We start from the raw sequence: 72,089 nt of genomic DNA on the forward strand, positions 1-72,089 counted from the left end.
TGACACAAAAGCTGTGCAGTAAAAATCGAACTACTTGTAGTGTATCTCGGATCTGTCTTTGTGCATTGGGGGTGCCTTCAATGCTATTCTCACATTGGATGATACTAATAACGTCCAATGGTTAACCCGGGGCATGCATCAATTTGCTGAGTTTTTGGAAAAATAGAATTTGGTGGATATCCATATAAGGGGTGGGAGATTCACCTGGTCCAATAAGTGGAGCCCTCCCTGTCTCCGCAAATTGGGCAGGTTTATCTTGTCTCCTTCCTTCTTTCAGGAGCACCAGGATGTCTGTGCGCTCATGGACCCCTGATCAGTATCTGATCATGCAGTCATTACCGTTAAATGGGGGGAACAGTTGCTTGGCCAGTCTAAGGGGTTCAGGCTCGAACTCTGGTGGCTTCATGAGGAGAGGTTTATAGAATTGGTGAAGGGTTGGTGGGGCACGAACTTTCAGTGTAGATGGGCAACAATGTGTATTGCTAACAAGATTGCTTACGTCAGGGGGAAACCATTACTTGGTCTCGGGAGCAAGGGCGTAGCAGGTTTTGATTTGATCTTTTCTTGGGAAGAAGAGCTTCACTCCTTACAGGATTCGTTGGTGGATGACTTACCCATGACAAGGTCTAACAAAACTCATTGAGCAACACAGGGATGCGAACACTTCATATTTCCGTTCTTATGCTTTGGCGAGACGTCGACACAACCTCATTTTAGCGATTTCTATCAATGGCTCTCGAGTGAGAGGGTGGTGTATGTTCTCGCCTGATGATTCACTGAATCCCACGTCTGTGTTCGGGGGTTTGAATGAGCACCACGTATACAAGCACATGGGGCTCGTATTCTCGTGTATGTTGACATCACTTAGCATTAGAGTGTGGTGTGGTTGTAAAGACTTAAGTACCCTTTCTTACTATTTTTCTCATAAAACGATGGTGTGAAAAAATGACAAAAATGCCTTTCATTAAAAAAAGAAAAAACAAACGGTTCAAAAAAAGGACAAACATGTCCTCCGTCTAAAAAGTCGAGAATGATGTTGACTCTTCAAAGTCTACACTGCGAAACGAACCTTAATCGTTTCACCGATGGTAATTCGGCGAAACGATGGTGAGCCGGCGATCCGATGGTCATCCGGCGAAATGAACCTAAGTCATCAAAAATGTTTGTTGAAACTTTTCATCGTCATCTCCTTCTCCTTTCTTTTCCGTAAAACACTGTAAAACCCCCTCTCTCTCTAGAGAAGAAATCAAGGGAGGCAAAGAGTTCCCCCTGGAGAAGGCCACAAACATCAACCCTCTCACTCTCTCTTCATTCTCTTTCTACTTCTGTGCACATTCAGCAGACGATCTTACATTGCTCTATCAAACATCGACTGACCTGCACACTGGTTGTAGCATCATTCAACTTGATGAGTTGTGAAGCCTGATTTAGAGTTTTTGTTCTTATAGGAGGGGGGTCTAGGGGCTCAACTCCAACGCGGGTTCCGCTGCGCGGTCAGCGGGTACAAGGAGGGGGGGGGGGCGCCCCTGGCGGGGGGCTCGGGGGGCAGCGCCCCCCAGACCAATTTTTTTTGGGGCCTTGTATAATTTTGTTATTTTCTTTCCCTCTTTTAACTATCGAAAAAGAGAAATAAAGCGTTTTGTTTAATCGTGGGGCTCATGTTTTCTTCGGTTGTTTCTTGCTCAAGGTTTTTATAACACTCCTTCTCACGATTTTTCAATGACTCTCCTACAACGATTTTTAGTGTTGTCGGGTCTCCAACAAGCCCCACAATAATTTATAGTGTTGTCTGGTCTTCCAACAACGATTTGTAGTATTGCCGGGCCTTCCTACAATGTTTTGTAGTGTTTTCGGGTCTCCAACAAGCCCCACAATGATTTATAGTGTTATTCGGTCTTCCAACAATAATTTGTAGTATTGTCGAGCCTTCATACAATGATTTGTAGTGTTTTCGGGTCTCCAACAAGCCCCACAGTGATTTATAGTGTTATCCGGTCTTCTAACAACGATTTGTAGTATTGTCGGGCCTTCCTACAACGTTTTATAGTGTTTTTAGGTCTTCAACAAGCCCCACAGTGATTTGTAGTGTTATCCGGTCTTCCAACAACAATTTGTAGTATTGTTGAGCCTTTCTACAACGATTTGTAGTGTTTTCGAATCTCCAACAAGCCCCACGGTGATTTATAGTGTTATTTAGTCTTTCAACAATGATTTATAGTATTGTCGGGCCTTTCTACAACGATTTATAGTATTTTCGGGTCTCCAACAAGCCCCACAATGATTTATATTATTATCCAGTCTTCCAACAACGATTTGTAGTGTCTTCCACAAATCACTATAGCGATTTGTAGTGTTTTTGGGTTGCACAACACAGAATAATAGGGGTATGGTTTTTAGTTAAAATGGGAAACAAAATGACCATAGAACTCGCTGAAAATTTAAAGGAATAAAGTAGACTCAATAACGAAAACACCACTTTTTACAGATTTGGAATATGACCTTCAGTTAGAGAGATATGTCCCTAACAAGTTGGTCCTAATTCGGGTAGCGATTTACAATGATTTGCTTACTGAATAACACTACAAATCGCTATAATGATTTGCGGAAGACACTACAAATCACTATAGTGAGATCCAACAACATTATAAATCGCTGTGGGGCTCGATGGAACCCAAAAATACTATAAATTGCTATAGTGATTTGCGAAAGACACTACAAATTGTTGTTGGAAGACCGAATAACACTATAAATCGCTGTGGGGCTTGTTGGAGACCCAAAAACACTACAAATCGTTGTAGGAAGGCTCGACAATACTACAAATTGTTGTTGGAAGACCGGATAACCCTATAAATCGTTGTGGGGCTTGTTGGAGACCCAAAAAGACTATAAAACGTTGTAGAAACATAAAAAGAAAAATCGTCGAAAGGGGTGTTACGAAAACCTCGAGCAAGAAACAACTGAAGGAAACATGAGCCCCACGATTAAACAAAATGCTTTATTGCTCTTTTTCGATAGTTAAAAGAGAGAAAGAAAATAAAAAATTTATACAAGGACCAAAAAAATTTGGTCTGGGGGGCGCTGCCCCCTAAGCCCCTCGCTAGGGGCGCCCCCCCCCCTCCCCCCCCCCCACCCCCGCCCCCCCGTCCGCTGACTGCGCAGCGGAACCCACGTTGGAGGAGAGCCCCCAGACCCCGCTCCTATAAGAACAAAAAATCTAAATCAGGCTCCACAACATATCAAGTTGAATGATGCTACCCACGCTGGGAGGAACCCCCAAACCCCCTCCTGTAAGGGCAAAAACTATGAATCAGACTTCATAACTCATCAAGTTGAACGATGCTACCCACGCTGGGAGGAGCCCCCAAACCCCCCTCCTGTAAGGACAAAAACTCTGAATCAGGCTCCACAACTCATCAAGTTGAATAATGCTACCCACGTTGGGAAAAGCCCTCAGACCCCCCTTCTGTGAGGGTAAATACTCTGAATCGGGCTCCACAACTCTTCAAGTTGAATGATGCTACCCACGCTGGGAGGAGCCCCCAGACCCCTCTCATGTAAGGGTAAAAACTCTGAATCAGGATCCACAACTCATTTAGTTGAATGATGCTACCCACGCTGGGAGGAGACCCCAAACCCTCCTCCTGTAAGGGTAAAAACTCTGAATCAGACTCCACAACTCTTCAAGTTGAATGATGCTACCCACGCTGAGAGGAGCCCCCAGACCCCTCTCCTGTAAGGGTAAAAACTCTGAATCAGGATCCACACCTCATTTAGTTGAATGATGCTACCCACGCTGAGAGGAGACCCCAAACCCTCCTCCTATAATGGTAAAAACTCTGAATCAGGCTCCAGTAAAAACTCTGAATCAGGCTCCACAACAGTCAATGTGCAGGTCAGTCGGTGCTTGATGGAGCAATGCAGGATCTTCTGCTGGATGTGCACAGAAGCAGAAAGAAAAGGGAGAGAAAGAGTGAGAGGGTTGATGTTCATGGCCTCCTCTAGGGGACCCCCCGAACACATGATGTAGCTAACTGCCCTCTTCGGGGGAAGAACATATAACTTGCTCCGCTCTCGAGTGGAAGGTGCAACCATCATTCATGAGGTAACCTAATTTTTTAAACAACATTTTTATACTTCTTTGGATTTGCCTCATTGCTTGGAGGATCTTTGGCTCTTTGTCCTTTCCTTGGAGGATAGTTCCTCTCTTGAGAGACCTTTATCTAGAGATGAGATCAAAGGGGTCGTTTGGGCGCTACCTTTGGGTAAAGCTTCAGGAACGGACGACTTACCCGTGAAGTTCTTTCACATCATTTGGGATGAATGTGAGGGAGATTTTATGTGGATAATAGTGCAATTCTTTGATAATGCTTGGCACTCAGTTGAGCTTTGCAAAACTATGATGATTCTTTTCTTAAGGAGGGGGGTTGATGACATTAGTTAGCTTCGACCCATCTCATTGCTTGGTTGTGTGTACAAGAGGCTTAAAGATGTTATTCATAAGGTGGTTTTCTCGGTGCAATGTGCCTTCATCCCTGGAAGGAGGCTTCATGAATGTGTCATTTTGGCCCAAGCTTTGCATCATATCCATCAAACAAAGAAAAGTGCCTTTTAATTTGGTTAGCTGGGAGTACATTTTGTCTTGCCTTAGCAAGATAGGGTTTGGTATCAGATGGATTTCTTGGATTAAGTGTATGTTGTCATCCTCCTCCACTACGATCTCTATGAATGGTTGCAAAGGTGAGCCTTTTAAGCCCCAACGCCGACTTAATAAGGGGGATTTGATCTCCCCACTATTATTTGATATTGCTATGTAGGGCCTTTCATCAATGCTAGATGGGGCTCAGAAGAATGAGATATTCAAAGGCGTCTCTTTACCTGGGAGTCCCTGCTTTAGCCACCTTTTCTATCCAAACGACTTCTTATTTTTGGTGAGGCATCTTTGCAGAACATGTGGTCGTTATGGTTGGTTTTGCAATGTTTTTTGGCTATCTCTGGTTTGCAGGTTAATGAAAACAAGCGCCGAGTGTTGTTATTTAATGCGGGGGGGGGTGTGTGTCTTCTACAGCCCCAATCATTTTCCATTATAGTATTGCTTCTTTACCACTACACTATTTGGGGTTACCCTTACATGTCGGTGTAACTAGAGACATCAATTGGGCAAAGGTGAAGGATCAAGTGTTAAGAGAATTAATAGTTGGTTTGGTCGTTCCCTTGCGGTTCCAGGAAGACTCATTTTGGTGAGGCATGTGCTTCTTACTATCCCCTCTTATCTTATGCAAATTTTAAATATGACTATTAGTGTTGAAAAGAGTATAACTAGGGTGATTAAGAGGTTCATTTGGGGTGGGTCTTTTGCAAGGAAGGTCCCACACCTTGTGCTCTGGGAGGTTATGTCCCAATCTCTCATTCATGCATGGGGTGTTGGGTTTAAGATGTTTGAGAAAGTTGAATGTTGCTTTTAAGGTAAAATGAGTTTGGTCTTTATGCATTGTGGATAAGGTGTGGGCTATCATCATGAAGGCCAAGTATGAGTTACACGGTTGACCTTGGAGATGGCCGACCACTTATAAATAGAAAGCGTGTTCAGGTATTTGGAAGGCTTGGAGCAAAGTGGTGGACCTCATTGAAGAGGGGTCCTTTGTTAAGGTTGGCAATGGGTTGGACACTTTGTTTTGGAATAATTCTTGGCTAGACTCACCATTAATGCTTGTCTTTCCCCTACTTTACCGGGCAGCTAGGAACAAGAGTTGTTTGGTGTCTAGCTGTTGGACCTCGAATGGGAGAGGGGATGTGGTCATAAGCTTCAACCCCTCCCCTCTACTTACTTTCGAGTGCATTTAGCTCATGGGGTTGCTCTCTTCCATTGCTCCCATTGATAGTGTTGATCGCCTATGGTGGAGAGCGTTAGGTGAGCCGGATTTGTCATTAAAGCATGCATATGAATATGTATCGGACCCTATGGTGCAATGGCTGCCTTAGAATGCATTGTGGGACATGGGTATGTCAGTGAGAGGGTCATTTGTGGGTTGGTTAGTGTTGTTGGATAAGATCTTAATAGAGGGAAATAAAAAAAAGAGGGTTTTTCATCTTGCTAGCCGTTACTCTCTATGTTTTGCAAGACGACATGGTTGGAGAGAAATAATCACATTTTTCGTGGTCAGCAAGTATCTTGGAATGTGTTGATGCAGTTCGTTAAGGGACTACTTCGCGAGCGGGTTATGCTCAAGTGATCTGGTACAGATTTCAGCTGGGTTGGGAATTGCCGTATTAGCTGCAGGGTGGACTGTCAAGGATAATACTATCTGTTGCTTTTGTTTTCTGCAGTGTGTTTTTTTTTTCAATGCAGTTGGAATGTCGTCAACATTTGCTCTGATCAGAGAGGACTGTGATTGTCCCTCTTGTTTTATGCTGCAGTTTATAAGTATTTCTGCAACAACTGAATTAAAAGAAATAGGCATGTATCTGATTTTGTTTTTTGTTTCTATGTTACAGCAAGTGATGCCTCATCAGCTGTAATATTATTCCTATTTGTTATGATTGAAATCTAATTTCTTTAAAATAAAAAAGACACACACACATGCACACAACCAAGATGTGCATGACTTATTCATGCACACAATTAAGATGTGTATGACTCTTATTCATACACGTACATACGCACATTCACACGACTAAGATGTGCATGACTCTTTTTCATGGGTGCAGTGAGCAGGTCTGGTGATTGTAATGGAATTAGTGAGGCCCAATCACATCAAAGAGCGTAGAGTGCGCCACCACATCATTTTGGGGCCCACTTTCACCAACATTACCACCAGAGTTGTGTGCAACATCATCGCTCAACAACTCCCCAGCCTTCTCCTGTATCAACATCCACGCACCATCTACGTGCCTCTCCTCGGTCAATGACCCACCCACTGAGAACCTCAGCACATAGATGCCCCCGACCACGGTGTGTTTCATATAGGCCTTCCCCGTCCCATTTACCGCCTCCATCAATTCCCGGTTCACTGCTGTCGCATCTCGACTCATACCCACTTTGAGCCTGAAGCACACCAAAGCGAACCGCCTTGGTGTGACAACCTCAAAACGTCTGTCGGCCCTCACCAGTGCCTCAAACCTCTTCGCCAGCATCACGTCACTGCGTATGTGTGCCTGGAGCCCGACGACCCCATAGGTGCGGAGTACGATCCATAGACGGAGGGCTCGAAAAGGCCGGGTGGTGGCAAGCTGCCAATCCTTGTAGTCTATGACCATCTTAGACTCGCTCGTATTGTCTCGGGTGTACTCCGGGTTTATAGCCAGTGCCTGGACAAGTTTGTCTGGGTCCCTAAGCCAAAAGCAGCTGCAGTTCACACCTGCTAGGAGCCATTTGTGTGCGTTCAAGCTTAGGGAGTCAGCCAACTCGACCCCGTTCAGATAAGGCCTGAACTCAGGGCAGACGCATGCGCTACCTGCATAGGCCGCATCAATATGCAACCAAGCCCCATACTCTGCTGCAACCAGACCCAGTGGCTCTATGGGGTCCACAGCATTGGATGATGTGGTCCCCACTGTGGCGCATAGGTACAACGGCACCAGCCCAGCTGCTAAGTCTGCCTGCATGGCTGCTCGGACCAGGTCGGTTGAGAGTGCGAAGTTGGTACCTGCCGATGTTGGCAGAGCCCGTATATTGGCTGGTGGGATCCCAGCAACCTTGCATGCCTTGGTGAAGGTGAAGTGCGTCTGGTCCGAACAATACACAATATGCTGGCTGGCGTTTGTGTGGCCGATGCGCGCGAGGGAACGCTCACGTGCGGCTGCTAGTGTGCACAATATTGCCTCAGAGGTGCAGCTGTTGAGGACTCCACCACCACCCCCAGAAAATGTGAAGGATTTAGGCAGCTTGAGAAGGTTCGCCAACCAGTCCAAGACCAAGGACTCGAGCTCGGTGGCTGCGGGTGAGTCGAGCCACTTGAATGGGATAACATTCAAGCCCGAGCTCAACATCTGACCAAGTAAGCTAGCAGTGCTGCAACATACTGGAAAGTAGGCAAAGAAGTTGGGACTGAGCCAGTGTGTGATGCCTGGGATAATGATCCTGCACAAATCCCCAAGGATATCCTCCAGTGGCTCGGATTGGTTCGGCACCGTCTCCGGCAGTGCTCGCCGGAGATAGCCCGGCTCAACCTTGCTACAGACGGGATACTTCTCTATGTCCTTGTGGTAGTCGGCAATGAAATCGACAATGATATGAGCTTGCTTCCTAAACTCTTCTGAATCTAATGGTCGAAATTCTTTGCCCATAGAGTCAGTGTTGCATGAATCCATTCTCTCTCTCACTTGGAAGGGCCAAACACTCAGGGTGGTCTAGTTGTGTGGAGGAAGAGGGCCTTCTTGAGCAGATATATATAGAGCTGAAGAAGTAGGGACGATGCGTGTGTTTGTGGCCATCAGGTCATTTTGAAAATGAACTTATTTTTACCTTTTCGGTTAACGACGTCTTTGAAGAAAATAGAAAGCAGCTTAAAAGTAAATCTTCAAAAGTATTGCTATTCACGAATTTGCTTTTTCTCACTACCTACTAACATCAAGAAGTACAGTTATTTAAAAAAGGCAAAGCCTTTACATGAAAATAGGAAACCTAAGCTAAAAGTTAGGAAAGTAACAACTCACATATGCCACTTTTTGGAGACTCTACCAACAAAAACAAATCCCTATAAACTAGGAAACTACAATACGTGGGCTTTGAGTGCTCTTCAAGTCGGACATGGACATTGGATGCTCTACCCATTTTCTTCTACCTTAAGCACCAAGTCAAACGTGGGCATTGGATGCTCTTGCCCACGACTTTGAACATTAACCAACATTTTCTCCCCCTTAATGTGAAAGGCCTTGCACACCTATGGATTCTCTGAACATCAAAAACTTTTGAGATGACAAGGCTTTTGTGAAACCATCAGCAACTTGTTCATTTATAGAGAAATGTTTCAACACTACTTCACCTTTTTCCACTGCATCTCTTATAAAATGATATCTAAGCTCGATGAGCTTTATTCTACCATGAAAGGTAGGATTTTTAGCAATAGAAATTATAGACTGATTATCACAATGGAGCTTAGTTGGGAGTTTTTGTTCTACATGCAGGTCCTTCATAACACACCTCATCCAGATTGCTTGACAGGTAGCATATGTAGCCGCAATATATTCTGCTTCTGAAGATGATAGCGCTATTGAATTTTGTTTCTTTAAACACCATGACACAATGCCTGAACCAAAAGCGAATGCAAAATCGCTTGTGTTTTTTCGATCGTCCATTGAGTCTGCCCAATCACTGTCAGTAAATCCAATCAAATTAAAGTCAGTAACAATATTATAAAAAATTCCATAATTGATTGTTGCCCGTATATAGCAGAGAATTCGTTTTGCTGCGCCTAGATGTTGCACAGATGGATTGTGCATAAACCTTGAAATCATACTGACTGAGAATACAATGTCCAGCCGAGTGTGAGTTAAATACATAAATTTGCTGACCAAGCTTCTAAAATATCTTTCATTAGATCTTGTCATTCCATCTTCCAAACTCAATTTCTCATTCGCATTCATCGGAGTTTTACAAACTTTGCAATTCAACATTTTTTTATTTTTTAAGTAGTAACAAAACATACTTTTCTTGAGACACGAAAATCCCTTCTTCAGATTACACGATGTGAAGACCAAGAAAAAAACATAGCAACCCCAAATCTGACATTTCAAATTCCTTTATCATACTATGTTTAAATTCTGCAATAAGCTTAGATGAAGAACCAGTGTAGATAATATCATCTACATAGACACTTACAATGAGCAAATGAAGACCCATATCGTCATCTCGACAAATTTCTTGAGATTTGCTCGATAGTGCGAATCAACAACTTTGGAGACAACACAATGAGGTCGACTAGGCGGGAACACAGTGCACAATGTCACAAATGACACTCTTTTTCATAGAGAGCCCGATTGAGCCTGACTTCATGTCCATTGATCTCATGGACGATGAAGGTTTGTACAGGGATCCGTCTGGCTGGGGACGTGAAACTTAGCGCTTTATCGGAGGCAACCCATATCTTGTATAGTATTAGATTTGTTTCGCATTTGTAGAACTTTATTAGGTTTTGTTTTTCCTTTTTCATTTTATTCATGAGTTTTTCATGTCCTGTCATGTATAACAACGATTTTTTGAAAACACTGTAAGTCATAATAGCGATTTACACATAATGATTTACTGAACAATACAAAAAATCGCTATAGTGACTCATGAAATACACTACAAATCGCTATAGCGTTTTGTAGTGTTATTCATTAAGCCGTCACGCGTAAATCGCTATTTGAATCAAGACCAACTTATTGTGGGCGTATCTCCCTAACCAGAGATCGAATTTTCGATCCGTAAAAAGTGGTATCTTTGTTATTGAGTCTAGTTTATTTTTGTCAATTTTTAGCAATTGTTATGATAATTTCATATCTGTTTTTGGTCAAAAATCAAGCCCCTATCACACTCTATATCGTTTGAGTTACTCAGGTTTTTAGTTCATTTTCCAAGAGTCATATCTCTATAACGGGAGATCATTTTTCAAATCTGTAAAAAAGGTTTTTTTTTTATTTGTTTAGTTTATATCTGGAAATTTTTATAACTTTATGTATTTATTAGATATTTCAAATATATAAAAAATCAGAACTGTTTTGTTTAATCTTGGTTAAATAAGATTATTCTGTAACCAGTCCTAAATTTTAACAAATTTAAAATATTAAATATGTAAAAAGTTATAAAAAATTTCAGATATAAATTAGACACATAAACAAAGAAAATCATTTTTACATATTTGAAAAATGATCTCCCATTGGGGAGATATGACTCTCGCAAAATGAACTAAAAACATGTGTAACTCAAATAATGCAGAATAATAAAGGTATGGTTTTTAATCAAAATGAGAAAACAAATGACCATAAAAATTGCTGAAAATTGACAGAAATAAACTAAACTCAATAAGAAAGACACCGTTTTTTACAGATTTGATATGCAATCTCCGGTTAGAAGGATATGCCCTCGACAAGTTGGTCCTAATTCAGGTAGCGATTTAGGACGTAAATCACACAGCGATTTTATGAAAACACTGTAAGTCACAATAACGATTTACATGCAATGATTTACTGAACAACACCACAAATCACTATAGTGACTCAGAAAATACACTACAAATTGCTATAGCGATTTGTAGAGTTATTCAACAAGCCGTCACACGTAAATCGCTATTTGAATTCAGACCAACTTGTTGGGGGCGTATCTCCCTAACCAAAGATCGGATTTCCGATCCGTAAAAAAAAGCATCTTCGTTATTGTGTCTAGTTTATTTGTGTCAATTTTTAGCAATTTTTATGGTAATTTCATTTCTGTTTTTAGTCAAAAACCAAGACCCTGACACACTCTATATCGTTTAAGTTACTCAGGTTTTTGGTTCATTTTGCAAGAGTCATATCTCCATAACGGGAGATCATTTTTCAAATCTATAAGAAGGGTTTTCTTTTTTTATTTGTCTAGTTTATATTTAGAAATTTTTATAACTTTATATATTTATTTGATATTTCAAATATGTAAAAAACTGCAACTGTTTTGTTTAATCATGGTTAAATAAGATTAATCTGTAACCAGTCCTGAATTTTAACAAATTTAAAATATCAAATATGTATAAAAAGTTATAAAAATTTCCAGATATAAACCAGACACATAAATAAAGAAAACCCTTTTTACATATTTGGAAAATGATCTCTCATTGAGGAGATATGACTCTCGCATAATGAACTAAAAACCTGTGCAACTCAAATAATGCAAAATAATAAGGGTCTGGTTTTTAATCTAAATGGGGAATAAAATGATCATAAAAATTTCTGAAAATTGTCAAAAAAAAAACTAGACTTAATAATAAAGACACTGGTTTTTACGGATTTGAAATCCGATCTCTGGTTAGAAAAATATGCCCCCGACAAGTTGGTCCTAACTGAGGTAGCGATTTACGCCATAAATCACATAGCGATTTTCTGAAAACTCTGTAAGTCACAATAGAGATTTACACATAATAATTTACTGAACAACACCATAAATCACTATAGTGACTCATGAAATATACTACAAATCGCCAGTAAGCCGTCACGCCTAAATCACTATTTGAATCAAGACCAACTTGTTGGGGGCGTATCTCTGTAACCGGAGATCGAATTTTCTATTCGTAAAAAGTGGCATCTTCGTTATTGAGTGTAGTTTATTTTTGCCATTTTTAGCAATTTTTATAGTAATTTAATATCTGTTTTTGGTCGAAAACCAAGACTATGTCACACTCTATATCGTTTGAGTTACTCAGGTTTTTAGTTCATTTTGCAAGAGTCATATCTCCATAACGGAAGATCATTATGCGAGAGTCATTGAAGAAAATAGAAAGCAGCTTAAAAGTAAATCTTCAAAAGTATTGCTATTCACGAAATTTGCTTTTTCTCTCTACCTACTAACATGAAGAAGTACAGTTATTTAAAAAAGGCAAAGCCTTTACATGAAAATAGGAAACCTAAGCTAAAAGTTAGGAAAGTAACAACTCACATATGCCACTTTTTGGAGACTCTACCAACAAAAACAAATCCCTATAAACTAGGAAACTACAATACGTGGGCTTTGAGTGCTCTTCAAGTCAGACATGGACATTGGATGCTCTACCCACTTTCTTCTACCTTAAGCACCAAGTCAAACGTGGGCATTGGATGCTCTTGCCCACGACCTTGAACATTAACCAACATTTTCTCCCCCTTAATGTGAAAGGCCTTGCACACCTATGGATTCTCTGAACATCAAAAACTTTTGAGATGACAAGGCTTTTGTGAAACCATCAGCAACTTGTTCATTTATAGAGAAATGTTTCAACACTACTTCACCTTTTTCCACTGCATCTCTTATAAAATGATATCTAAGCTCGATGAGCTTTATTCTACCATGAAAGGTAGGATTTTTAGCAATAGAAATTATAGACTGATTATCACAATGGAGCTTAGTTGGGAGTTTTTGTTCTACATGCAGGTCCTTCATAACACACCTCATCCAGATTGCTTGACAGGTAGCATATGTAGCCGCAATATATTCTGCTTCTGAAGATGATAGCGCTATTGAATTTTGTTTCTTTAAACACCATGACACAATGCCTGAACCAAAAGCGAATGCAAAATCGCTTGTGTTTTTTCGATCGTCCATTGAGTCTGCCCAATCACTGTCAGTAAATCCAATCAAATTAAAGTCAGTAACAATATTATAAAAAAATCCATAATTGATTGTTGCCCGTATATAGCAGAGAATCCGTTTTGCTGCGCCTAGATGTTGCACAGATGGATTGTGCATAAACCTTGAAATCATACTGACTGAGAATACAATGTCCAGCCGAGTGTGAGTTAAATACATAAATCTGCTGACCAAGCTTCTAAAATATCTTTCATTAGATCTTGCCATTCCATCTTCCAAACTCAATTTCTCATTCGCATTCATCAGAGTTTCACAAACTTTGCAATTCAACATTTTTTTATTTTTTAAGCAGTTCCAAAACATACTTTTCTTGAGACACGAAAATCCCTTCTTCAGATTGCACGATGTGAAGACCAAGAAAAAAACATAGCAACCCCAAATCTGACATTTCAAATTCCTTCATCATACTATGTTTAAATTCTGCAATAAGCTTAGATGAAGAACCAGTGTAGATAATATCATCTACATAGATACTTACAATGAGAAAATAAAGACCCATATCGTCATCTCGACGAATTTCTTGAGATTTGCTCGATAGTGCGAATCAACAACTTTGGAGACAACACAATGAGGTCGACTAGGCGGGAACACAGTGCACAATGTCACAAATGACACTCTTTTTCATAGAGAGCCCGATTGAGCCTGACTTCATGTCCATTGATCTCATGGACGATGAAGGTTTGTACAGGGATCCGTCTGGTTGGGGACGTGAAACTTAGCGCTTTATCGGAGGCAACCCATATCTTGTATAGTATTAGATTTGTTTCGCATTTGTAGAACTTTATTAGGTTTTGTTTTTCCTTTTTCATTTTATTCATGAGTTTTTCATGTCCTGTCATGTATAACAACGATTTTTTGAAAACACTGTAAGTCATAATAGCGATTTACACATAATGATTTATTGAACAACACCACAAATCGCTATAGTGACTCATGAAATACACTACAATTCGCTATAGCGTTTTGTAGTGTTATTCAGTAAGTCGTCACGTGTAAATCGCTATTTGAATCAAGACCAACTTGTTGGGGGCGTATCTCCCTAACCCGAGATCGGATTTCCGATCCGTAAAAAGCGGCATCTTTGTTATTGAATCTAGTTTATTTTTGCCAATTTTTTGAAATTTAATGGTAATTTTATATCTAATTTTGGTCGAGAATCAAGACTCTGTCACACTCTATATCGTTCGAGTTACTCAAGTTTTAAATTCATTTTCCAAGAGTCATATCTCTATAACGGGAGATCATTTTTCAAATCTGTAAAAAAGGTTTTCTTTTTTTATTTGTCTAGTTTATATCTGGAAATTTTTATAACTTTATATATTTATTTGATATTTCAAATATGTAAAAAAACCAGAACTGTTTTGTTTAATCATGGTTAAATAGGATTCATCTGTAGCCAGTCCTGAATTTTAACAAATATAAAATATCAAATATATATAAAAAGTTATAAAAAAATTCAGATATAAACTAGACACATAAAGAAATAAAACCTTTTTTACATATTTAGAAAATGATCTCATATTTGGGAGATATGACTCTCGCAAAATGAACTAAAAACATGTGCAACTCAAATAATGCAGAATAATAAAGGTCTGATTTTTAATCAAAATGGGAAAACAAATGACCATAAAAATTGCTAAAAATTGACAAAAATAAACTAGACTAAATAAGAAAGACATCGATTTTTACGGATTTGATTTGCGATCTTCGGTTAGGAAGATATGCCCTCGACAAGTTGTTCCTAATTTAGGTAGTGATTTACGCCGTAAGTCACACAACGATTTTCTGAAAACACTGTAAGTCACAATAGCGATTTACACATAATGATTTACTGAACAACACTACAAATCCCTATAGTGACTCATGAAATACACTACAAATCGCTATAGTGATTTGTAGTGTTATTCAATAAGCCGTCAAATGTAAATCGCTATTTGAATTAAGACTAACTTGTTGCGAGCGTATCTCCTTAACCGGAGATCGGATTTTCGATCCGTAAAAAGCGGCATCTTTGTTATTGTGTCTAGTTTATTTATGCCATTTTTTAGCAATTGTTATGTTAATGTCATATCTGTTTTTTGTCAAAAACAAAGACCCTGATACACTCTATATCGTTTGAGTTACTCAGGTTTTTAGTTCATTTTGCAAGAGTCATATCTCCATAACAGAAGATCATTTTTCAAATCTGTCAAAAGGGTTTTCTTTCTTTATTTGTCTAGTTTATATCTGAAAATTTTTAAAACTTTATATATTTATTTGATATTTCAAATATGTAAAAAACCGGAACTATTTTATTTAATCATGGTTAAATAAGATTAATTTGTAACCAGTCATGAATTTTAACAAATTTAAAATATCAAATATGTATAAGAAGTTATAAAATTTTTTAAATATAAACTAGACACATAAATAAAGAAAACCCTATTTACAGATTTGGAAAATAATCTCTCATTGAGGAGATAGGACTCTCGCAAAATGAATAAAAAACTTATGCAACTCAAATAATGCAAAATAATAGGGGTCTAGTTTTTAATCAAAATGGAGAATAAAATGACCATAAAAATTACTCAAAATTGTCAGAAATAAACTAGACTCAATAAAAAAGATACCACTTTTTACAGATTTTAAATCCGATCTTCGATTAGGGAGATATGCTCCCGACAAGTTGGTCCTAATTCAGGTAGCGATTTACGCCGTAAATCGCACAACGATTTTCTGAAAATACTGTAAGTCACAAATGCAATTTATACATAATGATTTACTGAACAACACCACAAATCTCTATAGTAACTCATGAAATACACTATAAATGTTATTCAGTAAGCCGTTACGCGTAAATCGCTATTTGAATCAAGAGCAACTTGTTGGGGGCGTATCTCCCTAACCGGAAATCGGATTTCCAATACGTAAAAACAGCATCTTTGTTATTGAGTCTAGTTTATTTATGCCAATTTTTAGCAATTTTTATAATAATTTCATATTTGTTTTTGGTCAAAAACCAATACACTGTCACACTCTAAATCATTTGAGTTATTCAGGTTTTTAGTTCATTTTGCAAGAGTTATATCTGTATAACAGGAGATTATTTTTCAAATCATTTGTCTAGTTTATATCTATAAATTTTTATAACTTTGTATATTTATTTGATATTTCAAATATGTAAAAAACTGCAACTGTTTTGTTTAATCATGGTTAAATAAGATTAATTTGTAACCAGTCCTGAATTTTAACAAGTTTAAAATATCAAATATGTATAAAAAGTTATAAAAATTTCCAGATATAAACTAGACATATAAAGAAAGAAAACCCTTTTTACATATTTGGAAAATGATCTCTCATTGAGTAGATATGACTCTCGCATAATGAACTAAAAACCTGTGCAACTCAAATAATGCAAAATAATAGGGGTCTGGTTTTTAATCTAAATGTGGAATAAAATGATCATAAAAATTGCTGAAAATTGTAAAAAAAAAAACTAGACTCAATAAGAAAGACACCATTTTTTACAGATTTAAAATTTGATCTTCGGTTAGAGAGATATGCCCACAACAAGTTGGTCCTAATTTAGGTAGTGATTTACGCCATAAATCCCACAACGATTTTCTGAAAACACTGTAAGTCACAATAGCGATTTACACATTATAATTTACTGAACAACACCATAAATCTCTATAATGACTCATGAAATACACTACGAATCGCCAGTAAGCTGTCACACGTAAATTGCTATTTGAATCAAGACCAACTTGTTTGGGGCGTATCTCTCTAACCGGAGGTCGGATTTCCGATCCGTAAAAAAAAGCATCTTCGTTATTGAGTCTAGTTTATTTCTGATAATTTTTAGCAATTTTTATGGTAATTTTGTATCTGTTTTTGGTCGAAAACCAAGACCCTGTCACACTCTATATCGTTTGAGTTACTCAGGTTTTTAATTCATTTTGCAAGAGTCATATCTCCATAACGGGAGATCATTTTTCAAATCTGTAAAAAGGTTTTTCTTTCTTTATTTGTCTAGTTTATATCTGGAAAATTTTATAACTTTATATATTTATTTGATATTTCAAATATGTAAAAAAACAGAATTGTTTTCTTTAATCATGGTTAAATAAGATTAATCTATAACCAATTCTGAATTTTAATAAATTTAAATTATCAAATAGGTATAAAAAGTTATAAAAAATTCCAGATATAAACTAGACAAATAAAAGAATAAAACCCTTTTTACAGATTTGGAAAATGATCTTTCGTTGGAGAGATATGACTCTTGCAAATTGAACTAAAAACCTGTGCAACTCAAATAATGCAAAATAATAAGGGTCTGGTTTTTAATCAAAATGGGGAATGAAATGACCATTAAAATTGCTGAAAATTGTCAGAAATAAACTAGATTCAATAAGAAAGACACCACTTTTTACAGATTTGAAATATGATCTCTGTAATAGTTTCATTTTCTAAAATTGAACGGTAACTTTCAGAAGTCACCATCTTCAAACCAAAAAAAAAAAAATAGAAAAATTGTGGTGAAGGGTGTTACGAAAACCTTTAGCAAGAAACAATCGAGCCCTCCACCAGGGGCGGCCCCCTTTAGACCCCTGCCCACTGACCGCGTAGCGGGACCCACACCGTGGGGGAGCCCCCAGACCCCCCTTCTGTAAGAGCAAAAGCTCTAAATCAGGATCCACAACTCATTTAGTTGAGTGATGCTACCCACGGTGGGAGGAGCCCCCAGACTCCTCTCCTGTAAGGGTAAAAACTCTGAATCAAGATCCACAACTCATTTAGTTGAATGATGCTACCCACGCTGGGAGGAGCCCCCAAACCCTCTTCTTGTAAGGGTAAAAACTCTGAATCAGTCTCCACAACAGTCAATGTGCAGGTCAGTTGGTGCTTAATGGAGCAATGTAGGATCTTCTGCTGGATGTGCACAGAAGTAGAAAGAAAAGGGAGAGATTGAGTGAGAGGGTTGATGTTCATGGCCTCCAGGGGAGATTTCTTTCTCGGATAATCCTGCTGTGCAGAGACTGGGTCTTAAATAATCATCTTCGGGGTACTTAAGTCTTTACAACCACTCATTTTCTAGAATAGTCATTTTTTTTGGCACCAATGGAGGAGAGGGTACTTAAGTCTTTGCAATCGCATAAAACCCCAATGCTAATTAATGATGACAAACATGGTGATACGAAACGAACATGCTTAAATACGTGGTGCTTTTTGGGACCCCCGAGCATGAGATGCCCTGTTCGGGGGGTAACATATAACCTGCTTCGCCTGAAAATGCTATATTTGTTTAGTTACAAACTATATTAAATTTGGCCTTTAAAAAAAAACTATATTAAATTAGTCACCCTTTAAAGAGCTATTTTTCACCCAGAGCAATTATAGATGTCTATTGAATTTGAACATGGGAAGTCATTGGTGTACTTAGCGTCCTTGATGGTCATGACATGTTCAGTTGTGGAGAGCGGATTAGGTCAGGGGTAACCCTAATAGTAATACTGTCATTGGTCCATAGGTTACCATTCATCCATGAGATGAACGACATCCAACCACCTAAAATTTTGTATCGAAACTTAGCCATCAATTAGAGATGTTCTAGATGTAATTCATCTGGAACATAACTACAAACCACTGGTAGAGTCTTGTTGAAACATGAGGCAGAATAGACTCCAGCTCGAGGGGTTTAAACATGCATATTTTAATGGAAAACAAGTTTAGGAACATGTGATGATGCCTTACATGTTTAAGCATTTAAAGATGTCAAACAAACGATGCATAATGTATCAAATTTTCATCACTTATAAAATTCTGTGTTTATGTCCAGAAAAAAAAAACAAGATCCAAAGCATCATTCCTGTCAAAAGAATATGTTTTGTCCATTGTTGATTTTTGAATCCCAATAAATCCTATACAAGTGGGATTTCAACTATTTAACTGTAGATATCTATGGAGTCTGATTTGATCAAACCAACTTACATCAATGAAATCCCAAGGAGGGTACGAAGATAAGGATGACTTTGGGGATGAGTGAAACTGATTTAAAGTATCATCATCCGTGCTTCAAATAATGAAATGTATCTTCATTTGTTTTTTAGGCGAGAGGACATGATGACATAATGTAAGGATCAGGTGCAATCACAATGTACACCAAAAGTGTGCCGCTGCACCCAGCTGCCCTCAATCTCACTGATGGGCCCCCACATCTGACAGAGTGTACTCACATCAGCATACTTCTGCTGTTGCACATGATCCACCCCTGATGACAGAGACCTAAGAGAGTCTTGTAAAATGTTGACTGGTGCATATGTAGAGATAGAGATATGCATCCAAGGCCAATTTTTTTGCAAGGAGTCCACTCATCACTATTTTCATACCCCAATGTCATACCAAATCTGAGATTTCTTTGTTGTCGGTCGTTTTCATTAAATCTAACTCTGTAGAAGAATTCAGCGTGGTCCATTTAATAGGAATCTCTTTTAAAAAACAGATTTGACAGGATATCGACTTTTAGATCATGTTTTCTCAACAAAAAATTGGTTTTTTTATTTTGAAATTTCAATATCTTTACAGCCATTGATTTTTGAATCACCACAAAATCTTGCAGGAGAAGTTGGATTCTGGCAATTAAAATGGCCATCGTCGCTAAAAAGAGCATGTACATCGCTCTTTGTTTACTGCGTCTCCTTAAGATATTATAACCAAACACTGAAACCATGTTGTAAACATGGAAAAAATACTTTTTCACCTAATCAAATCATCCCACACTATGAGGGGTTTGCAGGGGCTGTCAGTGCACGTCTCTTGTGGTGGGACGTTGCAGGTTCAAACCCCAGCGCTACGTTGAATAGTAACTCGTGGGGGTCGGGCTAATCCGAGCTTGCCTTTAAAAAAAATAAATCATCCTTGCATCTGCAAATCAAATCAAATCAAAGTGATCCTGATCAACCAAAGATGTACAGTCATGTATAGAGGTGAAAATTTATTACTTTTCACCTAATCATTTTATGCCTTCCAAAGAATCATAAAATATCATTAGATCTGCATATGAGATTGCTTATGACTTAATTCTTCCAACCCTGCTTATGTATCCGTTTGGGCATTAGTTTCGTGAATAAATATGATTCTTTTTTCAAGCAAGAAAAGACAATATGACTATAGGTTTTTTTCATAACGAACAGAGAAATGCTCTTATGGTTAGAGACCTGACCTTGTTGGACCATACCGGATGAAAAAAAAAGTAATAGAGGGGGGTTCTCAATCTCACATGGCTCAAGAGAGAGAAACTCTTACAAACATCAATTTAGTGAATAATAATCTTCACTCGTAATCAAAATACGTATCCTATAAGTATATATAGAATTGAGTGCCCTTTCTATACACCTCTCATGCATAAATAACAGCTTTCGGCCTCTATTTCATAATTCTCATCTTTAAATACGGATTTTCATCTTAATGATTACTAATGACATGCACTATCACCACTGCTTGCATTCCTTAACTCATGACTCATATAACTTTTGTCTGCGTTCTTCATATGTCATCTCATCTCAATAGTTATCTCACTACATGACTCAGTACATCCATTACATGACCTTAGAGTTATTCAGAATGTGCATGAGTAACCTGTATAATAAACTCACTTTAATATTTTTTTCATGCCTATGTTGCCCATATTATATTATACAAACACCAACTTTTTTTTATGAAATCTCTACATACACCACATTGGCAAAACTACTCACAACTCCTAATTACATGTCAAACTTAACACTTTGACTTTAACTCACAACCCAAAATAGGTTTACATTTTCAACACCTGCTCCGATGGTGTAAAACCGTGGTGCATTTTTCACCCCCAAAGATTCACCTTGCTTTACCATAATGTAAGGGGGCTGACACCCATAGGATTTGAATCTAGACCGCTAGTCTAGTGGCCTAGGCCCCATCCCAGTGAGACCCCTTTGGGGATACTGTTGCTTATGGTTGTGGTTGTTACGAGAGTGTAGTAGTTATAGTAAAGCCACTTTGTGAAGAAATATCAATAATTTTCACGTGTTTTGAACAATTTGAGGGTTAGATATTTCATGCATTTGCTATAGATGGTTGAAAAACTAAATGAACTAAGACACTAGCAGACGTTCAGAAGCTATTTTTAAACTGGCCGAGTTATTGAAAATTCTTTAGTATAAAATACAACACATCCTTGATTGGTTCATTGATGCATAGCACCAACACCACTACTAACACTAACCACAACTGCTAGTCGGTTCTAGAAGACTTGGTAAATAATTCTGATTCATCTCAGTGCAATGCTTCACAATAGTTTTGATCACTCGCTCTTCCAAAAAAAGTCCAGCCATCTTCACAATATTTTTATTTTTTTACATTGAAAATTTGTGGATCTTAGTTAAAACTCGGGTCAATCCCAAGTCTGGTATGAAATTTCACAATCCATACCAGAATTGTTACGGTTCTTCTTATTTATCACCAAACCCTGACCCTATGGTTTGGTATGGGTCAAACCCGACCCATTGACACTACCAATTGGTAATATAATACAGCTCACTCATAGTTTTTGATAGTTGAAATATTTTGAACTGCCAGTGTTATGATACTTTTGGAGTTTGGACACCTTCAATCCACATCAATGTTTGAGCTACCGTCTTAAGCCAAAGGTAAGGATGTAAATGGGTCGGATTTGGTTCAGAACTAATTGGACCTTGCTTAATCGGATTTTGATTCATATTGGAGTCTGAAGGAAGAAAGTAATATTGAATCAAGATCCGATCAACTAGTCGGATATGATTGATATATAAATAGGTCCTTCAAATTGGGAGTCGGTTTAGATTCATATTCAGATTAACCTTGTGAAGTAATGCATCCATTCTCACGTGCGATGCTTTGGCCCTGCCCCGAACTCATGCCGTCACACACACACACACATACGAGGAAAACGCGTTGTATCCGAAACAGCTAAATACGTGTGCGATTCGGATCCGGATCATAAAAAAATTGCAAAACCTCCATCCTAGATCCAACCCATTTGCATTCACACGTACAAGAAACAGCAAGCTTCAACCCAATACACAATAATCAAATAACGAAACCGCCTTAAGACGTCAGCGACCATGGAGGTCACAAGTTTACATTGTTTAAGCAAAGTCAAACGATAAGATCGTCTCACCAAAGCAAACCCCTCCCCTCACCGTTTCTAAAAATTTGGTACGATCACCCCGAAAGCGGTAGGTGCGCACGTCGCTACTGCAAATACGGTGAGGTCTCCCGCCGGGAACTGACGACACGCCGGGAAACGTTACTTCTGCTGTGACTGCGAAACCCTACCGATCATGTCCACCGCATTGCTGCCGAGCTGCGCATCGGCGACGGTCTGAATTCCTGACGGATACGCCGGGAACGAGCCAGGAACCCTGTGCGCATAGTATACCGGCTGTGGAACCGCGCCCTCCGGGATCACACCGGCCGGATAATCGAAGGCGTCGCCTGCCGTCCTCGTCTCCGGCGCCATCGTTCGGTACACCTGCCCCGGAGAAACCCTAGGCCGGAGGATCGTTGGAAGAGGGAGGCTCTCTGGGGGAATCGCGCTTCTCGGCATCACCGGCTGAGCGTAGGAAAGCGGAACGGCTCCGGCCGGGATGTAATACAACGGCACCGGCGGTGCTCCAGCCGAATATTGAAATTCTGGGAGGAACGGCCATACCTGTTCCTGGCGGGCAAACGTTGTTGTGTTCGGGAAACCCTCGACCGTTGGGTTCGGCGGCTCTGGCGCCCTCGCCGGAAGGACGACCTGGTGCTCGCCCTCCGGCTTGATCTTGAGCGGCGGGAGATCCGGGATCGGCGGGACGGAGATCGCGGAGGAAGAGGAAGAGATGTGCAGCGGCGTCGCCGGAAGAGCCGGGGATCCAGGTTCGGAAACCGACGCTTGATCGCCGGCGATCTGCCGGTGCTTGGCCTTCGGAGCGACGGGCGGCCTCTGGCTTCCGTCATCGCGGTCGAGGCTTTCCGGCTGATCGAAGCCGAAGAGGAAGTCCGGCACCTCCGAGACGACGGATGAGGCCTCCGATCGGCGTCGCTCGAGGTCCGGTGCCGGAGCTCCCCTAGCGGACCCGCCGCCGTTCAGGGCGTCGAGGAACCAATCCCCGCGCTTGGATCCGTCGAGGAACTCCCCGAGGCCGTCCGATCGGGCGGCCGACGAGGCCGGGAACAGGAAGAGGCGGAGCCTCGCCGCGCGGCCGCCGGAGACGGAGAGGCGGTCGTACTCCTCCATCATGTTCTCCACGTCCTCGTCCGTGGTGACGGAGATGAGGGCGTCGAGGTCCTCGTTCGGGAGCTGGTACTTCACGGCAACGTCGTCGCCGGCGATCTTCGAGAGCTTCGCCATCAGGCCGCCGAAGCCCGTGTTCCGGCCGACCGCGACGATCCGCGTCTCGCCGCCGACGTACCGGAGCTGGTTGTCGGTGGGGCGGGGGAGGATCCGCCCGCCGAAGGAGCACATGAACCGGACGCGTGGCTGCCCCTCGTCCGTCCATCTCTGGTTGCCCTCGGCGTCGCTCCCGCGGCTAACGATGGTGGAGCGTGGGGACGAGCCCACCGAGTCGGCGTATCCAACGGAGTCCTGCTCGGACGGAGGGTGACTCGCAGCCGCCATGGAATCTCTCGGAAGGCGTGTGGTTTTTCCGGCGAGTCTTCCGGTCAGACTCCGGCGATCCACCTGTCTCTTCAACGCATCGACGTTTGAGCCCCTGCAAACTAAACAAGGCGGAGGGAGAAATTTCAGCCGTTTCAGCCAATGACAAAATCTCTAATGTAGTATGATCCGAAAGGGACAGAATTTCAAGTTGCTTGTGAATTTCGAATTTCTTGCAGGGCTAGTTTGGTCATTTCAGGGTATTGCGTGTGACGTGCTATCGGCTCTGGGGGTTAGGTGTGTGACGTTGAAAACGGCGAATATTGGGGAGGTTGGATCCTTTCTTAGTTGACGAAAATACCCTCAATGAAAACGTTTACGATACTGTTTGGATGTTGCCAAAGGTACGAAACTTCCGGTCTTTGCTTTTCCTTCCAGTGGAAAGTTTAGAAAATCTAGCGACTTTGGAGTTTGGATCTGGAAAGAATCGTAACTCTGAAAATCCAGGAAATTCTGGGTTTTTAGCGACATATAGACACACACCGTACCCTAATAGGATATACGGTTACTCCAACAACCGTGTCATGTGCACACAAACGAAGGACATTAGGGAATTAATTAAAAAGGATTAGGTGATTTTTAGAAATGTACATAACTTTTTTCCAGGTGGCAGTGAATGATTTCAGCATCTTTTTGCCAGCCTGTTTTCGTTGTTCAGCAATCGTTTTTGAAACCGCCAAAGGTGTAGAGACCTAACCGCACGCTGGCTCAGCCTGCCATACTTATGGTCGCAGTCTCCAAACTTCGGCTTACGCAAGATGTGACGCTCATAGGATTTGAACCAGGGTCTAGCCCCCAATCCCACTACGCCAAACTCATTGGCTCTAAGAAGGAAGGGTTTTAAAACGTTGTCAATGCCCCCCAAAATTTGAGCTTGCTTTTCTGATGGATTCGACTAATGGTTACTATCATGTACAACAAACAAAACTGAGATTGGCATGATTGATGATTGATTTTGTTAGCCAGATTAATTGAGATGAGGTTATTGCTAAATCAATAGAGGGCATGGGGAGAAAAGGTGCAGACTCCTTTGTGCCATGTTCGACCTTCACCGGGTGTGCGAGTGCCTTTCACTGGTGGGCTCTATAAAAGCAAGCTTGGGTGTCCGTGACCACACCCTGAGATTACTCATCTCAGTGAGAACTTAAATAATAATAATAATAATAATAATAAATTTCATTTTGATGATTTCCTCTTTTTTTCCAGCAGGGAACTTCGTCCAAAAAAACAGCTTCATAGATATGAATTGCCCCAAGAGTAAAATGGTAAAACATATTCCTCAATAAATTTCAAGGGAACCTTTGGGCATCACAGAAATCCATAATTGGAATCCTTCATAACTAACAGATCCGATTCAAAATCCTCATGATTTCAGCAAGAAATCAAACTTCTGAAGCAATCAAGAACAGCAGAAATTCCTCATGACAGAGTACCCACAAATTGAAAGACTTTTGGACATGGTTTATTATAAATTTGAGAGAAAAACTGATGCCAATCCTGTTGATTTGCAACTTGCAAGTCTCCCAAAGAGTCATATTTTGCAAATCAATCATGTCTAGGATGCTCAAAATTGCTGCCAATTTCAAATAAGGTGAAAGCACCAGCAACCATATACTGGTAAATGGTACTAGTTGTATAAACGATGGCCTAAAATTAAGAATATGACCAGCAAAAGAAACAAACAGGAAAGGAAAAGATCTACATACCCTTTTTGGGAGGATTTACTTGGTACCCTGTTTGGAGAAATTTGGTGGGGTTTGATGGGGCAGACAGGAAAGAAGAGAAGGTGGAGGAGGAGAAAGAAAGGGGTTCAACTTTTAGAAGCAGGTGGTGAAGGTCCAGCTAGATGTTGATAGATTGGTAGGGCCCCAATTTTGGGGTCTTAGACGTGGCTTACCCTGTGCCTTTCTGTATCGTTTGCTTCTTTTTGCCTTCTTCGCATGCATTTTTCTATTCTCTCTTTGTCGACCAACGGTCCACGGCACAATTGAAGGGAATGAATTGTGTGTGTGTGTGTGCGCGCGTGTGTGTTCGACAGTGCCAAACCTGCTTGCTCACCTCTGAACCGTTGATTTTCAAAACTGACGGTTCAGATTAGTGCTTGTGGGATCCACTTCCGCACTGGCCAGCTTCGGCCCCCGTCGCCAAGCGATGCCTTCTTGTCATGTGACATCATTGATCCTGATTGGGTGCATGAAAAACGTAACATACATCCATTTTTTTTTGGTTATTTAACATAAATGATTTGGATGGATCTGAACATTCAGCAGTGGTCTAGTGTTAGGGATGGTAATGGACTGTGGTGGGTGCGCGAGACAAGGTCACCATCTTGCCCCTTCTCAAAAGAGTGACCTTCATCCCAGGTCCATCCCATGAACGGAGGATTTTTTACTTTCACTCTCATCATGTCTCAAATTTACAGTCCTAGTCTATTATCGTTAGGTTCCTTGAGGGTACGTTTGTTGAGCCGTTCTCAGTGTGATTCAGACGAAATTACGTTAAAACGGCGATTTTCAACAAACGTTGGATGCGGAAGACGACATTTCGCACATCCATCGCGTTCTTATTTCTATGTTATTTTTGTTCCACCCTCTCCCTGTTACAAAAATTACAGGAACCAATAGAACAAAAATTTCTCGACGGGTGTGCTAAACCATCTCGCTCGCGCCTCCTCATGACGTCTCTCTCTCTCATTGTGGTTTCCAGCAAGCCCTGATGTTGCTGCCTCCTTATTCCGATCTCCGTCACCGGTGACCTCGCAGGTACCCACTTCCCTTCCCGTCGCCGGCGAATCCACGGGGGAACCCAACATCGACGTCGATGCCCCCTCTTCCAGGTATTTTCCCTTCTTCTGTTTGCCGGAAGGCCGACAGGAGGCCGCCGACCCCTGCCGCGCCTCCCCCTCGCTCTCTGTGTTCGCCGGAAGGCTGGCAGGAGGCCAGTGGCCCCCCTGCCGCGCCTCCCCCTTCTCTTTCTCCCATTGTCTTCTTTTCCCCCCTCCTTTGTTTTTCCTCTGCTGTCGGAGGGCCGACAGGAAGCCGACGGCCCCTCTGCCGTGCCCTCCCGCTCTCTCTCTGCCGCCTGTTCACGGCTTCGGCAGGGGCAGTTGCCCTTGCTACCATTTGCTTTCCGGCAGGCAGGGGCATGCCCCTGCTACCGTGGGTCTTCCCGGCATGCAAGGGTACGTCCCTGCTGTCATGGGTCTTCCCGGTAGGCAAGGGCACGCCCCTGCTGCCATGGCTCTTTCCGACAAGCAGGGGTACATCCTGAAGATCAACTGTGGCTCTTCTCGAAGGTTCTTTAATTATCCTTCGGAGAACGGATTCCCGATTAGGGTTTTTGATGTTGCCGAAAGGTCGAAGGCGAGATCTGCTGCCGGTGTGGTGGGGAAGGTGAGATATGCCGTCTATCCAAGTTGTCTGCACATTATCGTCAAACAACAGACATTTAGAACATAACATTTGATCCAAACAAACGTTGAACTTGGAATAATTGTTATAGAAGGAACATAACAAATGTTTTGTTCCGTTCTTTTTGTTCATTTCGTTCAACTATGGACAATCCATCAAACATACACTGAAAGGATGAGCAGAGGCTGAACAACCGAGAGGGTCGAGTTGTAACGCAGAGTAGTACGGGGAGTCTAAAGAGGAGGCTGAAAGGGTTGACCGCAATGACCAAAAGAAAGAGAAGAAGAGAATTGAAGAAGCAGAAAGAATCGTTTTATAACGCTTTAGGGTTAGAAATTTAATATTAAAAATTTATAGGAGTTATATGTACTTTTATTAAATAACAAAGGGTATTTTAATCATTTTGTTAATAAGGATCGAGGACGAGATGGGGCGGGAGAAAGTGTAAGTTTATCCCAGCACCATTTTCCATTTCATGTCCTCTGTTCCCATCCCAAATGGGATGGGTTGAGATAGATCCCTGCTTTCCCCCGGTCCACTGTCATCCATAGGTACTTTTGTGTGTGTGTTATGCAAACGAACCGCATCCAGTATGAAAGTTTTATGATTTTTAGTTGTTCTAACTCAGTTCTGGATCTAACTTTCCTATGTAACTAATAGGAACCATAGTGACAAAAGTTAAAAATGGCAAAATCATGACAGACAATAAACTCTAAAGATTTTGAATTTTTTCATAAATCTCACATTTTTTGGCAAAATCTCAGGAATAAAAATAAATTAAAAATAAAAAAAATAATTTTTATAAGAATATACAAATAAGATACATTTAAAAATAAAAATCTTGGTGGTTTTCACGATAAATATCTTTTAAAAATATAAATATTGCCATACTTTTCATGTTTTGAAAATCTCCCAAGAAATTGCCGTTTTAAATTTTCAGGCAATTTCTTGCGATATATAAGCGAGTTTTTTTATAAATCTCACGTTATTTGTCACAGAAATCGGAATCCCATCCCTTTGCATCCTTGTGTGCGCGTGGGGGGTCAACTTGCATATTTTAATGAAAAACAAGTATTTTAAGATGTCAACTCATCGATGCATAAATGTATCAAAATTTCATCACTTTTTAAATTCTGTTTTTATGTCAAAACAAAAAAACAAGATCCAAAGCATCATTCCTGCCTGTCAAAGAAATTATGCCGAATGCATTTATGTGGCCTGATTCAGAAGATGCTTTGGATCTTGTTTTTTTTTTTTTGACATAAAAACAGAATTTTATAAGTGACGAAAATTTGATACATCATGCATCGTTTGTTTGACATCTTAAAACACTGAAACATGTAAGTCATAATCACATGATCCAAAACTTGTTTTCCATTAAAATATGCATGTTGATCCCCTTGAGCTGGAGTCTAATCCGCCTGATGTTCTTACAAGTCTCTTGCCAGTGGTTTGTAGTTATGTTCCAGATGAATGACATCTAGAACATCTCTAATTGATGGCTAAGAGTCGATACAAAATTCTAGGTGATTGGATGCCGTTCATCTCATGGATGAATGGGTAACCTATGGACAAATGACAGTATTACCATTAGGATTACCCCTGACCTAATCCGCTCTCCACAACTGAACAGGTCATGACCATCAAGGATGCTAAGTACACCAATGACCTCTCCCATGTTCAAATTCAATGGACATCTATAATTGATTTTGGTGAAAAATAGCTTTTTAAAGGGTGACTAATTTAATATAGGTTTTTTTGAAAGGCCTAATATAATATAGTTTGCGACTAAACAAATATAGCATTTTCAGGAGGAAAACTCAAGTCATATTTGAATCCTTCTATAGTTATTATTATTATATTTTTGAAAGGCAAGCTGGGGTTAGTGGACAGGGGGGGCGGGAGGGGGACAAGATCTCCACCCCCGCTCCGTCTCTAAAATGTAACCTTCATCCTCGGTCCATCCCTGTGGCGGAAGAGACTTTGGACCTCCACCCTTGCCCCGTCTCAAAATATGAATCCCCGTTCCCACCCCTGCCTCGTCCCTGCGCCCCCCCCCCCCCCCCCCCCCCCCACCCTGTCTGTGCCCCATCCCTCTTCTCTCATCTTCAGCTCCGGGAAAACAAAGCCCACAAGAGAAAAAATAGAAAACTTTAGTTACTTCAAAAAACACAAAACTGAACAAAAACCCACTGGGAGTTGGATTCCAAGCAGGAGTCCAAAACAATCAAATACAATATACAAGAACAAGAAATAGTAGTAACAAGAAACACCCATCTTATTCAAAGCACAAGAAACCAAAAAGAACTGAAAGAAAAACAACCATCCTAAAGAGGAGTGGGAAAACAAAGGGTGGTGATGCATGAGAAAACTACATTACCTCATGAGAAGCAAGCGCTGAAGAGGCAGTTGGGAAGGAAACGAGAAGATGGGTGTCGTCCTTTAGGGCGAGGAGCATCGGAAACTGGTGGAGACATGGAGGATACAATGATAGAAAGAAAAAGAAACCCTTGAAGCGAGATGTGGAAGAATTGAGGCGGTGAAGAAAGAGGAAGGCTCTCAAATTCGAGCCCTTTGTGGGATTTCCTCTTCTGAGCCCTCTTCCCACACTCATTAATAAAAAAAATATTTTTGGAGGCCCCCCTTTCGTTTTGGTGTAATTGCAAAATGCCGCACATCTTATCAGATATTTACTATGGCACCGACTGGGGACACTACAAGAAAATTGTTAATTAGCGACGGAAATTTGCGACGGATTTTTTCCGTCGTTAATTAGCGACAGATTAGCTAGAGATACAATCTGTCGATAATTCGCGACGGATTAACGAGGAAACAACTTTTATCGCTAATCTGTCGCTACTTAGCGACGGATTAGCGACTGCAATTTTTTGTCTCTAATTCTTATTACAAGAACACCATTTTAGCGATGGATTTAGAGAGGGAACTCTATCGTCGCTAATCCGTCGCTAATTAACGACGGCGTAGCGACAGAATATATTCCGTCGCTTTTTTGGTATTTTGATTTACGACGGCTTAGCGACGGAATTATTCCGTCGCTAAATGTCGCGTAAATCCCTAATCTCATCCTTCTTTCTCTTTTTCCCGTTTCGCTGTCTTGCTCCCGCCCGCCGCCCGTCGGCTCTCGCCACCGCCCGGCCGCCGCCGCTCGCCAGCCGCCGCTCCCCGTCCACCGCTCGCCAGCCGCCGCTCGCCAGCCGTCCACCGCTCGCCAGCTGCCGCTCCCTATCAGCCTCCCGCCACCGCCCGGCGACGCGCAGGTAATCATTTGCATCTGCATTTTCTTCTTCTTCTTCTTCTTCTTCTTCTTCCTCTGATTCCTCATCTGCATTTTTGCTTCCTCCGAAACTATCTTTTTATGATTATGTCTTCTTTTTCATTTTTTCCATGATGTTCAATGCTTCTTCTGACACCTCTTGTACGAGAACAACTTTCAAAGCTTGTTCTTTGAGCAGAGATAAGCAAACTGTTCTGAGCGATTTCCTTCATTTCTGTTATTTTTTGCATTTTGTTTTATGGTTTTCATGTGACATCTTTCTTACATTATCTCCCGCTATTTTTCTATATTTTTTTATTTATTTATGTTATGTCCATGATGATTATTTCTTCTTCTGACACCTCTTGTATGAAAACTATCTCTTGAAGTTGTTCCTTGAGCACATGCAAGCGACTATCTGACCTATTTTCTATAATCTTTTTGAGGTTTTAACCGAATTACCAGTTTGTTTTCCAAGTGTTATTATTTGGAATATTTGTTTGGGCTAATGTTTGTTGGATGGGAAGATGTAACATCTTGTGCCATGTTTGTGTTAAGAAAAAGATTTTTGTCATTATTTTCCTTCTAGTCAGTTTAATTTTCCTTTCCCTTTATTTCTTTTAATGATTGGGGAAACAAAGGGCATGATAGAAAAATATGAGTTTTAAAAGATTTTGATTGAGAAAATGGGAACAGAGAAATCCTAAAGAGAGTATATCATTATCCCATTTTTAATTGGTTGTGGTTTAGTTTATTGTATATTTTGCAAATGGTTTCTTAGTGTGTTTCTCTTTTTTATAATCTGTTAGGCAAGTGGTTGTTTAGTATTTCTCTGTACTGGTTTATGAAATTTTTGTTTTGTCACCTCTTGTATAAGAATGATCTTCTATAGATCGTTTGTTGAGTAGAGATAAACAATTTATGATCCATTTCCTATTTTTTCTTTATTCTATTTTTCTTTGTTTAGTCTTTTTGCTTCCTTTGCATAAGTGTTTGTGTTTCCCTAATTAGCTTCAATATTCATTGCAGTACATTACTTGCACACTTTATTTCATCGCATTTCATCATTAGATACATCATCAACAGTTTAGTTGTTTTTTGCATTGCATAAGTGTTTGTGTTTCCCTAATTAGCTTCAATATTCATTTTAACACAGTGTTTTTTGCAGATTTCTCAACGGAACTCGCTTGTGCCCCGCCACCCGTGGTAAGTAAGTGACAAAAACAATGCAAATCGGGTAAATACCCGTGGTGAGTAAGTGATGCAAGCGCATCACATGTTATTTAATTTATTGAATGTAACACTTTATTGTTCACACACTCACTTAGTTGTTGATATCTAGGACTGCTTTGTTGGAGTTCGGAGATCATGCTGAGCATGATTTTAATGTATGAATATGGAAGTGTTCTTATTTTTGGAGTACGGAGTCCATGCTATGCATGGTAGTAGTTAGTGGGATATTGAAGTGTGTTTGCTGCAGGTACATGTTTGACATTTGTTTGATATGAATTATTTCGATGTATTGCAATGTTTGATGTGATTGTATCCATGCTTACATGTAGTTACTTTCAATTTGATTATGTCTTCCATGTGAAATTGTATACTGAAAGCATGCTTCAAATGAATGTATCGTGTCATGAATAGTTTGCACATGAAAATATTAAGTTATCAATGCATGCATCATAATTCTTGTGATTGTATGACATCATATATTGCATGATAAATTTGATATTTTCTTCATCATAGCATTCTGATGATTCTCTTTTAACTGGTTAGGATACTATTCGTAACATCATACGACAGAATGACTGCAAACCGTGAATGGATGTACCGTAGGATAGTGGACAATGAGTTATCGCATGAATATATGGATGGTGTTGACAGTTTTATTGAATTTGCAACGGCAAGTGTCAGAACGGTAGATCCCACGGGTCAGATTAGGTGTCCCTGCAAGATTTGTAAGAATAATCGATTTGTAGAACCTCATGGCGTTAGACATCACCTATACAGGAAGGGTTTTGTGAGTGATTATCAGAACTGGATGTTTCATGGAGAAGAATTTAGAAACGATTTTGATGCACGGTGAATGTGGTGCACGATAATCCATATACGAATTTGATATTTGATGCCGCAGGAACAGAACTGGGTTCTGCTATGAGTTCTAGTGATGTAAGAACTGCCGTAGATGAAGAATCACCAAACGATGCAGCTAGTAGATTTTATGATTTACTTAGAGATGCTGATGAGCCACTTTGGAACGGTTGTGAGAGTCACACTATCTTGTCTGCAGTTCTTCAACTAATGAATTTGAAGTCCGAGTATAATTTGAGTCAATCATGTTTTGACCGTTTGTGCATGATTGTGAAGAGTATGTTGCCTAAAGATGAGAAATTGCCACAAAATTTCTATCGTGCGAAAGTTATGGTCAACGCTCTAGGTATGGGTTACAAAAAGATTGATGTTTGTCCAAATCACTGCATGTTGTATTTCAAGGAGCAGGAAAACGACATATCATGCCCGTCATGTGGGCATCCTCGGTTCAAGCCAAAGACAAGAGGCAATGGTAGCACGAGATCAAAGGAAGTTTCATACAAGTTGCTCCGCTACTTTCCTATCACTCCTAGATTGCACTGATTGTATATGTCTTCAAGGACAGCTAAACACATGAGATGGCATGCAAATAAAGTTCGACACGATGAAAACAAGATCACGCATCTTGTTGACGCTGAAGCTTGGAAGCACTTTGATCGTACTCATCAGAACTTCGCAATGGAAGTGCGAAATGTTAGACTCGGTCTATGTACAGATGGATTTAATCCATTTGGGGGTAGATCAACTCCATACTCATGCTGGCCAGTATTTGTAACTCCATACAACCTTCCACCAAGCTTGTGTATAAAACGTCCAAATCTTTTCTTGTCTCTTTTGATCCCTGGTCCGACCTCACCTGGCCAAAATCTTGATGTATATCTAAGGCCATTGATTGATGAATTAAAAGTATTGTGGGATGACGGTGTTACCACGTATGATGCCCACAAAAAACAAAATTTCAACATGAAGGCCGCTGTTCTATGGACAATCAGTGACTTCCCTGCATATGGTAAGTTATCTGGTTGAAGCACACATGGGAGGTTGGCTTGTCCGTACTGCATGGAGGATTCCAAAGCTTTTAGATTGAGGCATGGAAGGAAGCCTTGCTGGTTTGATTGCCATCGTCGATTTCTACCCAACGATATACACTATTTGAATGCATTGTAATACTTGATGTGAATGATTTCAATTATCTGAATGTATTATAATTTATGCAATTAACAAATGATTTGAATTAGTGCAATACTTGATGTCAATGATTTGAATTATTTGAATGCATTGCAATGCTTGATGTGAATGACTTGAATGCATTGTAATACTTGATGTGAATTATTTGAATGTATTGTATGACATATGTTATTTGTTAGAATATGGTTCATGGAGGTTATAGTGGTCGCTCATCCAGTAGTAGCCAGACTCAACCTTCATCTTCACGGGCTCCTGTGATAGGTATATCATATAACTAATTAGATGCTTGATTAGTTCAAATGCACATTCTGGGAATTTCTAATGTATTTTTTTACAGATGATGTTGCGCCTGTACACGACCCACCTACACCAGTTGATCACATAAGTCAACAGCCAACACAGGAAACAGGGTCTTCTCAGGCTGGCACAAGAATACTCATTCGAATAGTGTATATCGATAATCGACCGTAAGTATTTTGTTTTCAATTATTGCATATCTTTTAAATATTTTATATTGATATTTACTGTGTAACAATTCATGTGCAGCACGAGGTTTGAGCCACAAGAAGTAGTACGGGAGATTAGGAATTCACTTCTTCAACATCTACCAGGACCAGTTGCTCAATGGAAAGAGTACCCAAAGGAGGTGTTAGACAGATTGTGGTCCTCATTCATGATATACAGTTGTTCCTCATAGTTAATGTGTTTCATATTTAATTTATTTAAGCAATGTCTACTAACTTTCTGAAAATATTTGTAGGCTTCGAATCGCTTCGCAACTACGGTGGAAGAAAATGATGCACGGAAGGTATGGCAGAAGGTGGCTGCCAATCGATTTGCAGACATGCTGCACACTATGAAGACTGCAGCAAAAAAAGCATCTGGCGTAGTAGATGATCCATTACTGTGGAAGGGCCATGGTCCTATTACTATCAGGAGAGATTACTGGGATGAAATGTGCGATAAGTGGGCGGGAGATGCATTTAGAAATCGCTCTGCGAAGGCTGCACAAAATCGATCGAAGATGCCCGAAGCCCATCTACACACAGGTGGATCTAAGACATTTGGGAGCCACCTAAAGAAAATGGTAACTCATCAATATATAATATTAATTTTATAAGTATTGTTGCAAACTTGTGTACTAAATCTTTTGTCATTTAACTTCGCAGGAAGCAGAAAAAGGAGGCAGTGTACCATATAAGGATGTGTTTGTAGAAACACATAAATGGAAGACCACGGGAGTCTTCGTATCAGAGAAGGCGAGAACGACAACGATATGTATTAATTCTATTAATAATCATTGCAATATATATGCAAGTTATCATAATGTTATCATTAATTATTAATGAATACTTTAAACATTATTTTATAGGAGGCATATGAGCAACAGATGGTAGAGCGATATGGCGATGACGCTACTCAGCATCCATCATTTGATCCTACAGCATGGGTGACTGCAGCAGGTGAACCCAAAAAAGGTCGCGTGTTCGGATTTGGGAGTAATATGAACACTTCACCAGTTATTGGTTCTTCCAGTTACGGCTCACCGACTTCTTGCGCCGACATAAGCTCCAAGCAGCCGACTATTCTTTCCGGTGATGATGTACGTCAGATCATTAATGAATCACTGAATAACTACTTTCAATACACCGTCGCCCCCTTTCTCCGAAATGAGATCAAGGCCGCTGTTCAGGATATGGGATCTTCGATTCCAGGTCCCTCTCAGGTATAATCACATATTCAGTTTTTTGACTGCCTTAGAGCACATATGAGCATGCTATAATAAAATATAGAGTTTTTTTATTGCATTAGAGCACATATGAGCATGCTATAATCACATATAAAGTTTTTTTGTCTGCCTTAGAGCACATATGAGCATGATAGAATCACATATAAAGTTTTTTTTACTGCATTAGAGCACATATGAGCATGATGTAATCACATATAAAGTTTTTTTGACTGCATTAGAACACATATGAGCATGCTATAATCACATATTTAGTTTTTTGACTGCCTAAGAACACATATGAGCATATTATAATCACATATTCAGTTTTTTGACTGCCTTAGCACACATATGAGCATGCTATAATAACATATAGAGTTTTTTTACTGCCTTAGAACACATATGAACATGCTATATATCATTTATGATAGAATCACATATAAAATTTTTTGCTTTGCCTGCCTTAGAGCACATATGAGCATGCTATATTCACATATTCAATTTTTTGACTGCCTTAGCACACATACGAGCATGATCAAATCACATATATAGTTTTTTGCCTGCCTTAAAGCACATCTGAGCATGGTAGAATCACATATAGAGTTTTTTTAGATGCCTTAGAACACATATGAACATGCTATAATCACATATTCAATTTTTTGACTGCCTTAGCACACATATGAGCATGATAGAATCACATATATATATATATATATATATATATATATATATATATATATATATATATATATATATATATATATATATATATATATATATATATATATATATATATATAACTTTTTGTCTGCCTTAGAGCACATATGAGCATGATAGAATCACATATAGAGTTTTTTTATTGCCTTAGATCACATGAGCACATGATAGAATCACATATAGTGTGTAATTTATTTCATTATATTTTGTTTATCAATACTGACTGTTCTTTTCTTGTGTAGGCTGCTAGCGATAATCAGGGTAGTGGAGCTGAAGGGACAGATAAAGACAATGAACAAGAAGACGCACAAAATCTTGGCGATGATTAGAGGACTGTGTTGAAGAAGTTCTATTTTTTTTTATTTTTCCTAATTGTAATTGTTGAATTGTAAATAATTAAACTTTTTAATTTTAAGGTGGAATGATTAATTGTTGTAGATTCTTGTTATATGAATTTTTTTGTGTGGTTTGTTTTTTATTTACAGGAAATATAAATTGTACAGGAAATAGAAATTGTACAGTTCTCGGTATTTAATTTTCAAATAAATTTTTTTATTTTTTTTTCGTGTTTGCGACGGATTAGCGACGGAACCATCCGTCGCTATTCATATTAATCTAGCGACGGCATAGCGACGGAAGTAAATCCGTCGCCAAGCCGTGGTCGCCGTTTAGTACCGGCGGATTGGCGACGGAATATAGCGCTCGTTATTCCGTCGCAATTAGCGACGGACCTGGCGACGGAATAATTCTGTCGCCAGTTAGCGTCGAAATATTCGCGACGTAAGCATACTGTCGCCTCGTTGTCGCTAACCATGTTAGCGACGGATTAGCGACGGAATGTGGTCGTCGCTAATCTACTGCTTTGTTGTAGTGGGATAGGGTGGGGGCTAGGTGGGGATCGTGGCGGGGATGGGCATGGCGGGGAAAAGTGTAAGTCCATCCCCGCTTCCATCCCCGGCCGAGAATGGATTTTAACCTTCATCCCCACCTCCATCCCCGTTTCATACCCTTCATCCCCGGTTCAAACAGGGGCAAGACGGGCCCCGCTTTCCCCCGGTCCACTGTAGGGATGGCAGTGGGGCGGGGCGGGGCGGGGGACAAGGTTTCCACCCCCGCCCCGCCTCAAAATTTTATCCTCCACCCCCGCCCCGCCTCCGCGGCGGGGATGGATTTTATCCTCCACCCCCGCCTTCATCCCCGTTTCATGTCCTCCACCCCCGCCCCGTCCCCGTCCCCGTCCCCGCCCCGTCCCCGTCCCCGCCCCGCCCCCGCCCCGTCCCCGTCCCGACCCCGCCCCCGTCCCCGACCCCGCGGGATGAGCGTGCTCGTCACCGGCGCCGCTGGCTTTGTCGGCACCCACGTCTCGCTCGCCCTCCGGAAGCGCGGTGACGGTGTCGTCGGCCTCGACAACTTCAACGACTACTACGACCCCTCGCTCAAGAAGGCCCGCCGTCGAATCCTCGGCGACCACGGCATCTTCGTCATCGCCGGCGACATCAACGACGCCCGGCTCCTGGCCAAGCTCTTCGACCTCGTCGCCTTCACCCACGTGATGCACCTCGCCGCCCAGGCCGGAGTCCGGTACGCTATCGAGAACCCGGCGTCCTACGTGCACAGTAACGTCGCCCGGCTCCAGGGTTAGGAAATTAGGGAAGGGAGTTAGGGTTAGTAAACAGTTCATCTGAGTTGGGGGCGGGGATGGGGCGGGGCCGGGACGGGGATGGGCCGGGGGCGGGGCGGGGATGGGCCGGGGCGGGGCCGGGGCGGGGCGGGGGAACGTGCCAGTCCATCCCCGCCTCCACCCCCGGACGGGGATGGATTTTAACCTTCATCCCCGCCTCCATCCCCGTTTCATACCCTTCATCCCCGGTCCAAACGGGGCGAGGCGGGGCGGGGCCCCGCTTTCCCCCGGTCCACTGCCATCCCTACCTACCAGTTATACAATGATACCATTGGGATTTGAACTTGCAAAGTCCCAACACAAGGTGACGTGCACTAGTGGCTCCTACCAGACAAGCTGAGCCTGGGTTGGTTTCTATGGTTATTATTTATTTACAGTAAATATAGATGATATTTATAAGTATTATTTAAAAATAGACTGCCACGGGTCGCCCGTCAGCGGGGTAGTTGTGAGGGTGCTGAGATGAAGGCGCTGGATTAAACACCCCTTTGGTGCATGGCTGTGTCTGTAGCTTTCAGCTGAGGTGGGCGACATAAGACAGGGCAGTCCCGGGGCTCCACCAGGGGTTTTCCTTCGATTGGGTGAGGGTTCCTTGTCATCAAAAAGTATTATTTAAGAACAGAAGGAACATAATTGAAAGATTGTTTGGATGATACATTGTTTAAAGCAAGTTAAAATTAAAGACATATTTTAATGTCCCTTTTTTTTTATAAACAAGTTGACTTAGGTTTGGCTCAGAAGCTCTAGAGCTCAATTCTAATTATTCGCAGTTTTTTTTTTTTAACTTCAAAAAACCACCAAACTTTTTAGTCTTACTTATATGCCCACCAAAAGTTTGAGAGTTTGCAATTTTCCACCAAAGTTTCTACGCTAATCAAATAGCACCAAGTTTACTTACCTCTAATAAATTCTCTGCTGTTTATTTATTAATATGACCATGCTACCCTTACAACTACGAGAGTGCTTTGGTTTTAGGAAACCTTTTTAACCTTCTTTTAATGCGCCACTCATTACTTCTCATTTTCCTAATCCTCTCTCTCTCTCTCTCTATCTTCATCCAAAAACACACATTTCCATGCGAAAAATATTAGGTTTCACCAATTTTAGATCAATCCCAAACAACTTAGATCTTATATAAATCTATAACTTTTTATGATATATGAGTTAGATTTGAATCCAAATCCACTCTTTTTTAAGAATACCCATTCAGATAAACAATAACTGTTTGGGTTCGGGTTTGGGTAGTCATTGGTTTTAAAAATAAAGATCCCATACACAAATCGATTTCATTTTTTTAATTCTCAAACCCCATCATATTTATTTACACGGATTTCATTTAGCTAATGCAAGCTGTTGTTAGCCTTTTGGTGGTGTGTTTTGCCTTTCAAAACAAAGGTCTGGGGCTCAAATCCCATTGTTTTCTTTCTAATGCAAGTTATAATGGCAAAAAGATGTTTTACACAGGCCGTATTTGGACTTCTAGTTCTACATTTGCCTCAACTATTTCAAGGGTAAAATGGTAACTTTAAAACATAGGTTAGTGTTAACCCATGGACAACTTAACATCAGTTTATGATTGGGCACATTTGATTAAAACAAAAATTTGGTGGGAAATTGCAAACTCCCAAAATGTGCATATGAATTGGACCCAAAAGTTTAGAGGGTATTTGAAAATTGCCCTTTTTTGTATTAAATAGAAAATTTTATTAATAGATCTTCCAGCTTTGAAACGATATAATTTTTTTGTAAACAAGGCATCTCATGTTCAGATCATTAGCTCAACCTGATCATGAATTCGAGCTTAGTTTAACTTGCCACAAGGATACCTTAAGCATGGCTCGTTCAGCCCTACTTTCCCTCCTCCTCCTCTCTCTCTCTCTCTCTCCTTTGCTTTCTCAACATATATTAGGTTTAGTCATTATGGAAACATGACTAAGCCCCAAATCATACATGTGAGCAATTAATGAACTATTTTTGGATAAGATGCATGAGCTGGAGCGAAACAGTGCAATTATTTATATCTGGTTTCAGTTTAGGCTTTTATTTATATTTTGATCTTTTCAATGTAATAGATTCATCTTGAAGCCAAAGTAGACTTGGGGTTTTCTCCTATAAATATTCATTATAGGTTTTTTTCAGTTAGAGATGAATGACTGACTTTATTATTTTTTCTTAATTTTTTTATAATTTTCATTATTTTTCTGTTTTTCTTCAATTTTTGTGTACAAGAGTAGACTAGCATAGAGATTTTTTTTTCATCTTCGGGATCAAAAGTGATTATTTGTTTCAAAATGTCTCGTAGTTCAAGACGTGATTAGAGAAAAGTCATTGAGGCACGTATGGATCCTGTTGTATGATGCAAAATAAAAGAAAAAATTGGCAAGATGAGGCAAGACATCACATCATCTTTGGAAATAGAGGTGGGCACCTGAATTATGTACACTCTCTCTCTCTCCACATATATATATATATGTGTGTGTGTGTGCGTGTGTGTGCGCGCGCGCCCACCCTTGGCTGGTAAAGATGTTCAAAACTCAATTTGGATTCCCAAGGCCAGGCGATACAGTGAGGGTCATGGGTTCTCCCGTTAGGCAACAAAGATTTTGTTTTGGTATAGCATGTTGAGTCGATATCTGACGAAACAGTGGTAAGCGATGACAACCCTAAAAACAATATACCTGTGGATTTACCCTAGCAGTAGGGCACCGCCACCACTCGCAATCAAGCTATCACCGGCAGGTTTCCGCCAGTTATTGCCAACCTAGAAGGAGCCTTGGTGGTTGAGGAAGCCAAAAACAGCCTCCCCACAATTGTCGACCATCTCTATCCCTCAAGTTGACCCCTTTTGGGGTTATCTCAAGCGACAACACAACCACTACCGACCGGGTCAAGTTTGACAAACCTTTTCCGGTGGTAGGTGACTTGGTTGGTGGGGTGGGTGGCCCGCCGAGGTGCCCAAGCTACGGGCATGAGTTGTTGGATGTAGCCAGGACTGGTTCACATGTGAACCTGTTAAGACCAGCTCAACTGGGGGGTACAAGAGTATAAAGATCAGTTTTCGGGACCTTGGACCCGGTTCATCCCAATTTGGGACTCTAGAACCTAGTTTTTGGGGTTCTAGAACCGGTTCCACCCCAAACCCTAATACGTCTGACCTAGATTGATCCATTTTTTGTTACAAAACACACCGGGTCGAATCCAAAATTTCAGTTTAAACATGTTCCCCATTATCCAAACCCAAGCTTTTAGCCTCAAGCCCCAAATCCAAACCCTTTCCATTCTCACCTACATGGTTTGGGTCGGACCCTAGATAAAATTTCTCCAAACCCATCAAACCAGACCATGGATCCATATGTGGATTCGTTTGAAACCCATTTGAAATCATCAAGAAAACTGTCAGATCCATAAAGTCATTCTACTTGGATCCTTTGCTCATCAGATCCAATCATTGCTAAAACCTCCTTACCCATATTGAGTCTTCATGTGCAAGAGGCGACGTCAGTTCAATCATTCGTGTTGGTCGAAAAAAATTGGAAGAACACAAGCAAATTCAAGCTTGAGGGCGAGCCTTTCTTCAACCTGGAAAATGATGCAGGAGCAGAGCCGTGTGCAGCCTGATTCCAAGAGATCCATTTGGATCTGGTTTCAATTGAAGCTTTTATTTATATTTGGATATTTTCAATGTAATGAATCCATCTTGGATCAAAACAGACATCAGGTTTCTCATATTTTCCTGTAAATAATAGTCATTATAGGGGGTTTCTGAGTTAGGTACAGATGATTGAACCTTATTATTTTTTTCTGAATTTTTTGTAATTTGTATTATTTTTTTGCGTTTCTTCGATTTCCAAGCATAAGAGTAGGATAAAGTAGGGATTTTTCCGCATCTTGAGAAGGTGCATCATACTCCCTATTTAAATATCTTCAATCCAAACGAATCATTTGTATAATCAATGAACTAATCTTGGATAAGAAAGATGCTAATGTAGGACCCAATTGCTTGGTCACCAAGTTGCTTGTGGGGGCAACCATTAGCAAAAGTAGAAGCGGCATCTTTGTCATCTTGATGAAAAAATATCATATAATTCTAACTTTAAATGACACGAAATGATATTTGAACTATCATATGGCCGGAAACGGAGAGCAAGTGTGCTTTATCATCCCCCAAATGGGCATAAAAAAGGGAAATTCCTTTACGTAACGACGTCTTGATAACAGCCTGCTATCTTTATCTTTTCAGCTTTTTCCTGATGTGATATGGCCGCGCTTTATACGGAAATTACTGTATAAAAGAAGCCACCTCCGCAAAGCAACTTTATATATTAGAAAAATATCCATGTTTTTTTTTTTAATACGAAGGAACTCTTCCAGCTTTGAAACAATGCATTTTTTTTTTATAAACAAGACATCTCAGGATCAGATCGTTTAGCTCAACATGGTCATGAGCTCGAGCTCGTTCAGCCCTACCTTCCCTCCTGGCCTCTCTCTCTTCTTTCTTCTTTGCTTTATGAATACCCTAATATATATATATATATATATATATATCAATTTAGGCTTAGTCATTATGGAAACATGACTAAGCCGCAAATTATACATATGCACAATTAATGAAATATTTTTTTGGATAAGATGCATGTGCAGGAGTGACACAGTATGCAGTTATTTATATCTAGTTTCAGTTTAGGCTTTTATTTATATTTTGATTTTTTCAAAGTGATAGATTCATCTTAAGTCTAAAGTAGACTTGGGGTTTCTCATGTTTTTTCTATAAATACTCATTAATGGGGTTTCTGAGTTAGAGATGAATGATTGAACTTTATTATTTTTTCTTAATTTTTTATAATTTTTATTAATTTCTGTTTTCCTTTGATTTTTGTGCATAGGAATAGACTAGCATAGAGATTTTTTTCACATCTTCGAGATCAAATGTGCATCAAAATGATTATTTGTTCAAAATGCCTTGTAGTTCGAGAAGTGATTGGAGAAAAGTCATTGGGGCACGATATGGAGACACATATGTATGCCAAATAAAACAAAAAATTGGCAAGATGAGACAAGGCATCACATCATCTTTGGTGAGAGAGGTGGAGCTACATTCTAGCCATGGTGGGCAAGTGCCCTCTCTCTCTCTCAATATATATATATATATATATATATATATATATATATATATATATATATATATATATGTGTGTGTGTGTGCGCACCCACCCTAACTTAGATTTCTGGCTCTATCCCTGGTTGGTAAAGATGTTTAAAGCTTAATTTGGATTCTTAAGGCCAGGCGATACGATGAGGATCGTGGGTTCTCCGTTAGGCAACAAAGATTTTGTTTTGGTCCAACATGTTGAGTCTACATCTGATGAAACAACGATAAGTAACAACAACCCTAACGCCAATATACTTGTACTATTTACCCTAGCAGTAGGGTGCCACCAGCAACCACACTATCACTGATAGGTTTTGGCAGTTATTGCCATCCTAGAAGGAGCCTTGGTGATTGAGGAAGCCGACAACAACCTCCCCACAATTGTCGACCACCTATATCCTTCGAGTTGACCCCTTTTGGGCTTATCCTCAGGTGGCAACACAACCAATACCGACCGGGTCATGTTTGATGACCCTATGCTGGTGGGAGGTGCCTTGCTTGGTGGGGTGGGTGGCCCGTCGAGGTGCCCAAGCTACAGGTAGGGGTGGGGCTTCTACCCTCATACCCTAACTCGGGTGGGTCTCCACTTGAGTTGCTGTGTAGCCAGGACCGGTTTACATGTGAAACAATTATGATCGGTTCTATTGGGGGTACATGTAACACACCAATTTTTATAACCCGAAAATGGTGAGTTTTTTTTTAAATACCTTTAAATATTTTAACATATAACAGCGAAAAAACTCATCGAATTTAAAAGTTAGCATGCTACTTTTCATATTCATGCATAACCATACGATTATGAGAACTTAAAAGAAGTAGATCTTGTCATGCATAAAATGAATCAAGGTCCATAATCATTCAAAATATTAATTACTTTTGTCCATTGCCATAATAATCAAATAACAAATCAGAGTCTAGAAATCTTATAAATGCAAAGGAAAGGTAGGCTCAGTCCCCATCGTAACATCCCACCTTCGCATGTAAGTTACTCTTCATTACCTGAAAAATATTAAATCATATAGGGTCAAACAAAACATGTCTCAGTAGGGTAAGATATACTAAACTTGTAAGACAAAAATACAAAGCAAGAATTTCAGTAAAAGTTTCATAGTTTAGCATTTGGAATTTACTGAAACAATTACACAACTAGTCATGCTTATTCGATCAACCAAATTAAACAAGAGAGCATTCATTCACACATTTAAAGAAGTTAAAATGCATGAGTAGTTAATATGCATGACTTACCATATGTTAAAGCCCTTCAATGTGTGCATACATTCTTATTTTTAATTAAATTTTCTTTCTTAAATGATGCATGTGATGTCTGACTAATGCACATACATCTTAAGTTATCACTTCTTAGCCCCGCTGACACGACACAAGCTTAGATTCCCAAATCAAGACCATGGCTCAAACAATATTTTATATACAAGGGTGGCTTTAGCCTGTCTAGACCCATTCACCAGGATGGGGTGAGGGACGTTAATACGAGAGAGATTCTCAACACCTTTTAACCCGATGCATCAGTTTTTCTCATGAGTACCTTGTCCTTTACGTTGTAGTCTAATGCAGAGGTTTCTTCATAAAATCATGAAAGGGGAGGAGTAACCTTCTGTGCCCAAAACATACTTTTTCCACGAAGTTTTGTACCACCTGCCACTCTCCTAGCAAGTATCTTGATTTTAATGTCACATGTTTACTTGATTATATTCATATTTTTCATGCAACATCAAAACCTTTGGCCACTTTATGAGCAATGGATGCATTCTTATAAAGCATTGGAATATTCACTTAATCATGCTTGTAACATAAACTTGAGCAGATGTGTAGATGAAAATTTTATTCATTTTCATGCTTAAATTAGCACCTATGCATGTACATGGCCAATGCAATAAAGAACATAAATTTAAGCATACATAACATTGAAACATCCATATCATCATTATCATAACATGAGCATACATGCAACCAACACCATATTCGAAACGTAAATATAAACTTGCATTTATTAGACTCTTTGATCCTTCATCTTAATGTGTAGGCTTTATTAGGCATCATGCCTAACCATTTATTAACAATTCATGTCTTAGGCATACTTTTGCATAACATCAGACTTGCATAACTCCACATAATAAATGATGTTCGAAATGAAGAAATTTACAAAAAAAAATATGCGAACAATGCATATGTCGACCTTCGGTGCAAAGTTCGGTCTTGATTAGCAAAATCTTTAACTATGTTTGATTGTTACAGAGTTTACAAAAAAATTTACGTTTAGTGAACAAAGCTGATATTTTCACAGTATGTAGAAAATTTTTTTAACTTTTCGTAGCCGCAAACCGTTCATAAAAAATTCTCTGTATGAGGGAGTTATGAACCTTTTACTACAGACATACCATATTTTGTTCTGATTGTCACATGGTCGTGCTCAGTCCATGAATAGAGACCTAAATTTCACACTAAATGCAAAATTTTGTTAGCTTTTCAACGCAATAAATCATTCATCAAAACTTCCCTGAACAATGAAAATACAAATGTTTTACTAGTTGAAGGTCTAATCAGAAAACTGTAATTTCGGGTCTATGCATAGGGTTTGGGCCAAACTGAGCTACCCGAATCCATACACCCATGATTTTTCTTGCATATTTTAAAATAAAAACCTCAATAAAATACACAGGTAAATCTGACATATTCTATTTGAGATAAATTATATTTTTTCTCAGCCTTTTGACAGAAAAATATGCCCATCCTGCAATATGCTTTATTTTCTCAAAAATAATTTTGACAAAATACACAAAAAGTTAACTAAAACGTATAATATACATGAAATAAAAATTTTGAAAAATCTACTAAAATCACAAAATATCTACATAATCATAATCTATAAAAAACCATCAAATATTGTATGAATCTAACCATAAAATTCATATTTTTCTAAATTTATCAATTTCTTTTCTGAAAAACCCGATATTGCCAAAATCGCAATATCTCAAGATTTCAATCATATAAATTCACAAAAATTTTACATAAGGTCTACAATAACATATCCTACCAATACAAATTGATATTTTTAAGAAAATTATAACATAATTCAAGTATTTACAAATTTTACAGATTTCTTTTTTGAGAAACCATTTTTTATAAAAAACCTGATTTTAAAGAGGGTTTTCTTTTAAAAAAAATATTCTTTTTCCATGTATATTTATGCCAAGAATTTTGTAAACTCATGAAAAGTCATTGGAATTTATGCCAAGAATTTTGTTCTTACAAGAAAATCATAAATCACCTACTTCTTGTCGCAAAAATATTTTTTTAGGATCTGATAGTTCTTTTTGCATGATCTGACCGATACACACCTTTTACCAGCTAGATAAGGGCCTTAGACACCCTTTGGAATCACGTGAAGACCTTTCTTGAACCCAAAAAAAAGAAGAAAAGCTCTAAGGGGTGTGGGAAAGAGACGAGAGAGAAAGAGCTAAAAAAAATCTAGCAAACAATGGAGGAGGTGTGCAACCCTCTTTTATTTATAAACACGGTCTTTTATATCAAGGGCTGAAATTAATTTCAGCCTTCTGATCTAAAGGCTATGATAGAATATCGATTTTTTTCTAACTTGCCAAGTAAGCAAGTTGACTAGTCAAATGGCTAACCTACTAAACTAACTTGCTTCCTTCTTACCTCAGCCCTCAAACCCTATTAGGACTCTCTAGAGGTAACACTCTCTCTTGTGGAGTCCTCCAGATGGACATCCAACCTTAGAGGTTTATTTCTTTGAAATCCATTCCATTAAATTATAAATATTTTTTTCTTAAATCCAATATAAATGTCAATTAAGACTTTTCCTAGGTGAACTAAAATTTGCATAAAATGTAAATACACTAAGTAATATTAGGGTTTTAATAATCATATTACCATAATTAGATTTATTTAAATTACTTATTTTAAATATATTTTGCTTAAAATAAATCACATTTTTAAGAGAAACATTTTAAATAGAATATACTTCAGATTTTCTAAAAGAAAAACCCTAAACGTGTAAGGATTATTTTTACCTCATTTTAATATATTTATTAATTTATTTTATTAATAAAATAAAATAAATAAATTATGAGACCTAATTAATTAAATTTTAAAATTACTTAAACTATAAAAAAAAGTAGAGACTTTTTACTTTGTTCTAGTGACATGGTAACCTTCTGAGAGGCCTACAAACCCAAAGACTCATCAAAATTGAATGTCTAAATAGTTGATTTGATAGACTTTAAAATGTAGATCATCGTGGTGGTCTTAGATTTAATCTTACACATACAGATTGGCAAAAAATTTAGTCAATATCGAAAAATGTTAATTTTTGACCTATAACTAGGCATGAACTTTGATAATTGATAAAACACTCAAATCAATACCAATTTGGGCATGTACATAATCGATTTTGATGCCCTCAAAATTAGAAATGTCAAGGTTAACTACGATTTAATAGACGAGCCACTGATTGGCAAAAATTTCTATCAAAACTATAATGACATCTAATACCATTGGTCCAATCCAGTGAGATTATATCCAAATCCAAAATTCATAGTCTGAAATCATTTACTTTCTTGTTTAGTTCACATATTTTAGTTTTTTTTTTTTAATTATTCTTGAAATAATGTTTATAACTTGAGACAAAGGTTCATAATTAATCAAAATCAAGAAAATCAATAATATCAAGAAAATTAAGAATTCATGATTATAGTCATGAATACATCAATAATTTATTATTTATTTATTTTAATTATCAAGAAAAAATCTTGGGTTTTACAGTACAAGAGTACAAACATCGATTTTTGAGACCTTGGACCCGGTTCATTCCAATTTGGGACTCCAAAACCCAATTTTTTGGGGTTATAGAACAGATTCCACCCCAAACCCTAATACGTCTAACCTAGATTGATTCATTTTTTGTCACAAACCCATCGGGTCGAATCCAAAAATTCAATTTAAACATGTTCCCCATTCTCCAAAACCCAAGCTTTTAGCGTCAAACCCCAAATCCAATCCCTTTCCATTCTCACCTACATGGTTTGGGTCGAACCCTAGATAATATTTCTCCAAACTCATCAAACCAGACCATGGACCCATATGTGGATTTGTTTGAAACCCATTTGAAATCATCAAGAAAACTGTCAGATCCATAAATTCATTCTACTTGGATCCTTTGCTCATCAGATCCAATCATTGCTAAAACCTCCTGACCCACCCATATTGAGTCTCCATGTGCAAGAAGCAACATCAGTTCAACCATCTATGTTGCTCGAGAAAAACTGGAAGCACTCAAGCATATTCAAGCTTGAGGGTGAGCCTTCTCCAACCTGGAAAGAATGATACAGGAGCAGAGCAATGTGCAACCCAATTCTAAGAGATCCATTTGGATCTGGTTTCAATTTAAGCTATTATTTATATTTGAATCTTTTCAATGTAATGAATCCATCTGGGATCAAAACAGACCTCAGGTTTCTCGTATTTTCCTGTAAATAATATTCATTATAGGGGGTTTCTGAGTTAGGTACAGATGATTGGACCTTATTATTTTTTTTCTGATTTTTTTTTGTATTTTTTAATTATTTTTTTGCTTTTCTTCGCATAAGAGTAGGATAAAGTAGGGATTTTTCCGCATCTTGAGAAGGTGCATCATACTCCCTATTTAAATATCTTCAATCCAAACGAATCATTTGTATAATCAATGAACTAATCTTGGATAAGAAAGATGCTAATGTAGGACCCAATTGCTTGGTCACCAAGTTGCTTGTGGGGGCAACCATTAGCAAAAGTAGAAGCGGCATCTTTGTCATCTTGATGAAAAAATATCATATAATTCTAACTTTAAATGACACGAAATGATATTTGAACTATCATATGGCCGGAAACGGAGAGCAAGTGTGCTTTATCATCCCCCAAATGGGCATAAAAAAGGGAAATTCCTTTATGTAGTGATTCTGCCCTACAACGACGTCTTGATAACAGCCTGCTATCTTTATCTTTTATGTCCATATGGCCGCGCTTTGTAGGAAAAAATACGCTATAAAAGAAGCTACCTCCACAAAGCACCTCTATAAATTAGAAAAATATCCATATGCCTTTTTGCTAATATGAAGCAACCAATGGGATGATGCCACGTGTATAAGATGAGTAGCATTTAAAAATCATAGAAAAAATCATAACCTTTTTTAGTACACCTTTACTTGTGGCAGCACTCTTGGTTTTCTAGTTTCAAATGGTCGTCTTTCTATATTTAACCTTTTTTATGGAAAGGCAAGCTGGGGTTAGGCTGACCCTATACCAGTTATACAACGATATCATTGGGATTTGAAATTGCAACGTCCCAACATCATGTGACATGCACTAGCTGCTCTACCTGACAAGCGGAGCCCCTATATTCAATTTGACAGCAGAGTATTTATAATTTTCCCTTAGTTGGATTCACTCAATAATAAATCGTGTTGATTGATCCAAAATTCTTAGGTGTAATAATTCTTTCATGAACAGAGAAACCACCCAAAGAGTATTTTGTTATGGCGAAGGAATCCTCACCGAGAACCAGGTCACTTAATGAGCTCCTTGTGAGGCAACCTGTCCCAACCATGTTAAAGCAACAGCAGCTCCATGTGTCGGCAGAATTTGATCATGGGTCTTCAGCTTGACAGATGACCCTACTGACCACATGGGCAACCACGGTGGTGGTAAAACCACCCCAGGAGTAAGAGACTTGGTGAGACTGAGGTATGCCTGCCATACTTACAGTTGCTTCTCCACTGGCATAAAACCGTGGTACACCCCATGCCCTCAGAGAGCCACCAGCTTCGGCTTGTGCAAGGGGTGATGTCCATGAAATTTGAACCTAAACTGCTGGTCTATCAGCCTGAATTGGCCCAATCCCACTAATTAGCCAAACCCCTTGGAGATAGGTGCTATATGCTTGATCTCTGAATTTTAAACGATTCTTGACCTTGTCATTACTGTGCCAACAATAAAAGTAGGGTCTGAAATCTATCAAGTAATCACGTCATGCAAACATAAGGAGCTCGTGAGAGCTAGACCTCAAGCCAAAAGGTTACCAAGTTCATGAACTCTAAGACTATGTCACATTACAGAGTTCCTGTGTAGTTTTCATCAATAAATTGGAGTATCCTTGTGACTTTTCTAGTATCAGCCACTAATATGAAAGGCATCAAGAACTCGAAAAATGGAGAAAATACAGGCCAAGAAATCTGTTATGTTTATTAATGTATCTTACATTCATTCAGTTACCAATCTAGCAAATAATCTCAGTTGATACTAGGTTTTTTTTCTTCATATATATAGGAAAGTTAAAATCACCCCATAGGGGTGTAAACCCGGCTCAGCTCTTGACCCCAGGGAGCCACCGGCTTCCGCTTATGCAAGGGGGATAATGCCCGCAGGAATCGAACCCCGACTGCCGGTCTAACAGTCGAGGCCCGTTGCAACTACGATACTCCCTCGGGTCTTAGTTGATACCTGGTATACTATAATTAATCTTGCCTGCTCCCAACTTGACAAATTCGGAATTTGAAGGCGTCTAAAAGTTTAACCAAACAATTAGTCCTACCACTTGAAGTTTGTCTTATACATCCAAAAAGTTGGATCAGATGGCGTCTAAGAGTTCAGAAAGATCAAGTGCACTAGGCCAAAAGTTCGCCTCTATTTGGTCCCATTTGAGAGAGAGAGAGAGAGAGAGAGAGAGCATCTATAGGCAAGTTCTTTCAACATATATGTGAATCATGTATTTTATTTCGATTGTAAGCTGGTCCCATCTTCACTGTGGGGTATTTCTGTTTTTTGTAATATTCTAATTGTATTTATACCATATATAGTTAACAGAAGCACGTCTCTAAAGGGCGAAACACACTTCGGAAGTGGGAAGCGTGGGAGAAGTACGCTTCCCACTCGCTTCCTAAATCACTTCTCTTATCCGTTTCCTTCTGTTTCCCACTCACTTCTCCCTCGTTTTCCCTTGCTTTTTCCTTTTTTCATATTTTTCATGCTATTATTTGTTTGTTTTTTGGGGGGTTTCTTTCTGGCTTTCCTTTGTTTTCCGTCATGTTTCCTTTTTCACTTCTCACATGCTTCCACAATCGCTTCTAAAACGATATTTGCTTCATGCTTCATACTGCATTTTAATACTAGCTTTCCTGTTAACTCATCGCTTCCTGTATCCAATTGCCTTTCTGGTAACTATGATATGAACAATAATACCATCCTAAAAAAGCATCTAACAAGGGGGAGGACATCTTATCATGTCATAGTGACATATAGCATGCCTTAATAACTCCTGGATATGAGGGGCGATCACATTTAATAAAATCATGCCATGAAAAATACTTAAAGATAACAGTTTCTTAATTGAAGTTAATTATGATTCTGATTTTGATCTTCACCTAACTTCCATCTTAAAGTGGTACAGAATCTACATCACTTATTAGTTCTATTGTACAATGCATCACTGCTACAGTTTTCATGAAGCTTATCTCTCCAATCAATAACTGAACATTTACCATTCCATCGAACTCATTGGCTGACTGGTTTAGCAAAGAGTAATTGATCTCTCACTTGGACATATTGAATAGGAAAATTTATTTTGGAAATTAATGAGAGTACAGACTGGATCTACTGTGGGAAGCAAAAGTAACAGTAGCTTCTCGACCACCTGATAACCAGGAGACTTATAATTTTTAAGATTTGCAGATTTTTGCAGGGAAAATCTCATCAAAACAAGCACATTAACCATTACCTAAACATAAGTAAAACAACTAAATTCTGTCTGAAGAAATTGAAAAATGAAATTATCACTTTTAAGAATATACACCGATAAAGACGTAGATAGCACTAGCTTTTGGCCGAGATTGAGCGAGTGCAAATTAAAAAATATGACAAATCTGACCAATTGTTTTTTTTCAACAGTTTTGCCTTTTGTCATCTGAAAAAGCACCTTGGTCAAACCACTTGTCTAAGTTGTCCCCTAAAACAATCAAGCATCATATAAGTTGGCACCTGAAAAAATCATGCACCATGATTTCAACAAAACAAACGAGCAAAACTGTAAAGAAAAAGTAATTTGGTCATGTTTGTCATATTTTCTAGTTCGCAGCCTGTTATGGTATTGTGCCAAAAACTAGTATCATCTGCGTCATTGCCTGTATTTTACTAATAAAATTACAATATTGTACGTTATATATTGATTTTGTCACCGTTTTTAACTTCTGTGAAAATACCCGTCTTTAATGATACTTTACAATATTGTTTGTAGTGTTTGTGAAGTGAGTTTACTTTTCAGATTCAAATCCAAGTCATGACTTTGGAGATTTGATTGGGCTTATCAAAGAATCTTCTTTTGTCATGAGGAATTGACCAACATCTTGAAGTTTGTGGTATGTAGCTAAAAGCAGATATTCCAAAGTGAAGTGGCATCTAGAATACACAAACACCAAACAAGAAACTTCCAACATGCTGTGGCCCTTGATCTAGCACAGGAGACTCCCAAATATAAAGTTACTAACCGTTAGTTCCGTGGTATGAATCTCCCTTTAATTTCTTTGATTGATTTTTTTCCATTAATTTTACTGAAAAAAGGTTCCAGCCCATAAAATTTCCATGTCTAGATAAGGAGAAAAAGTGGAAGGCTAATTATGACATAGACTCTCTCTCTCTCTCTCTAGCAAAATAAACTTTGCAATTGAAAAAAAAGTTGTTTTTTGGTGAAAAGATTTGGAAAATCTGAAAAGGCAGAATTAAATAAAGGCAAAGCATCAATGACATGAGAAAAATGTTAAAAGAATAAGAAAATACGAAAATCATATTAAAATCAAAAGAATTTTGTTACATATTGCCAAAGTATCAACCATAAACCAAGACATTAAGACAATAAGAAAATGAGAAAATCACATTAAAACCAAAAGAAAAGTGTGTGAAATGGAAATCAATTGAGTTTGTCATGATTTACATGCTTTATTAGTTTTTGGGGATAAATCGTGATAAATTCAATATATTGTCTATATTTGCGACACTGCCCTGACTTCAGCTTTGCCTTAAGTTTTAATATCAAAATACCATTGTTTTTGTGCACATGGCAGCACTACATGCAGGGCTTGAGCATTAGACTCAGACCACATCAGTGATATGATGCACATTTGCAAAATTCGATCATGTCATGTTGACTCTTAACTCTACCATGTCTTTTTTTTTCTCTTGATAATCCAAGAGAAAACCCCTCAATCTCCCACCGCACACTGGTTGGCCTTGGGTTGGTAAAACCCTTGAGGTTCCTTATGCCCACTAGGAAGTACACCCAACTTTACCCTTGCGGCAAGGGAGGCCACCCTTGGGTTTTGAACTTGTGATGTCCCGTCAACTGGGTGACATTCACAAGCTGCCCCTACCAGATAAGTGGAAACATCATGAATAAATAAAAAGAGAAAAGGCAATTAAGACTTAAGGGTGTACCACCACTTTTCATGCGACCATTTATTAAGGGGATAAGTTGGGATATCCTTTCCAATTAATCTAGATGAATATGTCCATAAAAATAAGGCCTCTGATTCATGATTTGCCTTTCTTTCAACTTAATCAAAGAAGGCAACGCTTTGGCTTCCCTAACTACAATTCTTCTACTCACTGATTTTTTGTGCATTTAAAGAATGATTTTTAAAAGATGACTTTTTAAAGTCCTGCATTTTATATACCGGGCACTTAGTCCCAAAGGGGTTTGATGCAGTGGGATAAAGCCTAAGCTGCCAGGCGGTCCGTCTAGGTTCAAATTTCATGTGCAAGCAAAAGCCTGGCGACTCTCTTGGGGCAAAGGGTAAGCTCACAAAGTTTTACGGTGTCAGGACAGCAACCGTAAGTATGTGAGGCAGAGCCAGCGCAGCTAGGTCTCTGATCACGGGGGTGATTTCTCCGTGAAAATGTCAAAAAAAAATACACCGGGCACTTCTCTGATTCATTGCATTCCCCAAAGTGATTCAAATTTTTTTCCTTGAAAATTTTCAAATACAGCCAGACACAACAGTAATGCACTTCTAATTTTTCTTTGCGGTTCATGTTGGACCCTAGTCAGACCAGTATGTGGATACTAGGCTCAATTTTAAGGATGTAAATGGTTCGGATTTGGGTTGTATGTGGATTCAGACGGTGAAAATCTCACACCAGATCTGGTTTTTTACTTGTAACCAGATCTGAATATCTGTTAAATCTGGATATTGGTTGGATTCGGTAGCAAAATATCAAAACCTTATCTGCATCCGATTATAGTTGGATATGGTTTCGGGGCTTACCAAATCTAAATTATAAATTGAGTTGGATTCTCGTCTATCAGAAAAAATCCGATCCATTGATATCCCAACTCAATTTTGATCGGAATCTTTTGCGTTTTAAAGTCAATTATTGGTAAGGCTCAGGATTTGGTTGGTGATACCATTACCAAGTCTGGATTCCATTATCAAGTCTGGATCCATGTGGGGTATACCTTCAAAGTGAGCTGGCCCTATCCGACTAGGTCGGCCCAAAGTCACCCTAATCAAGATTACGTAAAGGAAAAAGAATAAAAGTTCGTTGTCTTTTGTAGATGATAATTGAATATAAGATTTGGACGTGAACTATTCTCATCAAAAGTGCATTTGGCCTTCATGCTAAACTTCAAAATTTATGGACCTTTTAAAGAAAGGAGACCCGATCGTAGACCAGAAAAAGTATGGTGCGTGTACATGCGAAAGGTCACGAGAGAGAGAGAGAGAGAGAGAGAGAGAGAGAGAGAGAGAGAGAGAGCCGAAAGAAATTCAACATTACCACTCATGAAGATCAACAAAACGTTGAACCCATGAACTGAACAAGAGCAAAAGCCAAAACAAATAAAGAAAGCAGAAGAGAAAAGAACATCAAATAGAAAAAACGGGCTCACGCCGGAGCCGCTTGCCCAGATTGCGGCAAAAGAGAGGTAGTGTCAGCAGGAGGTAGCGGAAGATCACTAAGATGCATACGCAAGATCGCATAAACATCTACCAAGATTTTATGCACCAGGTTTTGAATGTTAATCAGAATTTGATGAAAATGAGCATCATTTCGCGCCATCCAAACAAACCACCACGAAGTAAGCAACCACGTCCACTAGATGAACCTCCACATCGTGCTGCGTCTAATACAAACCGGGCCCAAGATCAGATCTAGCGCAAAGGACTCCTCCTTAACAAACACTTCAGGATGCCTCCAGGTCCTGCTAAAGAGTTCCACAAATATTGGGCAAGACCAGAACAAGTGAAACATAGATTCTTCTGCAACTTGACAAAGCACGCACCAACTCGGGAGTTGAATGCCCCACTTCTTTAAATTACTATGGGTCTGGATCCTATCGTGCAAAATTAACCAAGCCAGGACTCGAGAACGGGGAGAAGGACCCTTCGCCCAAAGCACATCCTTGGGCAACCAATCAGCCCCCAGGGGGAGCAACGATCTATAGACTTATTTTGTGAGGAACTCTCCGCTTGGCACCAACATCCACTGCAACCATTGACCAAAATTTTCGGAGTCCTCAGAATGGTCTCTAAAGCAGGATAAAGCCGTCAACCACGATTTACGCAAGTGCGAGAGCGCCAAACCTCGGGTTCCCAGACGAACCGAGATAAGAGCAAAATCCCCATATTTAGCAAGAAGCAAACAAGCACAAGGGTTATCAAGTTGGTGGGCCAACCAACATTGCTTGGCGACAAGAACAATGCTCCACAGTTTGGGTGCATGAATGCCTAAACCAGCCATACGCCGAGGTAAGACCACCAAACGCCAACCAATCAAGTGATGATTACCCTTGAGTTAACACCCAGACCATTGAAAACCTGCCAGCAAGCGGGTCAACTGCTTCTCTACTGCCACATGCATCACAAACATAGACATAAAAAATTCTGGAATAGTTGAAAGAACATGTCTGACTAAGGTTAGACAGCCAGCGATGGAGAGATAAGACGATTGCCACGAAAGCAATTTGCGCTTCACTTTTTGAAGCGTCGGAGCCCAAGCAGCAGAAGGGAGGTGTTTCACTTGGCATGTGAGAAATAGTGCAATTAAAAATTCTTTTTCCAGTTGCAAGCATATTGGCATGAACATTGAACATGGTAATAGAACATTTGGTCTCATTTAGAGAAAACCCAGATAGGGAGAGAAAGAACTGAATGATAAGCTTGAACCTAAGCATTTGTTGAACATTTGCACGACAAAAACTGATCATATCATCAGCATAAGTAAGATTATGACCCAGAAAGTTGAAAACTTCAAAGGATCAATAAAACACGATACAACAACCCACATAAGCAAGACCACAAGACCCTCAACAACTACATTGAACAACAAAGGCGATTGGGGGCACTCTTGCCGCAAACCCCGCCCTAGCTTGGACCGGTCTCCTCTAACACCATTGAGTCGGATTCCATTATCAAGTCTAGATCCATGTGGGGTATACCTTCAAAGTAAGTTGGCCCTATCCGACTAGGTCAGCCCAAAGTCACCCTAATCAAGATTACCTAAAGGAAAAAGAATAAAAGTTCGTTGTCTTTTGTAGATGATATTTGAATATAAGATTTGGACGTGAACTATTCTCATCAATAGTGAATTTGGTCTTCATGCTAAACGTCAAAGACCTTTTAAAGAAAGGAGACTCGATCCGTACGTAGACGAGAGAGAGAGAGAGAGAGAGAGAGAGAGAGAGAGAGAGAGAGAGAGAGAGAGAGAGAGAGAGAGAGAGAGAGTCACCCCCCATTTTCATACCCCTGTCAATGAGTCGGATCAGGTCCGTGTTAGGGTTCACCCAGACCTACTCATATAACTAATAACTGGGTTCAGGTTTTGTCGGGTCATGAAAATAAGATCCCAAACTAGGACCTAGATAATTTTAGAAACTTATTTTTATTAATAATATATATAATACTCGAGTCAGTTACCCTCACAAAATCATGACCCAAAATTGTCCTGCATATTGTTCGGGTCAGGTTAGGGTTGACACTTTCCATGCCCATGCACATGCCCAGGAATTCGGGTTTGGGTCGGGTGGGGTACTTGATACAAATCGGAAGCGTTGACAGTCCTACCCCTCTTAAATCTTATGATACAAATTGTATTGATCAAATCTGACCTTATAGATGGATTTAGAATAGCCAATTTAACAAGAATCGACCACTTTTAGTTCACTTTTAACTAAAATATGTTTTTGTAAATCACAAAATTTTGTGTTTTATCAGCCATTGATTTTTTTAATCTCCAAAAAATCCTACACACAAGTTGGATTTTGGCAATTTAAATGTCGATCTTCACTAAATGAATGATGCATATCACATCTGGGTTGTCTGATTTGATCAAAACAACTTCCATCAATAAAATTCTGAGGGATACGAAGATAGGGTACTAGATGAGTGAAACAGATTTAAACTTGGACTTTACATTTTTTCTTCATTAAAAAACAAACCAGCACAACTTTCTTATTAAAAGATTTTATATATATATATATATATATATATATATATATATATATATATATATATATATATATATATATATATACAAACACACAAACACACACACAAACTGACCACAAAGGATTTTCTGGTATTTTTTCAGCAAACTCCATAAATGCATTGAGCATAGTCAATTTGCTAGAAATTGATACTCATATTTTACTTTTTTGACAAAAAAATGATTTTTTTTTTTAATTTTAGCAAAAGTTTTGAGTCATTGATTTTCACTTTTTATAAGAACCTACCCATGAATCGGAATATCCAAGAGACAATTCTATAAAACCAAGCATGTAGATTAAATTTGGAAGGTCAAATTTGAAAAACTAATTGCAAAAATCTCAATGATGTCATGGGCAATGTTCTTTCATATATATATATATATATTACTAAAACATGAGAGCAGAAATATGAGAACTAAAAATATGGAGATTTCCATCACTTTTTTTGCAATTCCAACCGTGTAGATGTGCATGGCATGGTGAATTTTCTAGGAATCAACCAATGGATAGTGTATTTTCGATGAAAAAAATGTGTTTTTTGAATGCTTAAATATTTATAAAGATTATGAGTCATTGATTTTAAAGCCTTAAAAAAATCTCGATTATGCATCAAAATCGGATTATTCAAGAGCAGATTCTTATAAAACCAAGCTTGTAGATCACATCCGTATGGTTAGATTCAAGACAAAAGAATAAGAAAATCATGAAAATCATGATTCACACATTAGTTCTCATATTTTAGTGACTATATATATAACTGAACATATTAGGCCCTATTTCTTGTTCTGCCCCATAGTTTTGAAGCTTCTTATGATAGATCTGAACCGTTAGATGCGTTTATCATAATCTATTTAGTGGGAATCGACTCTTGGATCATATTTTTCCTTCGAAAAGATATATTTTTATATGATCCGGGAAAAACTGATACCATCATAGCCATTGATTTTGGATCACTATACAGGTCAGATTTCAGTGATCCAAAAGCTAGTTCCCACTAAACAAAACCTACAGATGACATCTATAGTGTTGGATGTGTGAGAAAAAACACTAAAAAACTGCTATTTTTAGGGGGCAGAACAGTCCGAACCAGCCCATTGCTATATATATATATATATACATATAAGCCTGAAAATTAAACAAACGGATAGTTGCCGTTTTCTCTTACTAGGGATGGGAAAGTGACTCGATAGAAGCCGGGCAAAAAGAGTGATGCCCGGAATTATTTTCTTGGAAGTCGTTTTGTTTACTTCGAGGGTACTGTACGTGGACAAAAGTCGGCATCAACAGCACGGGTGCGGTTTGCTTAACGGCTTCCTTACCTCCTGGCAATCCCCCCCCCCCCCCCACAAATACACAGCAGTCAATGACACAAAGTGGCCCAAGTCACCCTCAAGAAGCCGACCACCTTCAAACCCTAAAAATCAACTGCCCATATCGTGGACCACATTGTCTCTTATTCTATTATTTGTCCAAAGCCACCATTTCTTTTCACAATGTGTTCTCCTTCTTCTCTCTGACCAGCAAATGGAACAAGCAAACTAGAGAAGCTATAAGAAGAAGATGATCACAAATACAGAAAAATGTTGCAAAATTTGCAGCAATTAAGTCCATCATTCACCTAGGTGAGTCTTCTTCTCTATCCATTGCTAGTTCATTGCCTCTGTTTACGGTTTTCTGTTGAAGAGAAAGAAGCCTTCTGTTTTGGTTGCATCCCATGCAAATTTGATTCATCCTGTTTGTTTTAATTCCTATAAAGTTTTCTTTTTCGTTTTTTTTTTTCGTTTTTATTTCATTGGGATACGGATCTAATGATTCAATGGAACGTGCATTAACATGTGCACATTCTCTTGTTGCTAGAAAGACAACCTGACTACAAGACCTCTAACTTTGCAATACCAACAAAGCTCTGGTGCTAGAAACTGGCAAAAGTTATGGTTGGATTTTGAATTCCAATGTCATAATCATTTTGCTGACAGAAGCCTGTAGTCAAAATCCAACCATGTTGCACCTGGTTTTTATCTTCCCCTTCGTGAGAAAAAAATGGTACCCACTGGACAGAGTCCCCAACTAGGTTGTAGTTTTGCCCACACCAAGGACCTGTCAGAAAAGACCGCCCAATATGTTTCCACAGTGAAATTGTGCTTTACTAAGAGAAAAACACAGTTAACTGTACATGGATTCTTGGTTTCATGGTGTTTCTAGTGTCCAGTTTTAAAACCATGGCATGTTTGGCATTTGTTAGTTCATGAAATATATATATATATATATATATATATATATATATATATATATATATATATATATATATATATATATATATATATATAGTTGTTGTTGCTCACTACAAGAAAATTGTTAATTAGCGACGAAAATTTACCACGGATTTTTTTCGTCGTAAATTTGCGATAGATTAGCTAGAAAAAACTTTCTTCATGAATTCGTCGCTACACTACAAGAAAAATGTTACTTAGCGACGGAAATTTGTGACGGATTTTTTTCGTCGCCAATTAGCGACAGATTAGCGAGCGAAAACTATTTGAAGCTAACGTTTGAAATATTTGCAAAATTAGCGACGGAAATATCTCTGTCGCTAATTAGCGAGGGATTAACGACAACATTTTTTCGTCGCCAAAACACTACAAAAAAATGCTAATTAGTGACAGAATTAGTGAGGGAATTTTTCCGTCTCTAATCTGTCGTTAATTAGCGACAGATTAGGGACGGAAAAATTTCCTCGCTAATTTTCGTCCCACCTGAGGCGCGAAATTTTCCCTCCCTCCGTTCAAAAATTTTCCGGCCTTTGTTCCCCCCCGTTCAATTTAAACCATCCCCGAAGCTCCGCTGACGACACACGCACAAAGAGTCGATCCCCCACGAGAAGTCGCAGATGGAGCCGCCGTGGCTTCGTCGGAGCCGAGACGTCAAGGGGGCGACGAAGAGGAGGCGTTGGGGAGCCACTGCAGCCTGCCGGAGTCGAAGAGAGTGGCGACGAAGAGGTGACTGTTGTTGGGGAGCCACTGGAGCCAGACGGAGTCGCGAAGAGCCTGCCGAAGTCGCGAAGATCCGCGCGAAGTCGCGAAGAGCCTGCCAGAGTTACAAAGATGTTGTACTCGTTGCTCCTCCCCCTGCAGCTCGCAAAGATCCGCGCAGAGTCTCAGCTGAAGCTGAGTGCCCCCGCCGTGAAGCTCTTCGGCTGGTTCTCGTGGCAGACCTGAAACTTGAAGAGAGGAGCTCCCCCCGGAACGCGCCACTGCCGTGAAGCTCTTCGGCTGGATCTCGTGGCAGACCTGAAACTTGAAGAGGAGCTTCCCCCGGATCCGCGCAGAGTCGCAGCCTGCCGGAACGCGCCGGTTCTGTGAAAAAAAAAATTGCTCCTTGCCGGAGAACGTGTCGGCAGCGAGCAAATTTTTTTTTATTTTTTTTTTAAAATTTAACGATGAATTAGCGATAAATATTATCCATCGCTAATTTAAAATAGCGAAGGACTCGCGATGGATCATATTTGTCGCTAATCCATCGCAAATTAGCGATGGACTTAACGGCGAATAAGTTCTGACTCAGATTATCGTCAAAAAATTCGCGATGAAAGTTTTCAGTCGCTATTCCGATGCTAATCCGTCGCTAAACGGATTAACGTAGGATTAGCGTCGAATTTAGGTTCTCGCTAATCCACAGGTTTCTTGCACTTGCGAACCATGGTATCTGTGTGCAATATTAGTACGACGACAAACCAAGCTTTTGTCATGTTACGTGTTTTTTTCAAGTCTACACAGTCTTCAGTTTGACCTTAGGTTAGACAGTTCAAATCGAACTTTGTCAAGTTACTTAGATGCCCCTTTCTCTCTCATCAGGTGCAATTATATTGTATAAACCGCGCTACTGCCCACCACACATCTTCCCGGTACGGCCAGTGAGCTGTGAGGTTCAACAGCCGACGTATGGTAAGAGCATTTTCGTCTTTTTGGCATATAAGTTGAGCATTTCACTTTCCGACCCGCAGGGAAGCTCGGTTACCAAACCTTGCCGGAATAAAATTCCTGGGATTCCTTTTCCATGTGAAACATTTATAAATTGAAAAGGATCGCAAAGGGATTAACCAACGAACGCGAGCTGGGGGGACCTTCGAGGGGAAGCGGAGACCAAGAATCCTAGGAAAAAGAAGGCGAGGAAAAGGAATCCAGGTGAGTCGTCCTCCACAACCTTCCGTTATTTCTTTCTCCCAGCCACCCCTCCTGTTTTCCTTTCTCGTGTTTGCAAAAAATAAAAGAGAACACGAGGGAATTAGTTTTCCGGTCGTTTATGCTTCAGTTCTGATTTCTGAATTCCAAATCCAGAAAAGGTTAGACCCAAAAGATGGATCTCCGTAATCCAAGCAATTCTAACGTTGGATCCGGATAAGAATTTGGGTCCGAACCTTATCCATTTATACTAGATCCCACTATTACAACCATATAGGGGTGTCAACCAGTCGGTTGTGGTTCGAACCCTGGTGAGACCGAACTCGGATCTGATTTGAGGTGCTGCCTGTACTGGGTCTGGAGCCGGGTTTAGTTGCACCCACCTACACGGGTCCTATAAGGCTTGCATGAACCAAATCCAGACCATACCTGCTAAAATACATTTTTTTATCTACTGTACATTGAAAATTTACCGATCTGAAAATCTGAACTGGGCTCGGGCTCGGGCATGGTATGAAACCTGACAAACCGTAGTCAGATCCATATATTAATCGGACTCTTTAATCCGACCAGGATTCTAATCGGACCTCCTCCTTTATCACCAAAACTGACGGGTCAAACCTGACCCATTAACACCCTTATCCTATCAATTGCGTCTAAAAAATCATATATATCCCTTGTAAGGAATATTCGATTTAGATCTGTTACTCCTATTCAACAGCGCTCGATGTTAGATCGGTTTTAGGTGTCTCAGCTGGATATGAATCCAATTACACCAGATCCAATTAGATGGCATTTCCTTATACCCACTTTAGACTAGGGGTGCCAACGGGTTGGGTTTACCCAGACCCGACCCAGACCAAAGCCTGTAGGGTCCGGGTGTGGTGACAAATAAGAAGGCCCAATTAAGACCCGGGTCCAGACGCAAAGGTCTGATTAATACATGAACCTGGGTATAGTTTGGGAAATTTTATACCAGACCCGGGACCGACCCGAGTTCTGATTAAGACCGGAATTTTTTCAATGTGAAAATGATAAAAAAAAACTATTATTTTACTGGGTATGTCCGGGTCTGGTTCATGTAGTTCTTATCAGGTCCGACTATGGTTTCTCTTATAGTATACCTGATTAGACCCGGGTCCGGACCCGATACCATACCTGAACATCTCGTCCAAGTCTGGTTCTACCTGGGTCTGAACCAAACCCGACCCGTTGACACCCTTACTTTAGAGCACTCCATTACTGACTGCTAGGAATTTAATTTTTACATTTCTCTACCAACTTTTTGTTTTATATTGGGATAATGATGATTATGAAGTTATTTATCACATTACCCCTATAAAAATTATTTACAGTTTTTCTTATGATTAATGTAAATTTATTCTTCTACCTTTAAAGCATAATATCAAATAAAGCATAATATCAAATGTCCATTATTGTCAAGCGTGGAAGATTACTGCAGTAAAACAAGGTTTTCGGCCAGTTTTCATTGTTTGAAAAGAAAAGTCCAGACACGGATGAATTTACTACGCCATTATGACCGTGTGTCCCTCGTGACACGACAAGACACTGACACGTACAACCATTTTTTCATAATTTTTATATTAGTACAATAAAAATGCTTATTTAAATATTAAGATATCACAAATATAGTTTTTTATTAAAAGTTAAAAAATTCCATTTTCTCGTCTCCTATTTTCCCAAAGAATTTCGAACTTGCGAACCCAAACGTGTCCTTGTATCCACGAATGTTTATGACAGCTTTGCAAGTGAAAATTTGGTCATTTATATGTATAAATTTAATAGGGTATTTGTACTGAGAGAAGATTTTTTTGTTTAATATCAATTAGAATCAATAGTTTGATGGTCATCTGAAAATCACCTAAATTTTAAAGTTTTTTTTAGAATTCGTTATAGACACGTGGCAGCAAAGACTGAAGATTTGATTTTTAGGATACGATTTTGTCATCTGTGACTGTCTTAGATTGCTTCGTCAACGGTAGGGCACTGTTTTTGCCACTGTGTAGACTCATGTTCACTGCCATGCAGTTGTAGATTAAAAAACAGAGTGTTCATGACCTCCAACGATGAAAATGGAGCTGCTGTTGCTGTTAAGGTCTGCGAATTCAGTGTTTTATGTGTTCCTTTAGCTTATTCAAGTTCATGGTCTCTTTCTAAACTCAAGGAAAATATTGCTTGCAACTTACAGGGCAAATATGCAGCACTTGCTGTATGCTGGATCCTTGGAAATGGGTCTCTCATTTCATGGAACAGCATGCTGACAATTGGAGATTATTATGGTTACTTGTTTCCTGTGAGTCTCTAATCTGTATACACTCATGTTGCTGTTTCTTTCATTTTATGTGGAAAAGATATATGATGGCCATGATGAAAGATTGCTTGATTACCATGTATGTTTCTTTGATGGATGCAGAAGTACCACCCTTCAAGGGTTCTCACTTTAGTGTACCAACCATTTGCCTTGGGAACCGTTGTTCTGCTGACATACAATGAAGCAAAACTTAATACCAGGCGTCGGAACTTGAATGGCTACATGCTGTTCTTTATAAGTTCTCTGCTTGTAATAGCTGTAAGTTTTCTCTTACAGGACGTCCTCTTTTGAGAAAATGTTGTCTTGAAGAGTATATATTTTGATGAAAATATTAAACTTGTCTGTGAAGTATGTCTCTGTTTGTGTATGGAGAGAGAGTGAGAGAGCCGAAAGATTCAAAGTGGTGTAAGATAATTTAGATGGACTAGAGATATTACTTGAGGTTGATTATAATTTGTTATGCTTAAAATTGAATGAAAGATTATCTTTTTCATTTTATAAAAGTTGAATTGCTTGTCTTGTAAACAACTATCTAAGAGGTATGGTAAAACTCTAATTTTCTTAGTGATTCAGGCCATGTCTTTTACATTGAGTATAGTAACTGTCTGTTAGAAGATTGAAAGAATTGATACAAGATTTATAGCACTGAAAATTTCAAACATTCATGTTTCGTTAGTTGGATTTGGCAACATCTGGGAAGGGAGGAATCGGCACTTATATTGGCATTTGTGCCATTAGTGGAGCATTTGGAATTGCGGATGGTCATGTCCAGGGAGGAATGCTAGGTGATTTATCTCTGATGCGTCCTGATTTTATACAGGTAACGAAGCTAGTCAGGCTGCTTATTCCTGATCATTGTTCATTTTTTTTTCATATTACTGACTTTGCTTCTCCATAATGCAGTCATACATGGCTGGTCTTGCTGCTTCGGGTGCTCTAGTATCGACTTTGAGATTTATCACCAAAGCAGCCTTCGAAAATTCTAAAAATGGTCTTAGAAAGGGAGCGAGTGAGTAATTTTTTGAAGCAATATTTGTCGCAAGACTATAGTTATACCATTCATAGACATAATGTTATATCCCATCTTCAGGGTCCAAAATCAAATTAATAATCTTTCATGTTGAAAGAATCTCCTAGAATAGATTGGGATGCCGATTTATGTTCTAGGCAAGAGTGAAGACTCCGATGGATGAATTTTGGTTGGTATGACACTGACTTTCTATGGAGTATCTGCCCACATATACAAGAGTAAACAGAAGCATATTTCTATTTAAGAAGTTTCTAGATTCTAAATGGATGGTGTAATGTTATCTCCTGCTTCCTCTGCGCCTTTTTCTGGTTTTAGCTGGGAGAATGTTGAGAGATGAAAGAATGGAAGATTGTTTTTTACTCCCAAGTTATGGATAAGGTTATCCAAAGGTTATAGATCTTAAGCAGTTTGAAACTATATTGAGAAAGCGTATCAAACTTGTGTGGTCTGTTGCATAATGAAGCCCTTCTGAAAAAGTATTTCATTTGATAAATTGATTGCACTTAAAGTTCTAAGGTTGGAATGTTAAATCAGTTCTACACTCTCAGTGTAATGTGATAGCCAGATCAGTTTGATTGATCTCAACTACGGAATCTCTGGTTCGATTCCTACCAGAGGGGTACCCCCAACATGGCTATCAAAAATTGAAAAAATATATCAGTTGAACTTGGGTACTCCTGGTGATTGGTACCTCGAATACTATTGGATTTGACATAAATCTAGAGGAACTTTTTCTTATAAAATCAAGGGAAGGAGTATGAAGTTTCCCCTTGCAAATTCCTTATGGACAGATATGAAAGGAGCTAGTCAGAAGATCTTTTGGTTGATTATAATTTCATTCATCACATAATATGTTTCTACTGATTATGTTTTTAACGTCTGTATTATGTTGATCGATCCCCAGGCTTCCATTAATTTAACTACGTCTGTTTGCTTATGCAGTTCTCTTTTTCTCTCTGTGTTCACTGTTTGAGCTGGTGTGCGTTCTTCTCTATGCATTCATCTTCCCTAAACTGGAAATTGTGAAGTATTACCGTTCGAAGGCAGCTTCAGAAGGATCAAAGACTGTCTCAGCTGACCTTGCTGCCGGAGGTATCCAGCTACAACCTAACCAAAAGGTAAGGCCAAGGCTGCTATTTGTATAAACATGCTTTGTATCTGTGCAATTAACATGCGAAAAAAAAAGTATGCCAGATTTCATTACTGATTTGAAATTTTAATTATTTTTGCAGGATGAGGAGGATCCAAAGATCTTTGAACGCCTGAGTAACAAAGAACTGCTTTTGCAGAACAAAGATTATGCCATTGATCTGTATCTTATATATGTGTTGACACTGTCCATATTCCCCGGATTTCTGTATGAAGATACAGGATCACACAGCCTAGGTTCTTGGTATGTAATATTCTACTTTTCCTTTCAAACTGAATTAATACTGTCATTCTAGTTTTTTTGGTTACTTGGTGCTTTGTATTTCATTTGCTATAACATATGGCAAGATAATTTGTTATGAAAATTTTGGTTTTCCTACTTTCTTCTGTTGATCAACCTTCCCAGAAGCAAAACATGATTAAAGTGAAGATATTTTTAACCTCCATTAGTATATACAATTTCAAAAAAAATTAATGAGATTCATGAATTGCAACTTTGATAATTTTAAAGCTATGGTAGCGGGACACACCGTTTTACCCTCAGTACCTATGTCGACATGCGTGTTCCCCTGACAACACACGTTGACACTGAGACATGTCATTTTATAATTATATTTTCAGTTTATAACTTTATATTTTCAGTATATAATATATATTTTAGATATAGTAAGTATATTTAGATTATATTCAGTTTATTTTGTATTTATGTGATATTTAAATATATATACATCCCTGTACCCACATTTTTTGGATTTGCCGTGCCGTACTCATACCCGTACCCGCATTTGCACCCGTACCCAGGTGACATAGTTCTAAAGTCACAATTATCAATCTGTGCCAAGCCAACATCCAGATTCTAGCTTGTTGAAGCACATTCCAGTCTAACATGGCCCAACTGGGATCCATCTGTTTTAGGTTATCCTAATTCCTTACTGTGAAAATAATAGATTTCACGCAATTATAACATCATAAAGCATGATCTATGAAGATAATACTAGTTTCCAATTAACGATTCTTGAGTCCCTTTTATTATTAAATGTGCTAGTTGAGGGCCTAGACTGGTAAGGCTTAGGCTATTTTCTTACTTAACATGTCCCAACTGAGGCACCTCTGTTTCAGATTGTGTACTGCCCATGTTTGGGACACTTATAACCTAATTTTAGGACTACTGGTCCATTTCATGCATAATTTTAAGCGGTGATTCTAACAACCTTGAGTCATCTATTGTTGTAGAGAAACATGTGGTGAGAGGCATGAGAGAGTGCGCTTCCTCTTCATTGTGAGAGAAAAGACCCAGGGCTTCTTCTACCATTAAGAGAGTATAAAGGTTATAATGGAGGATTCTTGTAAGATGGTTGTATCTTATGATGGACCGAAATTGATGTGAGTGAAGAGAGTGTATACGGCCTTCTTCAGGGGGGGGGGGGGGTGCTCTCATTAGTTTTGATGTTTTGGTGAGTAAGCCTTCTCTCTTTTTAAATAAGGGAGATAACAATGCTGAAGATTTACACCCTCCTGGGTAGCCGATAACCCAGCGTAAAGTGGGCAACCGTTTCACGCTCTGAGCTTATCCAAAATGAAGCACGCTTCATTTTAGATAAGGCCCGCTTCATTTTGGATAAGGCCCTATTCTGGGCGATTTCACCCATTGGAGAGAGAGTGCCTCATTGTCAAACATGGCCACGGAGGTCATGAATGACCAACATCCTCATGCTTGAGAGTTTGAGAAGAAAGCATTGTAACCTAATTTTACATTGTGGATTTGTTGCAATGGCCCCATGGTTTTTCCCTTTTCTTTTGGAGATGGTTTTCCACATATATCAGTGTGTTTTCCCTTTGCTTTGATTTTCTTTGTAGTTTAATATTTGTATTGCATTGTTTGCTGTAGTATATGGTTGCTTTGGTGGAGGTGGTTGCATACTATTTTGTAGGGGTGGGCAGCCTGCAGGCGGCCCAATCCAGCCCAGCCTGCCATGGGCCAGGTTTGGGCCTAAAGCTTGGTCCCATATATATATATATATATAAGAGTAACCCATATCATCGAACTGGTAAAGTATCCAATACAAATCACACTTCTTTGCGCCGTTGATCGATCACGCACAAAAAAAAATATGTTTCTACACATTTAAGCATTTGATGGCAGAGGCGTCCGACCATACACTGTTTTGTATATTATAATACATTATATATATAAGATAACATACATAATATATAATATATATTGTTTATAATATAATAGGCCTGGCCCTATTTGGCCCACTGACCTAATGAGCCGGCCGTGGGCTGGGGTTTTCCCAATGGGCCAGCCCGGCCCAATGCCCACCCCAAATATTTGGTATAGTTGGGGTTTATGTAATTATGCACACCAAGTGTTTGTTGAATTTCCTAATCGATTCACAAAGGGGAAGTGCTTCAGTTTCTCTTGGTTTCTCCCAAACACAATAATGGTAAAGGTGTTGAATTTACACATGGCAGTGGACAATTGTTGGCGATTCCTTTTCAAACTCAACAGCTAGATATGTTCCTTATTCTGTATGGATACCTGTTTGATTATTAGCTTTATTCTGTGGCATTGGAATTGATAAATACTTCTTAAAGACTTTCCTCTGCCAGTTATCTCATTTTAATTGAGAATACTTTCTGAAGTGTAATTTTCTGTAAAGTTTTGACTGGCTGGAGAGTGCAGATGCTGATATTCTAACCATCCCCTGCAGGTATGTACTTGTTCTGGTAGCATCATTCAATGTGACTGATCTCATTGGGAGGTATACTCCTTTGATCAAAAGGGTGAAGATAACTTCGAGACGGTTCCTTACCTTGGCATGTCTTTCACGGTTTCTGCTGATCCCAGCGTTCTACTTCACGGCCAAGCATGGAGACCAGGGCTGGATGATCATGCTAACTTCAATCTTGGGAATAACCAATGGTCACCTCACTGTCTGTATTCTAACAGCAGCACCAAAAGGTTACAAGGTTGGTTCCATTTCTTCTGTTGATTCATTGACAGATTTCTTCACTTAGCATATGAGTTGAGGGGCTGGCAAGGAGTTGAAACCTGTCAGGCCACTAGTTCTTGATAAAGTTCATTGACAGTGACTCTAGGCTTTAGAGAATTTTGCGTTTAAGGAGATACATTTTCTGTTTTGCAGGGACCAGAGCAGAATGCATTGGGGAACTTGTTATGTTGTTTCATGTTGGCAGGGATCTTTTCAGGAGTTACACTTGATTGGTTGTGGCTCATAGGAAAAGGTTGGTGAAGAGTAAATTCAAAGTTGATTCTTATTCAACATTTTGTTGTTTCAACTCTGTATAGAAAAAGTTCATGCCATTGATGATTGCAACAGTGATGAGCTTTCCTTAGATGGAAAATGTTAAATTATCTGGAAATTAAAGATACAAAAGTAGAGATTGTTTGTCTGAACTTCATGGACATGTACCATGGTGGTCTGCTTTCTGATTCACATTCCAACTCTTAGCAATTGTCTGATGTTCTCTTTTCTTTCTATAGAAGAACAAAAACTTTTCAATAGCTCAGATATAAACATTGCACACAAACTTATACTAGGGAGCCAATTCAAAGGTCTGTCTTAGTTCAGTTGGTAGTTCCCAAAGTTTTCTCCTTTCTGTTTTCCCAGACAGTTTATATTTTTGTTAGGGGATGATGATTTCTATGTGAAGTCAAAACTAAACTGATCATTTTATTCTGAAAGAATGATACTACTGAATAGAAGCAGTCAAAATCCTTTTGTGAATGGATCGAAAATATAAATTTTTGGCATTATGCTTTGCTCCAGAGTTACCGGAAGCTTCATAGATAGGTATGAAGCATGCTTCCCAAAAGCTCACTTTGAAAGCGTGATACTCTTGGCTTTTGAAACTTGATGTGAATCTCAATTCTCTCACTCTTCTCTTATACTTTTCACATGTTTCTTCCTTTCCCTACATGCTTACTATGCACTTTTCTCACACTTTTTTTCACCTCATTCACTTCCCATGTACTTTCTCTAAATTGGCAACCATTATTTTTAGATTTTGAGAAGAATTTAATACTTATATTATAAAATAATAAAATTTATGAAGTCATTTTTATGCTAGTTTTTATTCTCTTCCTGTTTGATTAGTAATTAGATTTTCATTCGATCTCATGTCACTTCCTTTTTTATTCTTATTTTGTTTTTAAATGGATTCCTCGCTTCACTCTTCTTATAAATTCTAAAATGCTTCGCTTCCAGCTTCCCGCTTCTTATAAATTCTAAAATGCCTTGCTTCTCGTTTCATTTCTCGCTTCTTACAAAATCTAAAATGCCTCGCTTCTTGCTTTCACTTATAGTTTTATTTTCTACTTCTTTCTAGCCTGGTAACCTTGCTTTGCTCCATGACATCACATTTCCTTAAAAAAATCTTTGGCTATTGAACTAGTCCTCAAATGCATGAAATCTCAAGTCTTACAACATATGCCTTTGTATATCAAAGCATGAAATCTTAAGTCCCATGTGGTCAGCGAGGCCCTGTGTCAAAGGACCAGGATCAAATCCTGTTGGTGCATGAGGGCTGCCATTGCTTTACCATAGTTGGGGCACATAAGGCTGGATGGTCTGTCCTCAACCTGGACTTTTACCTCGCAGGGAGGCGGGCCCATTAAGTGACCGGATTCTTGGTGAGGGTTTTCTTTCATCATAAGAAATGCAACATATGCTTCTGTACCGTCAAAGCTGAAAATTATATGTCATCCATACAACATATGGATCGTCCTTAACATGTGGTAAGCTATATGTACTGATGAACATTAGTTGCATAACCAGGCCTGCAAAAATCTCTGCTCAAGCCACGGGATTGGCTCGTTTAAGCCCGGCTCGAGCTTGTTCCTATGTAATGAGCCAAACTTAAGTGCAATTAAGCTTAATATATGGTATATATGTATATATACATGTGTTGCATTTAAAAAAGAAAAGAAAAAAAGACTCCTGTACACATTCGAGTTGTGCTCAGCCAGGCTTGAGCTTGACCTGAGCTGAGCTTGAGCCTGGTATTTTTTTGGACAAGCCAAGCAAGCTCATCAAGCCCAAGCTCAGGCTCAGCTCGGGTCAGCCCTTTTTCTGCAGCTCTATGCATATCCACATTAGATTTGAGTCAGGATGGATGCAGCAGATTTCCCCTTGACTGTAACTGGAACCTTTTCAGTTTTCACTACCTTCTAAAGAAAGTGGGCTTCTCACCATGTGACAGGGACACGCTAGTTGGAGGTCTTGTCTTAGGAAAGGGAATGGGGACACGCCACCATAAGATTAACCATACCTGGATCCAATAAGGATTACATGAACCAGACCCGGGGCCATACCCTATAAAATAATATTTTTATCATTTTTACATTGAAAATTGCAGATCTTATAATTGGAACTCGGGTCAGACCCACTTCTGGTATGAAATTTCACAAACCATACACGGCTCCATATATTAATCGGACCCTTCAGGTCCGACTGGTATTCTAATTGGGCCTTCTAATTTATCACCAAACCCTGTAACCCTGACCCTACAGTTACTATATCATGCAAACCCTACCCATTGACACCCTTACATGTGAGGCATACTCTCAAGATATGAAGCAACTAGAGCAGTGGCATCCCAA

The 72,089-nt window shown here is 39.3% G+C and overlaps 3 protein-coding genes and 2 non-coding genes across 9 annotated transcripts; 3 read left to right on the forward strand and 2 right to left on the reverse strand.

The window, feature by feature from the left end:
• Window positions 1-6,578: 6,578 nt before the first annotated feature.
• On the reverse strand, window positions 6,579-8,352 carry LOC149844498 (aromatic-L-amino-acid decarboxylase-like). Its single transcript, XM_089997241.1, has one exon. It carries the CDS (start codon window positions 8,305-8,307, stop codon window positions 6,733-6,735), a length of 1,575 nt encoding a protein of 524 aa, XP_089853367.1. The 5' UTR covers window positions 8,308-8,352; the 3' UTR covers window positions 6,579-6,732.
• Window positions 8,353-22,317: 13,965 nt separating this feature from the next.
• On the reverse strand, window positions 22,318-24,302 carry LOC149844499 (uncharacterized). Its single transcript, XM_089994589.1, has one exon. The coding sequence runs from the start codon at window positions 23,952-23,954 to the stop codon at window positions 22,602-22,604; it is 1,353 nt and encodes a 450-aa protein (XP_089850715.1). The 5' UTR covers window positions 23,955-24,302; the 3' UTR covers window positions 22,318-22,601.
• Window positions 24,303-30,804: 6,502 nt separating this feature from the next.
• LOC149844500 (small nucleolar RNA snoR1) lies at window positions 30,805-30,899 on the forward strand. The gene has a single exon (XR_016430664.1). It is a non-coding gene; the product is annotated as a small nucleolar RNA snoR1 (small nucleolar RNA).
• Window positions 30,900-31,009: 110 nt separating this feature from the next.
• On the forward strand, window positions 31,010-31,100 carry LOC149844501 (small nucleolar RNA snoR1). Its single transcript, XR_016430663.1, has one exon. It is a non-coding gene; the product is annotated as a small nucleolar RNA snoR1 (small nucleolar RNA).
• Window positions 31,101-59,369: 28,269 nt separating this feature from the next.
• LOC149844502 (equilibrative nucleotide transporter 3-like) lies at window positions 59,370-69,884 on the forward strand. 5 transcript variants are annotated; one of them, XM_089994595.1, is made up of 10 exons: window positions 59,370-59,396; window positions 64,002-64,068; window positions 64,162-64,266; window positions 64,387-64,542; window positions 64,961-65,104; window positions 65,188-65,293; window positions 66,257-66,432; window positions 66,547-66,707; window positions 69,178-69,436; window positions 69,613-69,884. In XM_089994595.1, the coding sequence occupies exons 2-10, from the start codon at window positions 64,027-64,029 to the stop codon at window positions 69,718-69,720; spliced, it is 1,257 nt and encodes a 418-aa protein (XP_089850721.1). In that variant the 5' UTR covers window positions 59,370-59,396; window positions 64,002-64,026; the 3' UTR covers window positions 69,721-69,884. The 5 variants fall into 5 exon arrangements, with proteins under 5 accessions (XP_089850721.1, XP_089850720.1, XP_089850726.1 ...); XM_089994594.1 differs by lacking the exon at window positions 59,370-59,396 and adding an exon at window positions 61,626-61,955; XM_089994600.1 differs by lacking the exon at window positions 59,370-59,396 and adding an exon at window positions 61,626-61,955 and having other exon boundaries at window positions 65,188-65,275.
• The last annotated feature ends 2,205 nt before the right edge of the window (window positions 69,885-72,089 follow it).

Source organism: Nuphar pumila, chromosome 2 (genome assembly GCF_984573655.1).
Source record: "Nuphar pumila chromosome 2, dmNupPumi1.hap1.1, whole genome shotgun sequence".
In the NCBI taxonomy this organism is placed as follows: Eukaryota; Viridiplantae; Streptophyta; class Magnoliopsida; order Nymphaeales; family Nymphaeaceae; genus Nuphar; species Nuphar pumila.

Bases quoted from the DNA above. Each gene is read 5' to 3' on its own strand.
- LOC149844498 (XM_089997241.1), bottom strand. From the start codon at position 8,307: ATGGATTCATGCAACACTGACTCTATGGGCAAAGAATTTCGACCATTA.
- LOC149844499 (XM_089994589.1), bottom strand. From the start codon at position 23,954: ATGGCGGCTGCGAGTCACCCTCCGTCCGAGCAGGACTCCGTTGGATAC.
- LOC149844502 (XM_089994590.1), top strand. From the start codon at position 64,027: ATGACCTCCAACGATGAAAATGGAGCTGCTGTTGCTGTTAAGGTCTGC. The intron at 65,105-65,187 runs GTAACGAAGCTA...TCCATAATGCAG, and splicing joins TGCGTCCTGATTTTATACAG to TCATACATGGCTGGTCTTGC. The intron at 66,708-69,177 runs GTATGTAATATT...CATCCCCTGCAG, and splicing joins TCACACAGCCTAGGTTCTTG to GTATGTACTTGTTCTGGTAG.